The 72,089-nt window shown below is 34.8% G+C and overlaps 1 protein-coding gene and 1 pseudogene across 12 annotated transcripts; one reads left to right on the top strand and one right to left on the bottom strand.

Moving 5' to 3' along the window:
* Positions 1–2,812: 2,812 nt before the first annotated feature.
* LOC138334453 (uncharacterized) lies at positions 2,813–4,376 on the bottom strand (annotated as a pseudogene).
* A 22,536-nt stretch (positions 4,377–26,912) lies between these two features.
* LOC138334912 (uncharacterized protein DDB_G0286299-like) lies at positions 26,913–69,691 on the top strand. Of its 12 annotated transcripts, XM_069283760.1 has the most exons (11): positions 47,828–47,945; positions 48,360–48,407; positions 56,036–56,238; positions 56,661–56,699; positions 57,854–58,117; positions 58,747–58,816; positions 61,475–61,567; positions 61,921–63,032; positions 65,251–65,280; positions 67,241–67,321; positions 67,691–69,691. In XM_069283760.1, exons 2-11 carry the CDS (start codon positions 48,385–48,387, stop codon positions 67,906–67,908), a joined length of 2,133 nt encoding a protein of 710 aa, XP_069139861.1. In that variant the 5' UTR covers positions 47,828–47,945; positions 48,360–48,384; the 3' UTR covers positions 67,909–69,691. The 12 variants fall into 12 exon arrangements, with proteins under 12 accessions (XP_069139862.1, XP_069139863.1, XP_069139853.1 ...); XM_069283761.1 differs by lacking the exons at positions 47,828–47,945; positions 48,360–48,407 and adding an exon at positions 26,913–26,935; XM_069283762.1 differs by lacking the exons at positions 47,828–47,945; positions 48,360–48,407; positions 65,251–65,280 and adding exons at positions 28,730–29,423; positions 63,994–64,006 and having other exon boundaries at positions 67,691–67,830.
* Positions 69,692–72,089: the final 2,398 nt, after the last annotated feature.

Here is a 72,089-nt window from a genome sequence, read left to right as displayed (position 1 = left end):
GCAAACACATATCCCTGGGCCTCGTCTGCCTAGAACTTTTACCTGACACTGGGGAGAATAACGAACGCTCAACTCAGGAGGTCAGGCCAAACGAAAGATAAGATCCTAAATTTAGTCGCCTTTTACGATCATGCAATAGGGGCAGCAGGTACAATTCTAACGCCCTACCTGCATTCCGGATGAATCGAATTATTTTCGTTCGGTCCGTTGAATTTCGAGATAACGAGTTTTGACTGTACACAACAGAACAACGAAGATATAGTTATTAAAATATATTTTTATAGCATTGCGGTCAATCAAACGCCACAGCTTTGTAGACAGTTATATTCATAAAACACTAGCTAGTGTGTTTTGTGAAGATTGTCTACAAAGATGTGACATTTATTTATACCGTAAAAGCCATAAAAAGATAGATTAATGCTTAAGTATTTCATTCAAATTTGAAAACATATGCCTATGAACACAAAGGGTTCGTGCAAAGCCAGAGATGTTGTGATGATTTTCTGTTTTAATGTGGCAGGTGATGGTTTAAAATCTATGGGCAGTGAGTATGCACCATTACTGTATATTGGAGTCGTACAAACTCTTGGGAGAAATACAACAGTGACGGGTACATTTGGTGTTAAAGATGTCGCAGCATACTGGGACAAGCCAAGAAAGATATCCAATCCAGTGTCTGTTAGTGATTTAGATACCATGTAATTACTATTGTTTAACATGTTACAAATATTGTTCTACCATATTAAACACAAATAGATAGCAACACCAGGATGAGAAACATGGAAAAAAAGATGAAAGCTATGTACATGATAGTTGGACATAAAAATATACTTGTTAACAAAATAGTAAAATACTACATAGAATTTACATCAGATCAGTTACAACTTGCAGTGCAAAGTTTTTGTTAACCTATTAGATGAAAACTCATTTTCACAAAATGCAATAAATCACTTATAAGATTGAAAATGCCCTTGAATAATTGTGATTATTTAATTAATGTGTAACATTTGTTTCATATATAAAACAGAAAAGACACCAGCATTCCAAAGAAGACTAAACCTACAGAAGGATGTGGTTACCATCCATTGAAACGTGAGATTTTGGACCTGCAGAAAATGGAAAAAAAAAGATATATGCAAGCTCTTGAAAGAAAACTATGTAACATCAGTTTGTTTGTATACTCTGTCTGACTCTGATGATAGTATGTCTGTTGAGTCATATTCAACGAATATTGTAGATTTGGTTTCAAATTATGGAACAGATAACATTAAAATAAATGATTCCTACATTGATGAGGTCAGTAAGGTATCCAAAGGTCAACCTTCCAATATCATGTGGAAATACCAGAGAAAGGGGCGTTTGACAACCTCCAATTTTTACAGTGCTTCTCATTATAGGGGTGATGATACAGACAACTGTATATTGTAAAGCGTTGCCTAGGACAAGCAGAATTTATGTCAAAGGCCACAAGTATTGCATATCACATGAACCATTGGCTAAAAAAAAGATACTTTGATAAAATTAGCCATGATCATACAGCATTCCAATGTTCTCAAACTGGTTTCTTGGTTTTCAAAGACTATCCATTCCTAGCTGCATCACCAGCTTTGTGGCGTCATGAAGTGTAAATGTGGTGAAGGAGTGATATAAATCAAATGTCCCTTCACCCTTCAAAATCAATCATCTCAAGTTGCAATGTCAAATAGCCCTTTATGTATAATGAAAAATGGAAAAATGGAACTGAAAAAACTTTTAGACACACCATATTATGTTCAAATGTTGGGACAAATGGCTATCTGTGATAAATCTTACTGTGATTTTGTGCTATGTACACAGACTGTTATGTTTATTGAAATAATTCATTTTAACACTGATCATCGGAAACTTCTGTTTGAAAAACTTCAGTTTTTTACAAGAACTTTGTACTTCCACATATTGAATCATAAATATAAAGTGATTATGTTGCTGTTAGGTTGAACAATCTCTTCCTTTGTACCAAGATTGATGAAAAAAAATCATTTTTTCATACTGTTATACATGATATTAATATGTCTAAACAGAACTTTTGAACAATTACTGTTACTGTAAAAAGAATAATCATCTGTTTATTGTATTGAATAAATTATAATTTATATCATAATAAGTTATAATTTATATCATAATCACATTTCACACTGCCATCTGAAATATTAAAGATGCTCCACCGCCGACAGAGCATAAAAGATATTCATCATTTGAACAATAATTGGTGTTTAATTGTGTATATAAATGCCTAATTAACACAAAAAATAACATAAACTAATTTATTTTGCCTTTGTTGCATACGCAATCATTACTTCATTCTATATAAGATATAGTGCCCCGGAATTTTTTCGGGTAGCAATTAAATATTTTTCATATTTTTAACTTGAAATAAAATCAGAAGCTCAAACTTTTGAATGGTGGTAATGGTGTAAACTAAGTAACTTTTTTAACTGAGGAAAAATACAAAATCGTCTGTTCCTGTTTTTGATAGTGAAAAAATACCATTTGTCAGCGGTGGAGCATCTTTAATAAATTCATATACTTTTTGAAAAATCACATAACATGGATGTAATGTATGAAAAAGTGTGCTAAACAATAAAATATCTGACAAACTTACACTTTATAGCACCAAAACAATGCGTTGGTACATTAATTTAAGCAAACAGTATAATATTGATTGAATTTGAAAGTGAAACTTGAAATTATGTGCATTGGTAAATGTCAATAAAAAGACAGTTCAATTCTAACACTGACTAGATGATTTTTATAACATCTAGAATCTTAGTGCCTAATACATCTTGTCTTTCACTGAAATTTTTTTCATCAGTGGAGACATGAAATTACAAAATGCAGCAGCAACTTTTAGAATAGAAGAAGATAAATCTTTCATATTCATAGGCAGAACATCTCCAAGTAATTAAAGACTTTAATCTCCTAATGGTACTTTCCACATGTATTCTGAGTGAAGCTATCTTTCTGGTCTGCACAATTTGCTTTGAAGTGAGCACTCGTCCCGTTCCCTTTTTGCGTACACTTGTGAAAGGAGGCATATTTAGATAAGCTCTTTTAGCAGCAAGTAAATCACGGATTTGGAAACAATGATCAGTCATAACCTCATCACCTGGCATGATGTAATCCAGATATTTACTACTATCAATAGTGATTTTTCTGTCACTTATGTTACCACTCCAACACTTCGAGACAAATGTAAATAATGCTCCATCTCCCTGCAGGTAGGGCGTAAGAATTGTATCTGCTGGCTGCCCCTATTGCATGATGGTAAAAGGCGACTAAATTTAGGATCTTATCTTTTCTCTTCTTCCTTACTGATTTTATCTTTCCTAATGCCTCCCTTGGCACCGCCTCACTTTTGGCCTTGAGTTGAGCGTTCGCCCCAGCGAGGAAGGCTCTGGGTTCTGTCCCCTGGCCGAGACACACCAAAGTCTATAAAAGTGGTAGTTTCTTCTCCTGCTTAGCGCTCAGCATACAGGGAGTGGAACGACTGGTTCGCCTGTTTTCAGTATATTGTGACCGGGTGGGGTGTGTTGCTTGGTGTCTTCGGCGGCATGCTTCAGTGATATAGCACTATAAAAAGGGCAACAGTTCCACTATACAAGGAGACACAACATGAATATACCGCAGTCTCCCAAAAAAACGCACCTCGCACAACATACACGCAACACCGCATACATGGGAGGCCGTCCTTACATGACCATAGCTGTTAATAGGACGTTAATGAATCAAACAAACAAACAAATGCTCCATTTGGTTGTATAGCTACAAAAGCTTTCAATGTATTATTGGACTTTAGTTGCTCCATGTACATGCCTGAGCCAAATAATTCTTTGGTTTCTAAAAGAAAATCTCAGTACAATCTATCATTGAAGTAGTACTAGGATATTTAATTTTAAAACATAAAAGGCATGCGCTTTTTTACTTTTTCCCTTGAAGGCCACTTGATGACAGGTTCCAAAATCTGACACAGAAAGCTGATCCAGCTGGAAAATAAGTTGGACACTTGACCTATGGATATGCCAAATAGCACTGATAATGTTATGTTATCTAATATAAGTCAGTTTTAGCATTACAAGTACAAATTCTTCAGTAATACTAAGCTTTCTTTTAGCACCAGGTTTTCCTTGCTGTTTATCCTACCATTTCCTGCTTGTGAATTTTGCAGTGCCTTTCCAAAATGAAATTTCCCCGTTGTAACTTGAGATCAACTGCAAAATTGACTGAAAAAACACTAATGATGGTAACCCAAGGAAATGCTTCACACTCTCATCATTTTTCACAACATTTCTTTTTTCAAATTCCTTTCTCAAGTTCACATTACCACTGCAGTTTGTCATTTTCAGTTTTTAACTTCATATTATCTTCTCGTAGCTGTGTGCTTTCATCCGAAAGATGCTGAAATTTCCCCTGGAAGAAGAACAAACATACTTTGTAAATAGAATAACAATTAGTAGGTCTATACTGTTGATAATAACTTTTCAATATATTCCCATCACCATGTGATTAATTCTTTTTACTAGAATATATGTGCTATTGTGACACAGTTTTTTCTATTTTTACTAATACCTTGAGATTTATTGTTGATAAATATGTCAAATAAATTTATAGAATCAATTTTGAAATAAAACTACCCTGTATTACATATCATTGATTATATACATGGATATTTCCTCGTTTAAGTTTGATATGTATATCGTTCTCTTTTAAATTGCATATACATGCATGATTTAGAGAGTTGTAATTGTTGATTATTGTTCAATGTTACATGTGACAATATTTAACCATAATAATAGTATGTACTTGATATATTGTACAGTACATTGTATGTATTGTTTATCTACATTATGAAGGTGAACTGACAATTAAAAAAGGTTTTACATGTAGTTCGTCTTATTTCATTTTATACTTCCAAAATGAGCAATTCTTTCTGCAGCTCCTCCTCCTTACAATAATTTTGACGAGTCTCATTTCCATACTGATGGTCCTGTAGATGTTCATGTCCATGGGTAGTTTGAGACAATAGTGAGTCATCTGAAAAACTACAATTGTAACATTTAACTATTTGTATTTGAAACATATACAGATCTTTAGAACATCATATCGGGTGATTTCACCCAGGTAATATTCTGTGTATATCACTAACTAGTGTAGTATGAAAAACTCTTGTTAGGATTAGTTTTTTTATTAGTTAAACGTCCTTTTAACAGCCACGGTCATGTTAGGACATGTCATGTTTGTTTGTAGATAAAAGCCGGACTATCCCTAGGAGAAAAACAACCGACCAGTGGTTAGTATCTGGTAGCTGCCCCACATGGGATTCGAACCAGCAACCCATATGTGGAAAGCATGTGCTAATATGTCGAGACATCTTAACCACTCAGATACCGTGGCCCACATTGATGTGACGACAGCATTACGAGGAACGTGGGTCAAAATGACAACCTCCACTGGAATATTACAGTATGTTTTAAGTGAAATTCCGCGAAAAGTATTTTGTTGTACATAATGTAGTTATGTGATAAAAATTATCTGAAATTTGTGTTTATTTCATATAAGATTTTATGAAATGAATCTAAGAAGTTTTAATTTTTACCCACCAATGCTCATCAAGCTAAAAACTTCTGAGACTCATTTCATAAAATCTCATATAAAATAAACACTCTTTGTTTGTTTGACTAATTAACGTACTATTAACAGCTATGGTCATTTAAGGACGGCCTCCCATGTATGTGGTGTGCTGCGTGTATGTTGTGAGAGGTGTGTGTTTTCGGAGACTGCGGTATATTCATGTTGTGTCTTCTTGTATAGTGGAACTGTTGCCATTTTTATAGTGCTATATCACTGAAGCATGCCGCCGAAGACACCAAACAACACACCCCACCCGGTCACATTATACTGACGACGGGCGAACCAGTCGTCCAACTCCCTGTATGCTGAGAGCTAAGCAGAAGCAGAAACTACCACTTTTATAGACTTTGTTGTGTCACGGCCAGGGGACAGAACCCAGAGCCTTCCTCACAGGGGCGAACGCTCAAATCAAGGCCAAAAGTGATGCAGTGCCAAGGGAGGTATTAGGAAAGATAAAGTCAGTTAGGAAGAAGAGAAAAGATAAGATCCTAAATTTAGTCGCTTTGTGTCATACACACTGTGGATGATAATGGTCAGAGCATGCACAGACTCTGGTCAGAGCATGCACAGACTCTTGCTCTGTTAACTCCTAATATATATTTCCGTATGAAATTAATTAATGTATAGCCAGTTCTGAGTTATGCATTATGTAATACCAAAATTTCCAATAAACATTCAACATATAAATACAACAATACTCCCATTCAAGCAGCACACAGGCAGAAAGCTTAAGTATATTTGATCACAATTATCACAAAACTTTCATTTTATCGTTTAATTTTATTTTTTACCTTATTTACTTCCCATTTTCTTTTAAACTATGTGTCTGTTTTTCTAAATAAATTTATTTTCTATTGTGCTGTTTCAGTGAGACCATTAGCGACAGGATTAGGAGGCGACATAAAAGGAGTGCTTTCCTTCAATGAGGAAAAATGACCTCCCTCATTCTCTACATCTGAGCTTGGATTCCAATTTTTCCATTCAAAATTCAAACTGCAGATGTAAAAATTGAACAAAGGTAAATAAAAATGCCTGATAATTGAAGTAAAATACAGCATGCATGTTTTGTGGAAAATACATACATTTTACCCTTCTATTATTCAATAATAGAAGTATAACCAAATATCTAGATATAGTTTCTAACCACTTAAATTTGTCTAACACAAAGGAATTGAAAGTTGTCTAAAACGAAGGAATTGATAATCAACAAACAAGCATAGAATATTATTTCTATGTACAGATATTCTTCATCAACAATGATAATCGCAATTTATGGTTTTTTAATGATACTTTATAGTTACTGACAAAGGTTTGTTTGTTTGATTAATTAACGTTCTATTAACAACGATGGTCATGTTTGTTTATTTGTTTGATTTATTAACGTCCTATTAACAGCTATGGTCATGTAAGGACGGCCTAGAGTTGAGCGTTCGCCCCTGTGAGGAAGACTCTGGGTTCTGTCCCCTGGCCGAGACACACCAAAGTCTATAAAAGTGGTAGTTTCTGCTCCGGCTTAGCGTTCAGCATACAGGGAGTGGGGCGACTGGTTCGCCCGTTGTCAGTATAATGTGACCGGGTGGGGTGTGTTGCTTGGTGTCTTCGGCGGCATGCTTCAGTGATATAGCACTATAAAAAGGGCAACAGTTTCCACTATACAAGAAGACACAACATGAATATACCGCAGTCTCCCAAAAAACGCATCCCGCACAACATACACACAACGCACCGCACACATGGGAGGCCGTCCTTACATGACCATAGCTGTTAATAGGACGTTAATTAATCAAACAAACAAACAAAGTTTATCACATGTAGAAATTCGACATCAAAATAAATGTTGAGCAATTTTCAACATTATATTATCAAACTCATTACTACATATATCTACATTTTGTATGAGTAACACATACAGAGATATATCAGGTTTAGTTTCAGTGACATGGTTTGTAAAATTCATTTTAGCTCGACCAAGGTGAGCTTATGCCATACCATGGCGTCCGGCGTCCGTCCGTCCGTCAAAAATCGACTTCTTCTCCATAACTGCTGGTCAGATTTCAACAAAATTTGACTGGTAGCTTCCTTATGGGCTACTAACTGAAAATTGTACAAATGGCCTGAGGGGTGGGGTCAAAAGAGGTCAATTTGGCTATTTCCATATAAACGACTTCTTCTCTGAAACTAAGCATGGGATAGCACTCATAATGGAATATAGGGTGGGGATTCAAAATTGTGCAAATGATAGGGCTGATCACCACCCCCCCACCCCCCCCCCCCCTGAGGGGTAGGGTCAAAAGTGGTCAATATTACTATTTCCGTAAAATCGTGCAAATTATGGGGCTGATCCCATGGGCCTGAGGGGTGGGGTCAAAAGGTGTCAATTTGGCTATTTTCATATAAACCAACTTTTTGTGACAGGAGTGAATTTATGTTTATACTTGCGTAATTGTGGGGTCATTGGTATTGCTATACATGTGTATTTCTGTTGTTACATACGGGTATCAAGTCAATACTACTTCTGTTGAAGCAGTTACGTCTGGAGATGTAACCTGATTTGATGCCGTTAACCTTTCTGTTACTATTACGAGTATACAAGGGCGTGCGCTGGCTATCTCACTTTGGCACCTAGACAACATATTGTCAGCCGGGTTACCTCCTGAATGGAGTAGGTAACTCCTGATTTTTAGGACATCGGGCCTCGTAGCCATATGTAAAGTTAGAAAGATAAATATCTATGGGAAAGGTGTAAATTATAACTAGCGGGAATGGCGGGTGGAATTTAGAATAAATATATTGTAAATTAACGTTCTCCGGCATTTAAAAGCTGTTATTTGTTAACTGTGTCGATATTGTTTGTATCTTAAATAACTTATATTACTTGTATATCTTAGCGGTTTTGTCGTATTTGCAAGGTATGTAAACCAACACGGAAACGTGACGAGATAACTCTCCGTCCTATTACATTTTTCTCTGCAACTAAACATGGCATTACGCTCATAATGCAATGGTAACATCCTTATAGGGTGAGGATTCAAAATTGTACAAATGATAGGACTTAGGCCTTAGACGCGGGGTCAAAAAGGTCAATTAGGCTACTATTTTCATATAAATTACTTCCTCTCTGAACCTTTGAATTGGATAGCATATTTGTAAGTATCTATAGCATCATTATATGGTTGTGTTTCAAAATTAAACAAATTTTGGAGTCAATTTTACTAATTTTTCTAATTGTAAGAGTCTTTGTGATAATTACATAAAAAAATAGGTGAGCGATACAGGCCTTCTGGGCCTCTTGTTACATTTTGACAGCGTGCCACCTAAACGCCCATAGAAAACAATGTTAAAATCATGGGCCGTAAATTGATAGATTTTTAGTTCATCTGACCCGATGGGTCAGGATGACCTATAGTCATCATGCACCGTCCGTCGGCGTCCGCTGTCTGCCGTGCATAAACTTTTCATTTAAAAGACTTCTTCTCAATAACCTTAAAGCCAAGAGTACTCATATTTGGCTTGTAGCATGCTGGGATAAAGGGCTACCAAAGTTGTGAAAATTAATTACCTTGACCTACTTTCAAGGTCACAGGGGTCAAATAGGCTAAAATCTTTCAACGACTTCTTCTCAATAACCATAAAGCCCAGAGTACTCATATTTAGCCTGTAGCATGCGGGGGGAAAAGGGCTACCAAAGTTATGAAAATGAATGACCTTGACCTGCTGTCAAGGTCACAAGGGTCAAATAGGCTAAAATCTTTGAATGACTTCTCAATAACCATTAGGCCCAGAGTACTCATATTTGGCCTGTAGTATGCGGGAATGAATGGCTACCAAATTTGTGAAAATTAATGACCTTGACTTACTTTCAAGGTCACAGGGGACAAATAGCCTAAAATCTTTCAATGACTTCTCCTCAATAACCATAAGGCCCAGAGTACTCATATTTGGCCTGTACCATACGGGGGAAAAAGGGCTACCAAAGTTATGAAAATGAATGACCTTGACCTGCTGTCAAGGTCACAAGGGTCAAATAGGCTAAAATCTTTGAATGACTTCTCAATAACCATTAGGCCCAGAGTACTCATATTTGGCCTGTACCATGCGGGGGAAAAAGGGCTACCAAAGTTATGAAAATGAATGACCTTGACCTGCTGTCAAGGTCACAAGGGTCAAATAGGCTAAAATCTTTGAATGACTTCTCAATAACCATAAGGCCAAGAGTACTCACATTTGGCCTGTAGTATGCGGGAATGAATGGCTACCAAATTTGTGAAAATTAATGACATTGACCTACTTTCAAGGTCACAGGGATCAAATAGGCTAAAGTCTTTGAATGTCTTCTTACTAACCAAAAGGTCCAGGGTACTGATATTTGGCCTGCGCTGTGCTGGGATGAAGGGTTACCAAAGTTATTGAAATGGATGACCTTGACCATTTTTTAAGGTCAGGGGGTCAAATATTCTAAAATCTTTAATTTTGAACTACTTCTTAAATTCTGCCAGTGTGATTTAGCTGATACTTGCATGAAATGACCCTTGTCATGGTCGTGACCAACTGTTTTTATATCTTATGTTGATCTAAAATCCAAGATGGACACCACTCCCGCCATCTTGAAAATATAGTTTGAACTTATTCTCAAGCTCTACAAGTGGGATTTTGCTGGAACTTGTCTGAATAATTTTAAGGATACTAACATTGTCCCAACAAAGTGTTGTTAGTTGTCGGGTTGACACGAAAACCAAGATGATCACCAAAGCCGCCATCTTGAAAAGACATTTTGAACTTCTTGAAGTTCTACCCATGCAGTTTGACTGAAACTTGCATTAAATGATTCTTACATGGTCATGACCAAGTGTTTTTATTTTTTATCCATGACACCATATCTAATAAGTTTCCTATACAACTCCAATATTCTCAGCAGAATAAATCCTAACATAAAATTTACAAAATATGTTTCCAAAATATCTGTACTATTACAATACTAAAATACTAGATAAATCACTTAATAGTTATTCTTAAGAAATGTCTTTGAATAATCCTCTAATTCAATAATCGCTGTATAATGTAACTGTAGAAACTCTAGCCTGAGCTGACAGAAATATAAGAAATCCCGTTACAATGTAACACTAAAAATGACCCCTTTATAAATCAAATATATTTTACAGAAAATTTCTAGAAATATTACGTTTAAAATACAGAAACCCATCACACATATAAAGTACACCTAAACTAGTACATACAATGTAAATACAAGACAAGCTTTGGAACTGAGGAAACGCCTCTTTGTCCATCACTATACACCCATCCGAACGACACACGACCGACCCAGTCAGAGACAGAACGCAGACTGGCTGAAATTTGAGATGACGCAATATTGGGAATACAAGCGCGTAGAGCGATTCGAATTGCTGGATTCGATAGAAATGGCTGGAAAATCTAACCAAAGTGAAATACTATTTAATTACGATAATCCAAACATAACAGAACATAGCTGTGATAACACATGTACTTACATTTATATTGTATTTATAACTTTTATTGAACTAACGTTTGCCACTTTTTGAAACCGCCGGAAGTGTTTCTAATGTAAATTACTATTCTTTCAGGAGAAACACGAAAATGTGGTTAAATGCAGGCTCCGCCGCTGTCATAAAAACATAATCGCTGCATTCAGTGTTTCAAAACGTGGTGTTGTCACATTTCGTATTACCTCCCTTACAACATGATTTGTGTATTACTAGTCCTTTAAACCTGCGCTTATTATTAGATTAAAACACAGTAAGCGTAAATCGTTTTGTTCTTTTTGTGATATATTTCATGGAATGTACAGGATGTACCCATAACTAGTCTATGAGTGACCTGTAGCCGGTTAAGATTTTTAGTATAATTCTTTAAACTATAGACTATTACAAGGTAGACAATTCATCATAAAAGTAAGTTTTCTCTATCAGAGACTATGAATATATCTAACCTATACTAACGACTATATTAAATATACAACTTCAGGACATCTCATAGAGCCCAAGAACCATACTCTTAAAACATATGCAGAATAATCCGGTCTAAATATGCAGAAGAGTAGAAACACAAGTGACTGTTATAACAGACTATTCAAAGAGGTCTTTGAGCAGTACTCTAAAGGCACTTGAGTATATAAGCCTAATATTATAAATGGAACCACTAAATGACAGACCACCAATGCAATAGAGGCTAAGAGTTTCGCTCTAAAATTTTATGAAAGTCGAACCTACACTACTGGAGATCTACTAAGCCTATACTGTATAAATATACGATACTAGTATTATAAAACAACTTAACGAGGCCAAGAGCCGTACTTTAAGACATTTGAATTGTATATTAGAAAAGCAAAGAGCCTTACTCCAGTGACATTTGCGTTGTATACTAGAAAAGCTAAGACTTAGTGAAGAGACACCTCAGCCATATTTTTAAAGCCTGCGAGTGTGGCTAGGTCTATATACTTTCTGGCAAGAGTAGTTTATAAGTGTACCGATGAAACAGAGGTGCAGAGCATATGGGCCTCGTTCAAGGCCAGGCCGCCGCTAGCTAATTGGCTGTAGACCTAGGTTCGCCTGTCTCACCCCCGAGACCCTCCACAAAGGAACTATAATAAAGTACCATGTAAACGCTAAAATATACACTACATAACTATATCATCTAAGATCAAAACTGGTACAAACATGCATCTGTGAACAATCTCTTTTTCATTTACACAACTCTGAATGAGATCTACAACATTAGTTTTACGTTATCGTGATGTCAAGTAGACTCCATTTTGACAGCGCGACACAGACGAAAGGTGGCTGCCGCGATTCACCACAGCGAATAAAGTAGAAGTCTAACAATGAAATCGGTAATAAATCTCACATATATACAACAAATAGGTCAGTACATACATCATTCTGACTAATAATGATATTTGAATACACTTCTAGACTTAAACGGACATAAATTTGTGCCTCGTCAATGCTAGGCTAACTATCGAGGCACGAGGGCCTCGTACATCTCACTCCCTCTCATTGCATTCTTAATAAAACACAAGTAAACATTTTGCAAGTATCAGTTAATATTACATTCAATTTACAAATGCCATCCTTATAGAAAGTATTTACTTTTTCTATCTACTCTCGCAATACCGGAACACAATATTCCAAATTTGCATATTACAGAGTTATCTGCACTTGCGAGTAGGTATTGATTGTGACGTCATGTATTTGCGAGCGTAACGTCATACGTTTCGGAGAAAACGACGTGAATTGCGCTCACAAAATAATGACGTAACAATCGATACCTACCCACAAGGGTGCTAACTCTGTAATATGCAGAGAATATCTGTCATGTAAGTCATCTCGGCCGAACCGATAAGCTGAGCACAACGATGCCAACGAAAACAAGAGGCAGATATACAAATGGGTTCCGTCCGTCCGGACGTATGAATGGTTTCCGGAGCATAACTCTAAAACCAGCAGAGATATTTCCATGAAACTTCATAGACACATTGTTCTTATGGTCTAGTAGTGCCTTTTGCTATTTTTAGGTTTTCATTTTTTGCACTTTTTCCGTAACCATGGAAACATTGCTGAAAATATCATATTTTTGTACCAGGTTCGATTCCGCAGCATAACTGGAAAACCGGTTGAGATATATGCACGGAACTCCATAGGCACATTAGTCTTATGGTCTAGTAGTGCCTTTTGCTATTTTAAGGTTTTCACTTTTTGTACTTTTTTCTGTAACCATGGAAACATTGCTGAAAATGGCAGATTTTTGTGTAAGAATCGTTTCCAGAGCACAACTCTAAAACCAGCAGAGATATTTCCATGAAACTTCATAGACACATTGTTCTTATGGTCTAGTAGTGCCTTTTGCTATTTTTAGGTTTTCACTTTTTGTGCTTTTTTCTGTAACCATAGAAACATTGCTGAAAATATCATATTTTTGTAGCAGGTTCATTTCCGGAGCATAACTCTAAAACCAGCTGAGATATTTCCACGAAATTTCATAGACACATTCTTTTTATGGTCTAGTAGTACCTTTTGCTATTTTTAGGTTTTCATTTTTTGCACTTTTTCCGTTACCATGGAAACATTGCTGAAAATATCATGGTAAATGGTAAATGTTACTTTGCAAAACTCCACCCATCTTTGTGTGTATACAAATGTAGTCTAATATAAATATCAAGGCTGTATACCTGATTCAAGAATTGCAGCCCCGCTCTACTTGAATTATACTCCATCTTTCTTTAGCTTAACTTCCTTTTTCCTGGTTTTTTTCATACACATAAGTCTCCACAATCAAACTTACTTCAGCTTTGATATCTCATTCGGCGGGGGATCTGAATGACTATGTCCTTTTTGCATTATTCCCGAATTTCTACACATTTACGCCATCGTCAATACGAGTATTACAATTAAAATATAAGTTTCAATCTATACAAGAACAGTATCTCTTACAGGCTTCAACAGAAACTATAGCGCCTGCCGCTTGTGTTGATAAAAATTTAAAAAGAAATAACATAATTTTGCCTAACAATTTAAAAATGCCAAATTAACAAATTATGAAGTTTCTAAGTATAATAAGATATGTTATCTCAAAATTCAATGCTAGAACTAATATTTCATTCGGCATGGCCGACAGTATAAATTGTTACAATGGTACTTATACTCAATACATAGCTGCGAGTAACTAGATTTATGGTACATCTTTAATAACTACTATAATGAAAATATATTCAACAATCTATATAACAGTTTCAACTCTCGTGTATTTTTAAAAGCATGAACTGCTATGCACCAACATCAAAGACTATGACTAAAGGCTATTTACCAGCTCTATTACTTAACAAATAACTTCAACAATGATAAGTATAAATAAGATAAATAAAATGACATTTTATAATACCAAGAACTATAAAATATTTTTCCTTCACTATTTAACACTTAAGAATTAACTCATTACCAAAAACATGTAAAACCTTTAACCCTAATACTCTACCTACAATTTTAAACAACCTGCATTTTGATACCTATAGAAGTATATCATCTTATGAGTGTCTTTATACAGGTCCTTATTCCGTCATTGATACACTAGTAGTAAGTCCACTTCTTTGCTCAAGAGGGAGCATGCGGCGACATGCTCCACTAATATGGCACTATAAAAAGGGCAACAGTTCCACTATACAAAAAGACACAACACGAACATTCCGCAGTCTCCATGCTATAGAGGGAGCACATCTACTTCCAGGCTCAAGAGGGAGTCCATCTAAGTGACTAAACATCCAATTTTCTGCTGCCTAACACCGCTAGAGAGGGGGATAGTGAACTAGGCACTCCTCCCAGGAGGGCCAGCAGTCCCTCTGGGTCTGTGCCAGTCTTGACAATGACTGCTACCCTCCTGTAGAAGAAATATCTGGCCAAAACAGTATCTGCCTCCTCCGTCTCAGTGGGAAGAGGTGGCACAGCCGTACAAGGCAATGCCAAAAAATTAATGTTGCCAAGAAGTCATGACAACCTAGCCACTGAAGACTCCGTGTCAAACTGAGCGCTAGCAAGTTCCAAGGCCAGGAGCCTCCTGTTCATCGAGAATGACTTCCAGGCTCTGGGAGGCCAATTCAACCAAGCAATCACACTTGACCGAACTTGCGAGGGGCCGGAGGTAGCAGAGACGTGCAACCCCTCTCCAGAAGTGCCAGTGCTCCTTTCTTGTCCATGGCAACTCCGGATGTCGGTACATTCTTTTCGGGCTCCTGACTAACAAAATGTTCTCATTTACTTGAATTGTCTGAGAGCTGGTGTTAAATACTCCTCTGGTTCCAAAAACACTTCAGGCGTCTGAGGAACAACTGCTGGGGTGCCATTCCCTTCATGCTCCCCTAATACTTGAGGACTTGCGTGTCTCTGGAGCAAATTCTGCAGTGCTTTTCTCTTCTGGCTCCAAAGACACTTCAGGTGTCTGAGGAGCAACTTATGCGGAGGAGCAACTTATGCGGTTCTCTCCTCTTCCGTTAATTTGATCGGGGATTTCAAAAGAGTTCTCCCTCCTCCCCAAACTCAATTCTCTCTGTTAAGGGGATATCTGCGTATCAATACAGGTCATCGCCTTGACTTCCCTCGGTAAGTGGGTCCCTTGCTGAGAACAGGGTGATGTTTTTCTCCCATTCCTCCGGGGGAGCCATAGATACTCCCTAGCCCACCGGTACCGGTCTTCTGTTAACGAAGGCTAACAGGGCCTGCTGTCTGAGGGAAAGCTGTAGCACTTCGTGTCGGCTCCTTAGATGCTTGTATGTATGACATCCTGTTCTTAGGATAACCCTATTGCATGATCGTAAAAGGCGACTAAATTTAGGATCTTATCTTTTCTCTTCCTAACTGACTTTATCTTTCCTAATGCCTCCCTTGGCACCGCCTCACTTTTGGCCTTGAGTTGAGCGTTCGCCCATGTGAGGAAGGCTCTAGGTTCTGTCCCCTGGTCGTCTATAAAAGTGGTAGTTTCTTCTCCTGCTTAGCGCTCAGCATACAGGGAGTGGGACGACTGGTTCGCCCGTTGTCAGTATAATGTGACTGGGTGCGGTGTGTTGCTTGGTGTCTTCGGCGGCATGCTTCAGTGATATAGCACTAAAAAATGGCAACAGTTCCACTATACAAGAAGACACAACATAAATATACCGCAGTCTCCCAAAACACTCACCTCGCACAACATACAAGCAACACACCGCATGCATGGGAGGCCGTCCTTACATGACCATAGCTGTTAATAGGACGTTAATTAATCAAACAAACAAGATATGTAAACGAGTATCCTTCAGCTGGTTACAACGATTCCTAAGAGAACAGGAGGTAAACCGACCGATTTCGTTCCATTATATTCATATTGTGTCTTATATAGTGGAACTGTTGACCTTTATAATGCGTCTCACTTTTGTGAGGTAGCTAAGCTCTGGGCTCTGTTGCCTCATCAAGAAGGTCTATATGAGTGGTAGTTTCTGCTCCTGCTTAGCGCATCGCAGTCTTCCAAAACACGCACCTCGCACAACATACACGCCACACACAGCATATATGGGAGGCCATCCTTACATTACCATAGCTGTTAATAGGACGTTAATTAATCAAACAAAAAGTCTTTGGTGTCTTTAGCACAATGATACAATTATGTGAAATTGTCGCCCAAGACATAATTACTCTTGCAATACAACCTCGTGACGTTCTCACCACAACATAACTTCTATTTTCTCGATAACATTTTACCGTTATTTTCAGTTACTAGGTTTATTTTACTATAAAGAACGGAATTTGTCTTAAAGATGTCATGCAATAATCGTGCATGGAGAAGTTACTTGCAGTTGTGGTTTCTCCGAAGTTTTATTAAATAAGGCGGGATATCATCATTGTAAAATTGTAATAACTTCGTTGAGGTATGATACACAAATCTTTCATACATGGATATGAATGATAAGGATGATCTACCTATCCAAGGTATCGCAAAATGTTAAAAAAAAATTTAAAAAAAAAAAACCTTGCCTTACCATTTTGTAAACCGTTTGTAGAATATCCCTATCCTTCACTGCTCTTTTTGTAGTGCTATATCAGTGAAGCACGCTGCCGAAGATACCCAGCAATACACCCCACTCGGTTACAATACACTGACAACGGGCGAACCTGTCGTCCTACTCACTGTATGCTGACCGATAAGCAGGAGCAGAAATAACACTCGTAAAGACTTTGGTGTGTCTCTGCCAGGGGACAGAACCCGGAACCTACCTCATAGCTTTCATCAGAAAGCCAAAAGTGAGGCGGTGTCAAGGATTGAGAAAAAGATCATAAATTATATTCTAAATTTACGATCATGCAATAGGGGCAGCAGGTACAATTCTTACGTCTTTAGTTTTAAATTCGTTCCGATCCTTAACACTTGAATGGATTACAACTAAACTTGTTGTGAAATATCATTGGAAAGAGACAAAAAAATATTCCATATCAATGAGATAAATCTGACCTGGGGAATAGAGGATCTGGGACCGAAATTGCTTCATGAAACTTGGTAGGTGATAACACAGTCTGGTATTTATTCTTGGGTCAAAAGGTCAGTTACAAAAGTCATAGTTACTAAAAGTTGATTATTTTGGCAAATGATGTTTTCCACATGATAAGAAAAATTTGGTGGACTTTAGACAATGATAGCTGATATTACCATGTGACACAGCCTACTTCAGCAATACTCTCAGATTGCTTGTTTCAGTTTGTCCTCTATGCTGGATTTGCCTAACTTCCCTTTTTGATTTTTATACAGCGTGTTCTGTTAAACTGTTAATTATTGAAATATGCACGTGCATGAATGTGTAATTGCACTGAACAAAGCTGATGTAATAAATTACGAAAAATCGAAATGTTTGATGTTTTCGAATGTTAGAACAGGTGTTGTTTTCTGTGTAACTAGACTTAGAGTATATATTGAAGTAACGTTATTGATGATTGCAGGTGTCCCTGCCCTGACCGAGTTATACTTTATACAAAGTATTACCTGTCAACACTCACCTACATCGTTAGTAGGTCGTCGGTAATAAGGCGCTTAAATAAAGTCCTGTTATTGTAGATACTATACAGTGTACTTTTATACTACCCTACCTAATACTTTATATCGGACAAACTAGTCCCTTATTTAACAAATGCTTACATATCAAACACCATCTTTAACGAGAAAATGGTGATAGGCTTTCAAAAATAATTAATTATATTGATGCAATTCGTATTTATCTTTTTTGAAACTTTTCTGTGTTACTTTGATTTCTATCTTTCCTTTTTTTTTTTAAAAAAAACATTTTTGTTTGTTTTGTTCCTATGATTTCTATTTTTTGATAAGTTTTTGCTTGTTTGCTTTCATTATTTTTGGTTTTCAATTATTGTCAAAAAGGAAATATATGTCACCTCAATGATATACATACATATTATATATGGTTCAATAAGTTCTAACGTTCGGTCAGTAATGTGACAGTTAAACTTGAATCAACATGTTCGAGATAAATAGGACTTTAAAAAAGCGATAGATCCCAACGACCCGTGAACATACCTGTGTTAATGACAAATCCCCTCTTACATTTAATACAATGTGTATCTATATACATTATACAAAAATCCTTTCCAATAGGACTACTTTGTCGATAATAACCTTGACGCACCGTGAAGCGTTATGCGACCCCTTCCGTTTACCTACATCGGTAGGAAACCGCCCAGCCTAGGTGTTTTATGTACTGTTTTGTTTTCGGATCAAACACTAACTTTAAATGCCCGGTTTGTATAGGATGGGGAGCTGTCGAGGGAATCGGACATTTTGTTTGATATAGATGTCGTGAGGTGGCTCAAATACCCAATCACAGTGACGGAATAATTGTAGATCTATATATCTAGTTCATTACGTCAAGATAACACATTCTGAGGATTTCAATTAGTAATACTGAAGGATCGTGTGTTTAGAAAGGTATTTACATTTTGACGGTAGTTAGGGAAAAGAAAAACATAATACCGTTAGATTTGACAGTGAGTTAGGGTTAAAAGAAAATAACATAATACGAAATGATCGTGTGTGATTTGACAGTGAAACATTTTGATGTGTAAATGGGGTATGTTAAACCATTCTCTATCAAAGCGGATTAAAATCAATTTTATAAGGTTAAATGTGTGAACCATTGGACCGAAATGGATACCGTTGTCTTCCTCAAGTTTAGTAGAGTTCGTGTTTGACCACCTTGTTTTGTGATGGGATGACTTTGCCGTGTATCTGGTTATGGAATATGTGACAACAAGAATTCCTTAATTCATTACATTTAAATTGGCTTTATCTGATTTTGTGATTTTAATTGATAATTGTATGGATATTAAACGGTTTTTCTTTATATTACATAGTAACAGGTCGAATCGCTAGATTTGACAGGCTATAGAGTTCTTTAGTTCGTTAGACGGTGTCTTTATAAGTGAGTACATGTGTCATCCTTCCAATCAATAAACACACCTGTGATATTTTAATCAGTTATTCAATGGGAGTAACATGTCTTATGATTATCGAAATGGCGAAAGGCGGTGGAGAGAAAACCTATTTTGTCGGTGCGATCAAAAAGACGAATGAGCCAAGCCGAAATCTGGTACGTGATGAAAGTAAGTTATCCATAGCTTACGTTAAAGCCGCCGAGCAGACGACAGCCGATGTGTGGAGAGGGAAAAGGAAGAATCCCCTTCCGTTGGAAGCAAAAAGGTACGTTTCGAGGAAGGGCAAAATGATAAAGGGCAACGCTTCAGACAATTTCGGCTCGAAACAAATTCTTATATGTGTTCATCTCAGTACCGAAAGTTAAAATCTCACCTTTGGCAAAATGCAATCCAAACGAACGTTTATCCTTGAATTTTTGAACGATCTTGAGAACACAGATATCGAAGATTTATATCCAAAAAATCGGACATTGTAAATAAAGTGACCTTATATTCTAAAGATATATAAACTAATGTTGATTGAGCAATACCTTACAGTATATACTGGCTCCGCGCACTACAAATTATAATCTAAGTACAGAGAACATTAAGGATGTCGTCTGACACAGGACGGCTTGATATTACCTGGTCTTTGGACTCAGATTTTTGAGAATAGTTTACAATTTGTCCATAATGAAATATGAATTTGACGGTCCACCTTTAACGTTTTTACACATTCAAAATATAATGTAATATATATACACATTGAAAAATTTCAAAGCCAATAATTTTATACTAGGTATTTTAAGTAGTTTTTACTAGTTATCCGGCTTGTCAAACAATTGAAAAAGAAGACTTTTGAAATTACAGACTTCATTTATCGGCACGAAAAGACATAGCCGCACGCCTGTCTGTTCGCGAATAAATTAAAACGTTAGGTAAATATCGATACGGTTTGACCCTTCAGTAATTTACTAAAACCTCCTGTCCTTTTCACAAACTATCTAGAGAGGAACTGTATTTAACTTGTACACAATTATTTTACCCAAAGAACAATTTTCGCTGCCCCTAAGGTGGAGATTTGAATCTCAAGTTCCATCAATGATGTTTCCATAAAGACACTAATTAGTAGAATTAACATACCCAAGATTTCATTTTGATTTCATATTCAAGGTCTTCATTCTAAATCTATATGACAGTCCACTGTGCTATGAAAAATCGGGATCAATAACGGAACTGAACGGTCTTGAGTGGTCTCCTATCATGCAAGAAGTGGATTTAAAAATTCCAGAAGTTACCCCCTCCCAGATACACATTCGCTGATTTCTCGACCTGTTAAGATTAACCGGAAATAGTTTGAGTCGGCAATAGAGACGAAATGATGACTATTTCCCACGTGGCTTGATGGATGATTTCGAAGAAGAATAAAGAATACCAAAAACCTGTCAAATTGGAAAGTTTTGCTTGCAACTCCGATTACAGTACCCTCATTAAAATAGTTGATTATTCACCATGATATAAATTGATCTATCGCTCGTAGGAGGGATAAATGCTAAAAAATTCTCACTTTGAAACTTTGCGGTATTTATCTTCATCGATAAATTTCAGATTTGATCTGATATCTTTTATTATCTTTCTTTCTAATATCAGTAGCTTACATAAGTAAAGGGTGTCCGCTGACCATGGTCAAATCTTGTACGGAAACTTAACAGTTTTGTAATTATGAAAAATCAAAAACATTCCCTAATCGGCACGAAAAGCACCGCAATGGCCGGCACTTCCGCTTTACAAAGCGACGTTTCTGTAAATAGTCTGATAGAATCAAAAGTATACAGAAATGGAATTACATATCTCATCCCCTTTCTGTTTTGTAAATTAACAAAACCAATGTACATTGATTAACAAATCAGAAACAGATTTCATTTCGTTGTTTTCTTCCTTAAAATTTCATTCAATCTCAGTAACGAGTTTAAATCACATTTTGGGCTAAATGCAATCCAAGAGCAACAGATTCACATTTCATTCCATAGAGGCTATGAAAGGAGTGAGGGTATTGGATTAACATACAGATTCACATTTCATTCCGTAGAGGCTATGAAACAGAATGAAAGTATGGATTAACATACAGATTCACATTTCATTCCGTAAAGAAAACGGAGTGAGGTATGGATTAACATACAGATTCACATTTCATTCCGTAAAGGCATGAAACAGATTCACATTTCATTCCGTAGAAAAAAAGGCTATGAAACAGAATGAAAGTATGGATTAACACACAGATTCACATTTCATTCCGTAGAGACTATGAAACAGAGTGAGAGTATGGATTAACATACAGATTCACACTTCATTTCGTAAAGGCTATGAAACAGAATGAAAGTATGGATTAACATACAGATTCACATTTCATTCCGTAGAGGCTATGAAACGGAGTGAGGGTATGGATTAACATACAGATTCACACTTCATTTCGTAAAGGCTATGAAACGGAGTGAGGGTATGGATTAACATACAGATTCACATTTCATTCCGTAGAGGCTATGAAACGGAGTGAGGGTATGGATTAACACACAGATTCACATTTCATTCCGTAGAGACTATGAAACAGAGTGAGAGTATGGATTAACATACAGATTCACACTTCATTTCGTAAAGGCTATGAAACAGAATGAAAGTATGGATTAACATACAGATTCACATTTCATTCCGTAGAGGCTATGAAACGGAGTGAGGGTATGGATTAACATACAGATTCACATTTCATTCCGTAGAGGCTATGAAACGGAGTGAGGGTATGGATTAACATACAGATTCACATTTCATTCCGTAGAGACTATGAAACGGAGTGAGGGTATGGATTAACATACAGATTCACATTTCATTCCGTAGAGGCTATGAAACGGAGTGAGGGTATGGATTAACATACAGATTCACATTTCATTCCGTAGAGGCTATGAAACGGAGTGAGGGTATGGATTAACATACAGATTCACATTTCATTCCGTAGAGGCTATGAAACGGAGTGAGGGTATGGATTAACATACAGATTCACATTTCATTCCGTAGAGGCTATGAAACGGAGTGAGGGTATGGATTAACATACAGATTCACACATTTCATTCCTTACAGGCTATGAAACGGAGTGAGAGTATGGATTAACATACAGATTCACATTTCATTCCGTAGAGACTATGAAACGGAGTGAGGGTATGGATTAACATACAGATTCACATTTCATTCCATACAGGCTATGAAACGGAGTGAGGGTATGGATTAACATACAGATTCACATTTCATTCCGTAGAGGCTATGAAACGGAGTGAGGGTATGGATTAATATACAGATTTACACTTCATTCCGTAGAGACTATGAAACGGAGTGAGGGTATGGATTAACATACAGATTCACATTTCATTCCATAGAGGCTATGAAACGGAGTGAGGGTATGGATTAATATACAGATTCACACTTCATTCCGTAGAGACTATGAAACGGAGTGAGGGTATGGATTAACATACAGATTAACACTTCATTCCGTAGAGACAGACTATGAAACGGAGTGAGGGTATGGATTAACGTACAGATTCACACTCCATTCCGTAGAGGCTATGAAACAGAGTGAGAGTAGTGATTAAAATACAGATTCTTGTTTCTAATTCCTTCCACAGTGGCTACGAAATAAGATGAGAATAAGGATTTAGGTTTTAATGAGATTGAGAAACACCAACCAAAATTAAATTTGGACCATACGTTCCATAGGAGTAAGATACAGAACTCTACGTAGAAACGCGTGGCATACCAACAATAGTGTTTATCACACAAATAGTCAGTCAGTGATGTTTGAACTCATTTGTTTTCATAAATGACTATGTTTGAACTTGTTAGAAAGTGTATAACCATGCGAACGTAAAGGGTATTTTATCTTCTATTTAAAATAAAGTGGATAAAAGTAATTTTCGCATCAAAATGTCGATAAAGTAGTATAGCCATGAAAGGAATTTTGAATGACTCTCTAAAATGATACTATTGCCTGATAACGAAACCGCATTATTTATGTAAAGGTGTTGTTACCCTCGAGTGCTGTATAATTATAGGACTTAATATGTACAATCTCAACATTTAAAAATGTCAACCTGCAGGTAATCGTGTAAGTCTCATAACAATCTATTCTTTAATGTCAAAACGACCCATCATTACTGAAAAATGTCTTTTCAGTGGCAATAAAACCCCTCTATAAATCATCTTCGATAATGAATGTCATTAAAACCAGTCAAGGCCCTCGACGACAGAAAATTATTAACAACTGGACTGAAATGTCGATAGACTCTAGGTTTTTTTGTTTTTTTTTAAATCAGCGACTGGGTTAACGTCAATTTTTCTATTGCGTTCATGCGGATGTAGGTTTCAAAAGAATTCATTGGATCTAATTTCCGTCGGTTGCGATGTCACACAAGTTCATTAAACGTGTTTAAGTCCTTAGAGTATAATATGTACTTAGTTTCTATTGTATACTTTTATTATATATAGTACAAGCTGATTAACTGAATTATCAAAACCGGTCAAGTATTTGTAGATTTGACTTTGTAATACTCTCGTATACTACTCAGTGTAAAAATATATTTATATGTAGGCCTAATGTAATTAATCGGCTTAATAAATATATAATCAGTTAACTAAGGAGATCTCAAATAATTAATGAAATTAGTTATACATTGATATCATTTTCAAAAAGATCAAAACCGTATTAAATATGTTCTTGTATTATATTTACATCCGTGACTGGTTTCTATGGTACACTGGTAACTCTTGTTTTCACTAAGTTGCTCGCGATCGGTCGGGGTGCGATTCCGGTCGTGAATAGGTTACTGAACCCTCCGTTTTTTCCCAATCTGATTAAAATACATATCCTTATAATTAACCACTGTCAATATTCTGCAGGCAGCAGTTTGATTGGCCATTTCCAAAGACTACCTGGACATGACCCTAATGGGATTTTCTCAGATCTTCTTCTTAAACGTACTGATAATAAGGATCTGTATCAGATTTGTTTCCTCCCGTATTAGAATCCATCACGTATTTTAATACATGTATATGAATATTTTTGTTTAAAGAACTACAAGCTTTTTTTAAGTTCAAAATGTTATTTACAATACAACCTGCGTAGAATTTATTTCAAACAATGTGAGCAAATAATGTTTTCATTTTCTAAAATATAACACCCGTACTGAAAGTTCAATACCAATGCATGGTTCCGTCCGTATTTCTATACGATATCGAAATTTCCTCAGGATACTCCCTGCAGTCGATCCAATATTTACTTATAACTATTGGTCACTATTCATTTAATGGTCATGAGAATGCTGATCAGATATTGGGTATGGGTCAATATTTATAATTCAGTATGAATGGCTATTATCATAGCCATAATGATTCGGGCAAAATTGATTAGGCATTAAAATTCGGTTTAGACCTATACGTATACCGATTCAAAGAAGACAGCCGAAGAATTCAAATCACATGGCTGATGTTTAGACACACAGTTTATGCTGACAACCTGAAGACGAAAAGAGTGTCACCTAGAATAAAAGGTTTGGGAATCGAATTGTTTCCCGAATCATAGATCTAGATGGATACTGTCATCGTCGTCGTCTAAAACGAAAAGATTGTGAAAACAAATCCTTATATCATCATTTATGTCTATGTCAACATCATCATCATAATCAACAGCATAATCATCTCTTCATCACCACCACCATCATCATCATCATCATCATCGTCATCATCATCATCATCATCATCATCATCATCATCATCATCATAATCAACAGCATAATTATCTCTTCATCACCACCACCACCATCATCATCACCATCGTCATCATCATCATCATCATCATCATCATAATCAACAGCATAATTATCTCTTCATCACCACCACCATCATCACCATAATCATCATCATCGTCATCACCATCATAATCATCATCATCGTCATCATCATCATCACCATAATCATCATCATCGTCATCATCACCATAATCATCATCATCGTCATCATCATCATAATCATCATCATCGTCATCATCATCATCACCATAATCATCATCATCGTCATCATCACCATAATCATCATCGTCGTCATCATCATCATCATCATAATCATCATATCTTCACAATCATCATCATATCTTCATTATCATTATCATTAATATCATCGCCATCATCATAACCACCACCATCATCATCGTCGTCATCGCCATCGTCATAGTCATCATCATCTACCAATCTTATTATTACAACAACAAAACCACCTTATTTACTCGAAGAAATTCATCCTTATCGCAGGTACATGTAATACCATCGTATAATTGATCCTTGCAGTTAGAGTAGACCACCATAAATGTTTTGAAGGTATAAGTCGTGCCCAGCTGTGAAGATATGTAGCACCTCGCTCTTGTGTGTCAGTATATAGATTAGTGTTTGTATATCCTTTTCCTGTAAATTAAGATTAAAATAAGCCATCTTCCGTCTACATGTGCATGTACACTTTGTATGATAATCAATACGTCGGTCGATGTGGGGTGTTGTTTACCTTATCTGTTTAATATACACACGTTAGAATGTTAAAAAAAGAGTTACTCGATAACCCATCGATGTATGGTTCAATATCTTTGTATGCAGTGGGCGATAAAAATCTGCTGTGAGGTATTTAAATGTAAGCGAAATAAGTCGATTTCAAAAGAATTTCAGCAAAAACACATTCGTAGATACTACGATTAAATCCTATCGGTTTTCGTTTTCACAATCAATACGGTCATATGAATCCGGAACAAGATTCTTTATAAAGCAATTAAGGTGTTGTTCATTGTAGCTTATAATGGAGACATACGAAAATACCTTATGATTCAAAAAGGGCGAAAAACTGTGATAAACATCACGTTTAAGCAAAACGAAGATATGCCCAAAAGGATGACCTGTGAAGTGTTTATAGAAGCATGTTTTGTAATATGGAGATATATTAGCAATAGCATTGTTGGTATTTAGTTTGGTTGAGTTAGTTTGACGAACTATTAACAGTCAATGTCTTTTAAGGGCATGCCAGATTAATAGGCGAAATGAAAGCCGGAGTACCCAGAGAAAGTTTGAGAAGTTACTGTCATTTTAATATTATTATGTAACTGGCAATTCCCCAGTATGGGATTCGAACTCGCAGATATGGAGGGCTTGTTATATTTCAAGACAACGACACCAATCTGCCACCGCAAATGGATGGGGAAGGAATTGATTTCGATGAATGAGCAGGTAATAATAAAAGTTGGTCGGGGTAGGGTGGCAGATGATGTTACAGCCTTGGGAAAGAGGTATGATGAAGTATTTATTTAATGGTATTGATTTTGATATATACAGTACGTCGAAGCACTAATAATAATGTGTTTTAATACCTTAACTGCCCGCCCATCGTGACTAGTGACACTCATCTTGTCTTTCGCCAGAGCGATCTCGGTTCGATCCCCTATTCAGACTCTTAAAGTATTGGGTCATCTACAGTATCTAATTATGTAGCACTCTAAATAGCATCAAAAACTTGTCTCCAATAACTGAATTCGAAACTGTGTCTTAATATATCGAGCTATAGTTACAATTGATTTGACTTTTAATGAATATACAAGTCACGGCAAACTAACGACATTAATGCTCTTTATCAGTAATGGACAAGTCATGTATATGTAGCTGTACAAATACCTGGCGTCCTATCAGGGAGGAGTGTTAATTAGGATATGATGACCATTAAATTGATTAGCAGCAGTTCTTTCTCCAGTTCAGATTATTTTGTTCATTCAGAAACGTTTTATTATATTGGTGTATGGAATCTACTCGAAAAATGAGAGATGAAACAATCTTATAGAACATGTAATACACATGGTCGATGGAATTTTCTCGGTAAAATAAAAGAAAATATCGGAGGCTTTCAATCGTTTTCTTTTAGATATCAATAGGCGTTATCACCTACGTATACGCATGTATACGGCTGACCCTTGGTCACCGTCTTGCATCGTTCCAGTGACTGGGTATATCACGTCATTAATTTTGGGTGTAGTTGCGTTATGGGTAAGCAAAACTTACGTTAAAAAACAATGCAGACATGTTAGCACTCGACCTTAACCGCAGGGTCGTAAGTTCGAAACTGAAGGAGCGGTTGTCAGATAATGACCGTCGGTTGATCGTTTTTTTTATTTTTTTTTTTATGTTCATTTGTTTGTCGTTCTTTTTTTAGGAAGGGTAGAAGGGGAGGGGGTACTACAGCTCTCCTTCGCAATTTAAATTTGACATAATTTTGGCTGTCAATAATTATAAGACGTTGAACAATTTAAATCCGAAACGAGCGTTTATTTGTCGACGGGGAAATTATTTCCGTAAACAGTGATTTATATTAAGATTTTTTTGTTTCGTTTACAGATTTATGAAACGATGTACTCGTATAAAGTTTTATCTTATTTACTCAAGCGATATATCGAAATACAGATAGAACATAGTAAAAGAATTATCACCCAATGGAATTGAACTATTTTGTATGTCTCTTTCCAATTCATACTTTAAATACCGACTGAATATATCCTCAATTAAGGTTTCAGAGTTTATGTACGGTAAGAAACTTAAATGTCGAGGTTTTTATTTACTATTGACAGGTTGGTGCCTCATTAAACATCTGCAGCAGACGGTATATATATATATATATATATATATATAGTTGTAGTACATGTATATATGTGGTGTCAAGTCTCCTTGGATTCCCGCATGTAAATACTCGTTGGTTCGTCTTTAACAAAGCACAACAGTTCACGGGGCGTCGAATGTGGTATTGATTATTGATAAATAAACTACATTATATTTATACACTTGTTGCAAAAACACTCGTCAATAGTCGCCATGATAGAGAGCATATAGTTGAATGACAAACTAAACATCAGTATATATAAAATCGATCGATTTCACAGTTGCTTCACGCTCGGATGATTTTATATTATACTTATGTAAGGATAGGTAGGAGGTATAGCTGTCGTGTTATTTGTTTAGTTAGATTTAAACATCGTAACACACTTGGTTAGATTCGAGGTAAAAGTCTGCCAATGGTATTACCATGTGTTTAACAGTTTGTATTTGATCTGTGCGGTTTCCAGCTGTGCACGCGAATCGTCTTGTCAGATCACCTGGAATAAGTTTCTGGAATTTTGGAACTGAAAATATTTTAGGAAACTTCGTCATTTACTTGTGGAGATCATACAAACCAGTTGACATGTTTCTAACATGGTTTTAAAAAAGCTTGATTCTCCGGTTTTTGTGCTTTCAACGAAGCAATTAGAATATGTATTAAGGAACATAAAGCCAAGCACGGGACAGTAATTAAAGTTATTCATAGTCTTTTGCCACTCAATGATTTTATGTACCTTTCCTAATGGAATAAATAGATCTCTGAACTTAAGAGTGAAAACGTATTCATTGACGTATGAAATGATTGATTTATTGTTAATACACTAGGATTAAAACCTTTCTATGTCGTTCTCCATTTTTACCAATATTCGAGGAGCACAAGTGATTAACACGTGAAATGTGATTTTGATTTACTGGATCTTAACGAACGTCGACCTTTATTTATGCAAATGTGAAATCATTTCGCCCCGAATGGATTATTTCGTTGAGGATTATTTAAGATGGCGACGGACACATTAACTTTACCTTCGATACGGAAGGTTCAGTTCCTTGTGTCGACAGATGAGCTGGCCTCAGAAGGGTAGGTCTTAATGCTAAAGTATGGAAAATATGGCATATCATTCACAAATAGAAATAACAACTTAGTTTACATTGAATATGTAGGAAAGATAATTACATTTTCATTTCAGTATTTGATTGGTACACATGAAGTTCTATCAAAAGTATATAACCTGTCCGCTTACAGTGATCGTTATATTCATTTAAGTAACGACAGGCATTTACGTTGAATCTGCTCAAAGATCAACAAAAGAGATAAGTAAGAATCTGACTCCAGAATCAAATCTCCAACCTCTGTCCTTACTTTGTTGATGTGTAGAAATAATGCTTGTAATTTACGTTAAGAACACAATGGTTGCAAAATGGCTACTTACCACGAAGAGAAAAAATATCAAGCACGCAGAAAAGCCGAGACGCCAATTATGTCGCTGATGATAATGATTTAAACCGAAAACCGATGTAAACAATGTTGGGAAAGCTAGGGGGGGTGTTACATGTACGAAGTTCCCAATTGTATTGGATTTTGTTATCAGAATGTTTAAGTTAAGTAGCTATAACGCTGATTAAAATCCTCAACTGGTGGTATTCCAAATATCGGGTGATATTCATCTAAAATCAAGGTCTTTGCTGCATGTTTTACTTTTTCACTAAAGAGCTATAGATCAAGAACGATAACTCTATATATATGTGCAATGGTACGAACGAGTTGTCTGTCTCTGGTTTTAACATAAATGCGACAGAAAAAAAATCCACAAATAATTACTAATTACATGTACATGTATACGTGAAATATGAACAGGTTCTTAATCATAATATATTCCATAAAACGTACAGAATAAAGCTTTGCCCAAATTAAAGAAGAAATAAGAAACATAACGTTTCCTTCTGATGCAAAAGATAAACAGCTCTAGGCAATTTTCAATATGTAGTATTACCATAATCGTCGTTAGCTCTGGTTTGTCAACACACAGACATTTATAATGAATTACCGACTACATAAGCCGTCAGGCATCCTGCTTGAAATGTGAATATCTTATCTTCCAATTCAATATTTTAATACTTTGTCAAAATATATATTTTATTACTTACTGTATGCCAGAGAAATTAGACGGAATTTCTATGTGTACTATAAATACCATTTAATATTGATAAAGTATCGGTACTTTAGAATACCTATAATAGACTCAATGTCGACTTACCAACCGCGCCTAGCAATTATACACTCACGCTTAATAACGCTCATACGTACTTTTGGAAATATAACTTTTCGGGATTTTTCAACGAAATATAAGTCAACTATGATATCAATTAAGTGAATATTTGATTTGAAAGATGATTACTATAAGTTAATGTACCAATTTCATTTAAATAGTGATCTTCACTATACACACTACGTGATACTACTTCAGTGTATAGTGAGAGTCTGACATATTACATATCCCTTCACCTCTGGGTTGGAGTTCGAATCCCATGTGGGACAGCTGCCAGATACTGGCCGCTGGACGATGGATTGTATCCTTTGAAATATGCCGTAAATCCTATCTTAGAAAACAGAACTTGTGTCTCAAAGTTCATAAAATATCCAATTCTTTGCACGAGTAAATAATCTACTAAAACGTGTGTATTCACCAATAGACGTCTTTTCAGTACATAACTGTACTTGAACAGCCTCACTGAGATCAGGTTAGACCCTATATTTTACAGCATTACCGACGAGCACATTATACACTCATGTCCTTATTCGAGAACATGTATTCAGGCTTTTAATGTTATGCAAACTCTTTGAAAATGTATGAGATCCTAACGAATTATCTAACATCGAATAACCACCTTCACACAGGAACAACACCTCGACAAATCACTGTAGGATCCCTGTGTACAAATAAACCCCTGGTACGAAATAACTTAATGTGATTGTATGTATCCGAAGCATGACTCTCTTACAGATTTCAAAGATAATATTCGTAAAAAAAATCCCAAATAAGATAATAAGATAGTCAAACATGTACTGAATCCCGTATTACAAGTGATCGAAATCAGGTCGCAAAATCAGCTTTAAAACCCTTTGTAAGCTAACCATGCTATTGACATATTTATTACGTTGGAATATATAGTAGGGGCCAATTCGCCGCCTTAACGTAATCCTATACTTTGATATTTATTTCCAATTTTTAGTGTGTCCAACTCACATTATTAATTCGTGTAGTTTTTGTATTTTTAGCCCCAGTCATTGTGTGCAAAATATTTTAATGCAAAAACCTTTTAATGTATGTACACGAAGACTATCTACATGTATCATCGGATATGAGCAGAGTGTTGTCTTATACTTCAAGTGCGATAACTGTGATAACTAAAATCAGAATATTTATGGAAAATGCTGATAATTTACACTAAGTGTATTTTCGGTGTGGTGCAATTCTATTTTTCTTTGGTATTTCTGTAGGCAAGTTTTCTTTTTTTGATTCAGTTGAATTTTTAGTTGGATATTTCCATTGATGATATAGTAACTCATATGTGATAAATATATAACGAACTTTGTATTTGTAGTACATGTACATAACAATATCATCTACAATATACATAAAATGACTGACGGCAAAAAAGCCCTAAAGGACACAGCCAAATATTTCAATAACCATCAATTAGGTTAAAAAGTGAATTTTACGGAAATAATGGAGCCGGTTTTTTTGTTTAACTTTTATTGATGTAGTCATACTCTTTCCTTGCCCCCTGCCCCCATTGAAGAAGAAAACAACTATATTTCCGTAGCAATTATTCCGTTTTTGGCCAACTGATTAAATTGGAAGCTGATCCAAATCATTTGAATGTTTGCAAATAAAGAACGATAACATTGAGCTTCTGTCGGGTGAAAATTACGTTCATCAGATCACAAGAGCGTTTGAACCGCTCGGAAATATAATGGGTTTACTTCAAGGCATCGATATCCATAGTAATTACCCATCATTCCCATTTGTATAAAAAAAAACCGGGGCGCTGCAAACTAAAGTCGTCACTGTGCGGGATTGAATGTTGAATATTGGGTACTTTCTTATATTTTCATGTATGTGTTGCCTTAGAGGTGCTACTCACTGCACCCTTAAAAGTATGCACTCAATCATTTGAAAAAAATATATATCTCTTCTAAGAATAATATTCAAACAATTAGTATAAACTGTATATAACTCCGATAATAAATTACAGTTTGATTATGAATTCGAGATTAAAGAGAAATATATATCTCATAGAACAATGTGTATGGATGTATTATTTGTTTCCAAACGGAACTTCATTCGAAACCTTTATTACGTAACGCGAGTTTCGGAGCAAAGACGTAAATTTCACATGACAAAATCATGTGTGGAATTCATATGGAAAAAATCACATAAAGAAATATTGCCTGCATACTGTATAAGGTAAACATAATGTGAATGTATACAAATCGCATTTACATATTTAATGACATCTCAAGGGAGGTTTGTTATGTTTTTTATAACAATAAATATATATTTGTCAAATATTTTTAAAGCGGTTGGAATCAACAGCGCCTATTAGCATATTCACCGGTGTCAAACGTCTTTAAGTTAAATTAAACCACGCAAGGAAGTTTTTAGCTCCTAAAATGGTCCGATTATCTCATTATACAGAAAATATATAGCAATATGAATTTGCTGGAAAGAAACTGAAAATCTTTTGACGTACAAATTGATTTAAAGCCCATGTAATGATGTAGTCATTGTGGTTACATGAGAGATATGGTATTATTGTTTGTCATATCCACTTGTACGTATTGCAATGTAATTGTATATAATTACTCTGTAAAGAAATCGACAAGTTTTAAGTTTAATTGATGTAAGTAATGTATGATATCTACTGTCGCCATGGCGATCCCGACAACACTGAATACTCGCTATGATATTGTCTGTATCAGGAAGGTCATAAACAATATCATAATGCGTCACATTTTACAGTACAGACGTTAAATGCAACTAAGGGCGTTATCATTCACGCTGAAGAATACACAATGCTGGGGTTTAACAAATTAAATAAAAGAGTTTGTATTGTGCTATACATACACTCTATAGTAAAACCTTTATTCAAGTCACACTTCACTATTGTAGTAACGAGTAAGTCAAACTCAACGTTTTATGTTTTAAATGTATATGTAATTTTAAATGTGAACATTACATGTACATGTATATCTGAGTCTCGTGAAATCAAGAGTTGTCCTTCTTGCACTCTAGCTGGCCTGAAGCATGTTACAATATGCATACGATGTAAGCTTTTTAAATTTCCTAAATTCTTTTAATGGATATCGTAAAATAATCATGGTTAGATGTTTGCGGTTTTAAATTAAAATTTCGTAAAATCAAACCTTATTGTTACGAAGATGTATTACAAATAATAAGTCTACAACTAATTCCCGCGTCTTTGCACAGCATTGTCTAATCGTTAATTGACAACTTTTACATCATATAATCAACAGGCTGTGTTTATTTATGATAACTCTATTGTTGTTATTAGATCAACCAAATTTATGAAAATGATTTATAACCTCAAAAAGGGAATTCCCACGTGGTCGAACACAGGATCTAAATGATAGCTAAAATTTATATACAACTGTATATTTTGACCCACCATGCAGAGTGTCTATGAACCACGTTTCAGGGCTTTAAGTCAAATTTTGTAAGAATAATAATCTACGTGATGTATTATAAGACTCTTTCATATGTGGATATGAAAGATAGGGATATTCTACCCGAGGGTCACAAAATGTTGTAAAACCCGAGGCTTGCCGAGGGTTTTTACAACATTTTGTGATCCCAAGGGTAGAATATCCCTATCCTTCATATCCACGTATGAAAGAATATTTTTCTCTCATACCTCGACGTTTCATTGCAATTTTCCTACTATGAATTCCCGCCATTTTGAAATAAATTCGGGGAAAAACACGACTGTGAATTAATTCTCCATACATGAAAATTGCATGATATTTTCAACGCAAATCCTGTTGCTTGTATCTTTTAAAGTAAATCCAACATAGTTTCTGGAAAAAAAATGTTATAATTGTACCTAGAAAATAGTAATTTTGTTGATGCTGTGACGTCACGAGGCTTTATTGTATGGGTAGCAATGCAATACAGCCTCAGGCGACATGAGTGTATTGCCCTAGACCAGCCAGTATTACACATGTAGATAAGGTGAAAGGCGAGCGGCTTAACCACTACACATGGTTCACAAACACTTAACATAAATCAGCTTGGTCTTCATTAAACGAAAATGACTTAATGAAGAGAAATGTCAAAATGCAAAATTTCAGTGAAAACGGAAACGACTTTTTCTTCAAAAACAAATAATTATAACCTCTCTTTTGATTTTTCCTAACTTCCGGTCCGCCATGGATACAATGATGTGGGTCGTATCCAGGATTATTTACTGCAGACACAATGCCATGCAGATAAATTATACCTAAATGTCTTTTTAATCAATATTTATATACAAAAAAGTCTGTTATTCCTTAATGCTATTTCATACAAATAAACCATTCAAATATCTAAAGAAATTTATATATATGACCTGTAAGTTTAGCATATGAAAGATTATAGCGAAATCCAATCATTTATTAAAGCCTGTGTTTTTTGTTACCATTTATCGGCGCCCATTGTCAACTACCTACGGTAGATCGGTGACTTAATTATATAATCATTCCCTTTATGATATCTGGCAATATTTTGTGTTTGAAAGGAGGAAACACGATGTTTTGTTCTGGCTAAACGTTATAACAATAAGCAGAAGCACAATAGCGGCTTAATTATTCCGTACGAGAAGCGGATAAAGTTCGTATACAGGTAACTTACATAGTTCTTAGAGGTCTAGCTGGACTTTCTCTCTAAGTTGTAGCGATCACTAGAGGTGGGATAATGTAACCTGAAGGAATTTTGGAATTTTCACCATTTTGAACGATTATGTGAGATTTCTGCAGAATTGTGTTATGGAGATCATCAAATTCAGAAAAGGAATAATTTAACACAAGCTATGTCGTCGAGTTCTCTACCTTCAATAGAAAAGAAGGGGTGAGTGGTTTTCTTGTAAACCAATGGAAATATAAAGATTAAATATGTCGGAGTTTGATCCGTTTATTATTACCAGAATGTCATCGTATGGTCGCGTGATTTGTTTGTTTTTAAGTTAAACTAATCGACTAAATCTATTTTGTATTATTATTTTGTATTCTACGAAATTTAACTATCTTAGCATACATGTCTGAACATTTACATGTACAAAAAATGTACATATATGCTACACTAATGTCAGATACAGAACGTCCGTTTGTAACTTCAAATCCAATGGCTAATGCTATTTCTCTTGACTTTGCCTGCTTATGAATGCACCGAACAATTTAATAATTTCAAACGCATATTTGTTGGGACCCCAAGCTTGATTACATGGAACTGACATTAGTCTATTTTAACAAAGTAGACTATCCTATAATATGTATGCGCCCACGTGTATGCGAAGTCAGGTTTCACTTTTATAAGCAACATACATGTATTCATAAAACCAAAGCAAAACATGATATATTATAACCCTATGTTTAAATGAATAAATTGATTCAGAATTACTTTTGATTTTCAAAATATCTTACCCCAATGATTAAGTTTGTTGTTTACCTGTACAACTCCCTAATCTAAGCAACATTTACATAATAATCGAATACACATTAGCCAAGGTGATAAAGTACCGACCGGCTAATTTGTTACCAGGGATGTATTTTATACTTCATGCATGTAACGTCTGTTGCTACAAGCAGTTAATTTTTTAAGGATGATAAATTTCAATATCCTTTTAGTTACAAAATAGGGCTGACAAGGGAGTATTAATCAGTATCATTATATGAATGCATATTCTAGTCCAGACACGAAACCCAAAATGTTTCTAAGGAAACCGATGAACGAACCAAAATTCTTCTATGAATGCCCTCATTATGTTTTGAAATTAAAAATTGACGTTGCACAGTATGTTTGAGCAATATGATTGTCCTCAATTTGCGCTTTCATTTTCCTTACTGCATGCAAGCAAGGTGTGTATCTAGTTAATGTTTTGCGGCGTCCAGTTACGGTAATACAAATGCACTTTGAGAACATATTCTTTTCAATATGTAGAATCGATAAACAGTTAACGATAAAGCCGAACACATTAGTAGAAACGTGATGTAAGTTGTAAATGTCGGTAGTATATTGTCCAGCTGTACGACTTCTTTGACACGATAACAAACTGAGTTGACAACACAAAGTCAGAATATGATTGTATATATATATTCTGGAAAAGTCCTGCTCCATGTCTTCGACAGTAAAATTCATGAACGTAAATTTTTTGTTAAAAGTTCTCTAATGCATTTATGTGTCCTGATGCATCAAATAACAGTAATATTATACATGAAAATACTTAATGCATTCATTAAAAAATGTATATGGTACCCTTGATGCAATAATTGCCAATGCACTATATCAAGATATGCCGTCTGCATAGCCTTCATGCATCACATTTATCTATTGATACATTTATGTAATTATAAGCATAAGACTGATACAACTTTACCTCTAATGCACCAACATATTGTGTAATAAGTTTTGCTGAATCTTAAACGATGTAGAATCTTGATGCCAAACGTTGTCCTGGACATCCCCAGTTGTTGATACGCCGACCGTCTACTAAACCATTTCTTCAGCAGTATTGAGGAGTTTTGGCACCTCTCAAGGTCACAAATACAAATATTACTGATCATAATACGACTATTTCTTCAAATTATTCCTTTAAACCGACATACATAGGTGTTTTGCTTTGTTCCATATGTTTTATTTAACGGATGGAATTGAGTCATGACTTAGATATCGCTACTTATTGCTATACCCAATCTCTGGATTACCAAGTATTACATGGGGTTATATGTAATTTGTATATTCAAACCAAAGGAAATGGAAAACCATACAACCAACATTATTTTCACGACTGAAAATAAGGTTAAAGTCAAGAATCAAGGTCATGTCACCACGTATATTATATTTCTCCGAGGTTATGAACCGGTTAACCAAATTATTCCAAATGAGAGTGGATAGATTGGATTTAATTGCATTCTCAGAAGTAAGTGTATCGGCATATGGTACCTAGCCGACTTCTCACTCCTTTGTTGTTGAAGACATTAATTTGAAGAGTGGTAGCACAGTAGTACAGCTCGAAATATACATTTTCAATGTCCATTGCCTTCAGCACTAATTGACAATAATATACGTTATGTACACTGTGGTTGGATAGTTATGTGCGTCAACCATCATTAAATGACTATTGTAAGACATAACTATGTACAGCTATTCAATCTCAATTGAATTTGTCAGAATGTTTGACTATCACAATACAGATATCAATATAGAATTTTATGTTGAATTTACACACAGACAGTTAAATAGAAATATCACAATGTGGCGAGGATATTTCCTCTGAAAGAACTGTTTAAAATTGTTAATAGATAAACATAACCTTTCCTCCCTTCCCGTGGCAAATTCAATGAAATTATCGAGCTTTTTAATAGAGCATGCTACCTAAACATGTTATATCATTTAAGGTATTATCAAATGTAAATGTATGGCTGAATTGGACTTTTATATTTAGTGCTCTAAAAAGCATAGTTTTAAATGTGTGGTAATCTCTAATTATGTAAATACTATGTACAATGCACTCCAGTTTTCTTTAAAGGAGCGGTGCCGATGACATCCTTTATCCTTCTTACTTAATAAATAGATTCTCGGCGAGAAGCAGTTTGATTAGATATTCATAAAACACTACTGTCTGTCAAATAATAAAACATATAACCTAATAACAAAACCAGCATTTAAAATCTGCCTGAGAGACATTTGGTGTTTAATGAATTAATCCGTAACAAGTCTAATCAACTGGGGAATGCTTCCGCTGTAGGTACGGGATGCTGGGATGGTGTTATCAAGAAACTGAAAAAAAATTAATAAAAAATTCACCATGCTTTGCTTTTCTGTCAGTTTTTCTATTTTCAATTTTCGATTTTTGAAGTCCATCCATAGGTGTAGTTGTAATTACAGATAGATATGAACAGCTTATGCAAATACATGTCTAAATAAGTATCATTGATTTAAATATCAGCTGACTGTATTCGATGACTATTATTTACGGATGATCGTTTCCTTTTCAAAAACGAAATTTCATCGATAAAATCTTAATAATTCGCAAGGTATGGACAAAGTTGAAATTTCTATCTGAGTTTTGGTAATACCAGTGCCGTTTGTAATGTTGTCATAAAGATAAGGACGTAAACTTACAAAAATTTACAATGCGGACTAGTATGTCTCTAAGAGGACTTGTTGTGAAATCCCTCATGGAACCAGGATGTACTTAAACAAACTCTGTGTAAAAGTCAAACAAAGGCTCGACCTTAACAACTCGAATACTGTATATACATCGAAGGACACTGAAAACATTTAAATACACACGGTTTTTTCCCCGTATTGTAATTATGGTATCATGTAACGTGTGATAAGACAGGAGTTATAGATAATGCTACGATAGCTGTCAGTTTATCCCTCTTTAAGATCAAACAATGCCTCGATCACCTGTTTGCATGGCAATAACAAATGTCGATAAATTCGCCAAACCTCTATTGTAAACTACTGTATAGGAATATATGAAACTTCACTGTTACACATGTGTTTTATCTACCTTTTCATCTAAACTAGTGTATGACAATATGTCAACGTAAACATTCTAAATATGATATTTTATATAAAACATTAAATGCTTTAACGATTTATATACAATTGAAATGGAATCAATTCATGAAGTAAAGATCGTCCATATTGCAATGTGAAACATTTCATTGCGTTGTAAATCCAAGTCACTTTACAGTTCTTGAATGAAACAATACACATATATGTATTTCGGTCATAGCTGTTTTTAAAGTGGTAAAAACAAAAGTACATGTTTGAAGCCATACTTTACCGTGCATATGCCCTCTGCAATAGGGAAGTTTTGTAAGATGTCACCCGCTTTGACAAATGAAATTAGTCAGATTTGTATAGACTTAACCCTTGTGCAACTCTATCGGGATATTGACACTTTGATGACTGTCACAATTAAATAACGTTATACTATCCGTGACAATCTATTACATGTATCATGTCAGTCAAGATTTATCTAGTTTTTTTTTCCTTTCTCAGTTGAGCTGTAAATCGAAAAAAAATCATCATAAAACGAGCAGGAAGGTAAAATATTGTGATAATTAAACGCCATGTGAAGCCACCTATCTATGCACCCATATCTAAACCTATCGAGTTACATGGTCTAAGACAGTATGGGTACCGTACTTACAGTAAAGGTGTGCATTTCGACACATACCTGTCACCTCTAAATTATTTTTTCTAGTTCTCGATCAATGTTATTCCTTTCAACGGTGAATCAGATATACAAACTATATCCTGTTGTCTCCTTGTTGTCTTCACATATGACGCGCTTGTCTGACAACTAATACATTTCACCACAATATTTTCTCAATACAATTTGCTAAAATGAAATCTTACATGCAAATTGGGTGCATCTTTCAATGTAACAAGACGTGTTATTAATATTGAACGCAAAAATTCATATGTGTAATATATTTTTTTCACATATTTCGATGCAAATCATTTTTGTGGAAAATAGGGGCTGCGGTGGCCGAGTTGTCCCGACATATCCCATGTGGGGCAGGTGCCAGGTATGGACCGCTCTTCGGCGGTTTTTCTCCGTGTACTCAGGCTTTACTCGACCAACAAAGATGGTACGTCCTTAAATGACTCCGGCTGTTAATAGGACGTTAAACAAATAAAACCACAATTTTTTGTGGAGTGGTGTAAATGTTTTCAGGTTTTTATGATCCATGCATTATTTGCATATTTTATGCATTTTGTGAAGTAGTGTAAATGTTTTCAGATTTTTATGATCCATGCATTATTTGCATATTTCACAACCCGTCATAACTTTTACCGTATGTTTATTAAAATCATATTCGTTCTTAACCAAAGCGGACCCAGATTATGATTGGTTCTGGTATCAAGTGACGTAATCAGATATTGATGAGTCACATACATGTGGGAGGATATGTGTAATGTTGTCTTATTTGTGTTTGCTTGGTTGCTAAAGAAGTGACTGTTTGCAGTTTTAAATACACACACATGCGAAGATTTTAAAAGTGTAGAATAAAATGTCACTAAGATATGCAATACTTAACCATTCACTTTTGTAAGAAATTGCAAATGGCAGAACGTCAATAACCCACCATAGGTATTCTATACGACATTGTAATGAACATTTAACACAAAATTTCACACTTTCCCCTTGTAAATGTGTCATTTAAAATGCTAAAAGTGATTGCCATCCATTTAAATAGTTTATATCAAAATCCTCACGTACGTTCTGAAAGGGTAAGGTAAAGTTGAATCTGCTTGCAGTGAGAAATTTGTATTGAATTCATGCTAAATGATAGCGACAATTTACGGTGGTTTTCTCCACAACACAGTATGTCTGAGGGTTTCTAAGATATGACATAAAGACGCGTTTCATGGTTGATAAGTCACAAGTCAAGCTTCCAAAATACCGTAAAATACAATTAAAGTCACAGGACCAAGAGGCTCCCATGGGGAATTCAACAAAAATAACCAATTTCATTCTTTGGAAACACTTTGCTGAAATACGTGTACTTCGCGTTGTAAAATAACACGATTTTGATAGATATGTCGGTTTTAATTAGGATTTTTACCCCCAGAAAACTCAAAATCTATTTTTATATATCATTAAGTGAAATGATATCCTCAGTTCACCCCCAATTACGATTTTTACTACCGGGAGTAAGTGCTATACAAAACATTGTCTAATTTACTGGAACCATTTTAAAGACGTAGTGATTTTGTTGACAAAGTTGAGTGCCTTAGTTTCTCTACCACTATGACTTGGGTTGACCATAAAGAACCAGAATTGTATTCCCGTTTTATCAAGGATTTATTTCTTATTTTACATTTTGTGTGATCATCAAAGATCGACCATGTCAGTATGTTACCAAACGTTTCTCGTCAATCCAGCTTTATGTGCAATACAAACACCTACCACAAGTAAGTCAAACTTTACCTTATATATCCACAGGTGTAATTACGGTTGTTGTGTCTATGAACTGTATACAATACCTTTTGTGTGAATGAATTAACTTCTAACATTGACGGGATAAAAATAGATAGCCTCGGGCAAAGTAGAGTTGCACTAAAATCTATAGATATCAATTTTAGTTCACTCTCTCTGATTATTAGATGATTTATCAAATATATTAATCATATGTGGATTAATTAGGATTGTTTTATGTACTAAATTTCATGGTGTCTACTACATTGTATCAATATATTTCCCATTCCTACTTGTATTTGATATCAAGGCACTGGTACATATTAGTGGTTCTGCGTAAACTGTTGATCGTTAATCGGTATCGTTTGCATTAAACGGTTCAGGTCCCGTATAACTGTTCATATCTTGGAATGACCTTTATAAACTTAATATACAAATATTAAATCAGATAAAAAATGTCGTAAACCAGGAACAAAAACGGATATTGTTAAATTGTAGAAAATGGTGTCTTTATTGAAACAACGCTATGACAGTATTTTATAACAACTTCTATCTGAAACATGATTCAAATCGTTGGCTGTGGTCGAGAATAGGGTTGATGTGAGAAAGGATTGACGTGTACATGGCTGTTATTTTGTGGGTTCTGAGGCAGCGATAAGACCACAGCGGATTTCTAAATTATTCTATGTGCATTTCAACTGTTTCGCTGTTCATATCACAATACAGTATCACATGATGTGATATTTATAGTGATCACAATACCTGGTATGATCGATTGTCCATAGAAGTAGTCATTAGGCTATATATGTATTACGCGTTCATACTTGACATGGAGAACGCATTGTTTACCACCAGAAGATTCCTTGTTCAATAAAACTATGTTTCCTTATTATCTGGTTCTCATTCTGTTTTAACCCGCCTAGGACATTCACGTTATTTCGTTGCCTGATATGTGCGTCGTTTATAGATTAAACACCCTGACATCTACATTTTCATTGTATTCATCAGACCAGGATTTCTAAAGGCATTTGAGCATTTTGCTGCTTAAATGTAGTAGTAGCAATGTGATTGGTTTCAAAATGACACATCATATCTAACGTGAAGAGTTAGTACACATTTGTTTTGGATGTCATTTATTATGACGTAACTAACAACTAAAATATCGAACACTGAAATAAGAAAAGAAGTCAACCAACTATTTGATCTGAAATGTTCGTGATGTGATTCGAACTCATTAGTTCCTTAGACGGCTCGGGTATGCCGTTTCTGTGACCATAATCAACAATAAAGAAGAAAACTTTCCATATTTCGAATAAGATTCACAATTCGTTCGCTATGCATGTCCTACCTGTTAGCAGTTGAATTGTTTTACAGTTTAAGGATATTCGTATATACTCACTCCCTATTTATTTATACAATTCAGTGGTATTTTGATTAAAAATGGGTTTAAGGCAATAGTTTTATTACGTCTTTCCTTAATGAAGTTACTTTTGAAGTTGATTGGTGTTGTTAGCAAGATATTTTCTTATATCGATATTGTTATTAGTTTAGATAATTACTTAATCATCACACATGGATGAGAAATTGTAAACATTCAAGAAGATAACTACACATCAAAGAATCAATATTGTTGTTTAATCCCTCCCACAATACGACAGGATTAACCAATTACTGGTTTTAACAGATTTACTGCTGTGTAGTGCAAATAAACAAAGGTTTGAGGATTAACTATTCCCCTAGAGCTTAACATGTTTTGATATGTAATTAACATCCCCATATATAAGGTCAGGTTCTGCCATCTTGGATATCTAAGAGCAAAGAGATAGCACGGAATATAAACATGTGATTGACTACTATAGAATTGAATCAGCATCTGGTGTTTCAAGTGTTACTACTCTAAATATAAAAAAGCGAGGATTAACTGTGGGAAAATTAGTTTGTGGTTTAAAGCTTTGAATATGAATGACAGTGACAAAATTCTCCAACTGGATGCTGTAGATAAGTAAAACATCCAATTGTATGGTTAAGTCTTAAACCAAACTTTGATGGCAACCGTAGAAAAATCCTATAATTATAAAACTCGTCATGTAAAAATGGATTATTTTATTCTTTTGTGATTGAGAAAATATGATTTCTTCGTGAAATTTACGTTGCTTATCAGAAAAGAAATATTATATTTGGGCAAGATGTTGTTCAACCTAAATCTACCCAACATGAAGGTGCATGTTTTGAATTCACACCATGGAGGAAACAACGACCTCTTTCAGAATATCACGGGGCAAATTGTAAACCGAAATCCAATCGAAAAATTTACGAACAGTAAAGTGTCGAGAGCATATTCCAGACTGGCTACTGCATGCTCAACTCGAATGGACACTGGTGTGAGATCACGTACAGCAATGACGTCGACACGTCGGCATACAGCAGCAGCGCATCCACAAAAATTGGCGCCGCATCCGCAAAAAGCGGTGGCGCAAGGACGCATTTCAGATGCATTAGCTCATGCTCACCGTCTTGGACTTGGATTTACAATGTACACCTATATACCATATCTATCGTAAGTCTCAAACTAGTGCTATCTGTGACTGTTATCTTATTCTCAATACAAATCGTGAAAAAATTATCAAAACCGAAGATTTTACAAATCAGCTAAGTCAACCAATATTAAACTTATAATGGCTTGTGATAAAAATAGACTACAATGTATCTTTAAATTCTTACAGTACGTGAAAATTATACCCTTCCATTTGAATTAGTATGTTATATCGCCAAGATGTCAATTTGACAAGTTCCTAACACATAATGTAATATATCAATATCCGTGTAAATGACATGATGTTTTTTTTGTTTGTTGCTATTTCTTATTCATTCCAGATCCTTTATGAAAATTATAACATATTACAAATAGATAAGGAATTCACTTTATCGGTAAAGACTATCCCAATTAATTCAGTTTTATATACCATCCAAAAGTAGGAGTGTGCTTGATTCATGTTGATATGGCTAGCCCTGGTATTTATTTTCGATTCTACATTTCACTAATTGTGCTGGGCCTTGAGCGTCTATAAGCATTAGACGCTTACTCTCCCAAATCACCTGGTTCTAATCCCTTTGCCTTGAGTGTTTATAAAAGTGGCGCTTTGTTGCTTTGTGTATATCCCATATTGTTGCGTTTGTGTTATACATCTTCTCACATCGACACGTGTTGAAACCACGTTGATTTATTCTGTTGATGTTAGCATTAAACATCGACATCTCACTCGGATTCTTTTGAACAATAAAATGTTCTATTGGACATTATCTTCTGAAATTTATCTATTAATTTTGTTATTTTTTTGATAACATATTGATTTTGTGTTACGTGGTATGGCACATGAGTTATAATGGATATAGGTATATTTTATTCTTTTGAATCCTTAACGTGATCTAAACATTTGAGTTGTGCAAGGGTATCCAGAAAATTGAACAACGACAAAATTTATTTTAAATCATATTATTTTATTCAAGTACAAAGTATAAAAGAAAATGTTCTGTTCAAAAGCGTGACATATTTTGAGGTTGTAAAGCTGAGGAATGAATCCTGCTGTGTATCATTGTATTGTCATTGTCGTCGATCAAGTGATTGCTTGACATCATTCAGGGATGAATTTTGATGGGATTTTTATACGTACAGGTGTACTTTCATGCTGATTTATCGTATCGACTATCTTGATTTAGGTGATCTAATTCACATGTAGTTATAAACAAGATTTTTCTATCATACCCTATTTATTACAACGACTTTCAACCGTTAAGTATGATCAACTCGATTTTTATGCTTTTTTAATTATTTCTTTTTAGAAAGTTGATAGAGAATATTATTTACACGATTATTGTTGGAAATGTTCATGTTAAATCCGTACGATAAGCTCGAATATCCACGTCTTATTAGTACGGTGTACAAATAACTTTGGAAGTAGGCTTGCCAAGACATTTAATAAGAATTTTGCAAATTTATTCAGGAATGGATTGTCGGGTAACTGTGCGTTTTGTTGATTAAAAAAGCTTCTTTGATAAACACTGATCGTCCTTGGTAACTTTGGATGTCACATAACAACAAAGTGAAGTGTCCTGTTGTCAAGGGGGAGTGTTGAGGTATAACCGGCCTTGTGCGTTTAAAGGGACCAGATTATTATTTCGGTTGAGAATTATGTTTGCTTCGTTGATTTCAACATATCTTAAGTACATTCAATTGATGATTTTTATTTATACCTGTATGTATGGGATAAACTTATTGTTGTATATACAACTATTCATGGTTGTTGTTCCGACTTACACATACCGTATGTGGAAATTTAGAAGGACGAGTGGTACGGACACAACAAAGTGGGTTATACAGGTCAGGGGTGTTTATAGGTATAGGGACATAGATTCTCATAAGTCGTATACACTATTGGGAATCACGCTCGTATCAAGTTCCCAATTATTCCTATTAACAGGCGTTTCTCCGTGTGTAAATGGGAAATAATAATATTTTCATCTAAATTACATTTGCAATATCAACTTATTACTTTTCAGGGATTTTTTTTTCTTATAGACATTATACTGTGTTTGTGAATACGTGGTGTCTGTCTATATATGTATTATTTTAAGTAGTACATAATTATTAAACACACTGTCCATAACAGAAATTTAATTGACATATGTACCCACTCCATACAGGGGACGCAACTCTGTCAGCATTATGTATTCAATATCAGTTGGACACGAACTATTTATTTTAGGTAAATCAAACCAGGATTAATAGGGTCAGCCAAAATAAAATCTTTCGAATATCTAAGATATCTCATTATTTTCCATACCCACGTCGACCTTGACATATAAAGATCGTTTTCAATTGATTTTAATGTTTACCGAGATTCAGTTATATCAAATAGTTTGCAGGCTGATGTGTCATGTGAGAGTTGAGCTTCATAAACTATTGATTATAGTCATATAGATATGTAACCCAACAACTAAATCGGTACATCTATTTTAAGGCTCCATATGCGCACATGTATCTCATGTTTAAGAGCTTTTTTTAAATATTGTAACTTTTGTAGACTAAAATAGAAATAGAAGCAATGTTCGATATATGAATAATAATACAGAAAGACAATTACGAGTTTCTAATTTAGGCAGGCATGGAAACATATTGTTAATGTAGTAATTCGTCTGTTTTATTTAATGCTTCTACACAGTCATGTCGTTTGGTTATTATTTAAGTGCAATCATCGTATTCAGCAAAAATGTACTGCTTTATTATATAATATGAACAATTAAAAATGTATATGTCATAACTGGTGGAAATTTTATCATCCTAATTTTCCTTCAGTAATATATTGAAAACCATACGATTTAGGTAATTTAGCTGAGCAAATCATTCAAATGCATAGGCAAATAATACTTTATAAGCATTTAAAACAACGCAGAGTCTCTGCAGTGAATAGTTCTTATTTTTTATACTTTTGTATGTTTAGATTAAACCATATATGAAGAAGGCACTTTATATTGACTAATATCATTGTAAAAATGTGAAATGATATTCTATTTGTCTTTGTGTAGCCTTTATACTGTATTGTAGACGTATATATATAAAAATTGGCAGTACGGCCAACATTTATTTAGAGCTCTTATTTCTACTTACACAGCATATTTAATCAGCATTTTTATTGAACTATTGTAATGTTCAAAATGTTGGTAATCTTTTGGTGCTAAATAACATATCAAAACTCTTCTTGATTCACGAGTATGAAAATTTCGGGACGTGGCACTGGCAAAACTGACGATTATTATTTCAACAAATCTAAAATAGTTGGTAATTTACCAACAGTAATAACAGACACGCGGATCATTTTCAGTGTCGGGTGCTGAAATGTCACAGAATGGTATCAAAGAAATGCACACTCCATTACAACAATTACCAGACAAATTTTATTGATTTCCTTAAGTAATAGTTAATATTTAATCATCATCAAATTGAACTGTTGAATATTTGACATAGGCGTCAAAATAATACACTCGCTGAAAATATACGTTATATGGTATAGATGCTATCTTGTTTAGCCTTTGGGAAATATAACACAAAGACAATGAAATCAATGACGCGCTTGACTGGCTTCATTGGTTGCTACGAACACACGGGCTAAGGTGATCAGCCTTTGTTTAAGACAAGCTATTGTGTTTTGAAATTTAAAATGGCGGTCCTATATAGAATGTGTTTCAATGTCAAGGATTATAGATGGTATTCCTAATAGTTTGTTCTTCATGGAAGGATAATATTTAACCCAAACATGCCGGAGATAGGGTATAGCCGAGAAAACTCTTTACCCGGCATTGACAGGAGACATTTAGATACCACGTAAGTAACAAATAGAACGGCTTTAGTACAAGGTAGCATCAATATTCTCAATTGACATCATAACGTACGTAATGCAATATCATAGTACATTTGTAAATATCATACATACGGTTTATCATATTTCTTAAACTCGTTACAACGTTTTCTATCGTTTTACGTCACTCATCAACTCAGTATCCACATCAATTGAAATGGAGACGCCTTATGATTGACATGTCAATAAAGTTCAGTTGCTATTTTTATCATTTTCAAATAAGTCAGAATGTATCGCTGAAATTTGTTAATAATAATTTATTAAGAATCATTTTGTCTCGATCATGGTTATCGTTTATGCAACCCACCAAAGTTTACTTTGTTCGAAAATAATTTTCTTGTCTTTTATTCAACATATCGGATATATTTCATTTTAACCAGATTGTAGATACAGCATATACACAAAATGTCATCATTTGTGTTAGAAAGGTAAGAGAGTAAAACATATCTGCATCCTATACAAATAACGATATGCTTTCAGTATAGTATGTTACAAAATGTAGTATTACTCAATACATAACATGACTTTACCATAGAGCTAACAGCATGATTGCAGCTTGTTGCAGTTACATATCTGCATATTTCATTTTAATCATAATGAACAGTTCACAAACACGTTATAACAGTATCTTATAAGGATATATTGCCATAGCTAAATCCATATCTAACAACATGTTCAACGCTCATCGTTAGCATATTTTTCATAAGCAAGAGATGTATATCATTTATATTCAATAACTTCGTTTTATGTAGCCAAAATCTAAATTCATATCCAACAGCATGTTCAACGCTCATAAGTAAGAAATGTATATTATTTATGTACAATAAATTTGTTTTATGTGAACAAAATTGTTACATGTAAATCCATATCTAACAGCATGCTCAACGATCATTTTCAGCACTTTTCCCATAAGAAAGAAATGTATAGCATTTGCATTCAATAAATTCGCTAAATAGCTAAATTAACATCTAACAGCATGTTCAACGCTCCTAGCAAGATATGTATAACATTTATATTTAATAGATGAGTTTTAAGTGAATAAAATCAAGACGTAGCTGATCATCACTAACAACATGTTACTAAATATTCGTGTCTATACCGCAGAGCGGTTCAGTGTCCGGCTTTGGTAAACCTGTCTTTATTTCTCATTATGTATCTGACCAGTATGCTGGATAATAAAATATAATATATCTTACTTAGTTATTATGCAATAGCTAAATCCATATCCATATGTACCAACGCTCATCTTTAGTATATTTCACAAAAGCATGAAATGCATAACATTTAAATTCAATAGATTCGTTATCTGAACAAAATCAAAATATAGCTGTTCATTACTGATTGTTTTTATGCTCTCAGTGATTTATATATATCGGGGAAACCACATGTTATCCGTGTCTATAACGCAGAGCGGTTCAGTGTCCTGCTTTGATAAACCTGTCTTTATTTCTTATTATGTATCTGACCATTATGCTGGATGATAAAATATATTATATCTTACTCGGTTATATTCCCATAGCTTTATTCATATGTACCAACGCTCATCATCAGCATATTTCACATAAGCGAGAAATGCATAACATGTACATTCAATAGATTCGTAATCTGAACAAAATCAAAATATAGCTGTTCATTACTGATTGTTTGTATGCTCTCAGTGATTTATATATATCGGGGAAACCACATGTTATCCGTGTCTATAACGCAGAGCGGCTCAGTGTCCTGCTTTGATAAACCTGTCTTTATTTCTTATTATGTATCTGGCCATTATGCGGTATTATAAATCATATATATATACCCTTTATACTGCATTAGCTCCGTCTGCAGTTTTCTATATAAACTATGAACACAGTAAAGTACATAGTAGCCTTAAATGACAGACCTTGTATACCAAGGCTATGTACTGTTTGTAATAGCGACGTCTATTCCATCATTCAATAGTAAAATAAAGCAAGCCTGGATTTTAGACACTATTTAATACAGATAACCGTACCAAACATTTTCTATATATTTGTCCGAGCTGAAATAATTTAAATGTGTAATTTGACATAACAATTCATAAGTTGAAGGGGGGTTTTAAACTTTGCATGACAAGTTGGACGTCGGTAAAGAAGCGTGTATTGAACACTACTGAATCGACGATACATATTTGTGGTAAACATTTGTGTATATCTACATTTTATGCCGTTCATACAATAGTACCCAGGTAAATGAGACAACAAATTGCAAAACAACATTTCACTTAAAATGTCGATAGATAATTGAACAAACACGAATATTTTAACTTGTTAGTATTTTATTTTTTATTACGTGAAATTGATGTACTGTAACTGTGTAAAATAACCTTGGTTTAATATCAGCGCAGTAATATTAGTGGGTTTTTTTTGGATTCTCAAAACGCGAACAACACAAGCGAAACATGATTACCAGAATGTTTTAACTTGAATTTGAAAATGTTCGACAGAATTAACTTTATGTTGGTTCTGAGCTCATTCATAATAACCTAAAATAAAATAATATGAAAATATATGAACTAAGAAAGACACCTGCCATGATGATAAAAACATGAGAATATATGAAATATAAACACTACGTCTTTGGCCTTATTAAGTTCGATGTATAGAGCAATGAAAACAGATCTCATAAGTTTATTCATATTGAATTTCGTCAATATTTTTTTCGGAACTTATGAATAATTCACGAAAATATTAAGTTAGATGTTAATTGATTGCAATATAACGCGAGTTTCCAGTGTTTAAATGGATAACGAAGTTCGTACTCGATGAGTTTCCGATAACAGCATTTGTTTACAAACAATAAACCACACACCAGGGCGGGAGTTAGGGTGTTATCTCGGTGTAACCGAATACGTTAATGTATTAGAAGGGTTTAAATAAAATTTTCAGTTCGGTACCTATATTTACCAGGCTTAGTCATTCTGTGAGCTTCTCAATACATGGAACTATTATTATTTCAAATTGATACCTAGGTTTACAAGCTTTTTAACGACAAACTGACGTTTTCATTCTCTTCGTTATAATGGAATGCACCCACGCTACGCTAAGTAAGCTTATTCATCATTTCAAGCTTACATTGGTAATAATTTAACCAGGTTTCGATTGTCTGTTTTATCAAGAAGTGCATCCTGTGATTTCATATCACTTGGAACATGTTTCCTTGTCTAAATGTTTGGAAACTTCCTCTCGTTTGACTTCTATGCCATCCAATCTTATATTTTCGACTGACGATAAATACAAGATTTCTGTAGATTGTATGCAATGAAGGAATCAAATTTAGTACCTTTTAAAATCCACGTCACTCAAATGATAAAAATAACTCAAATCTGCAGCAATAAAATCTTTATGCTTATATTATTATTTTTAGTATTTTCATTTTTATGATTGTTTTATGAATATTTGTATTTGAATTGGATATAAACATTTGTTTTGATGTACAATTTTAACGCCGCACGATGATATATTGGAACCAGTTATATTTCACTCAACGTAACATGCATTTGATGTTTAAGTGCCATTATCAAATACATGCTACGGAAACCTTGCTCTATTGTGATGCTAATGTAAACGAAAACGATTTCAAAAACGAAATCTTAATGTTTTTCTGACGCTTTTATAGTGACAATATTGTTGTGTCCAAACATACTTACCAAATACCTTAGCATTGTAAAGTCCCATTTCTCAAAAACCACTATGGATAAAATGCAGACCAGAGTTCTCATCAGCAAAACACTCTCGAACACCTGTGTGATACTATATCAAACATCACTTTTCATTTTCTGAATTGCATTACTTTCGAGAACCTAAAGTTTTAAATTTCATTACCAACAACAAAATGTTTACATATTTCTTTATTTGAATTTGGTAGTTTGCTCCTACAATTTCGTCGTTGTCCGTTTTATTTTCAATTATAATATATTTATATTTGATTTTGAAAACAAATGAGTCGTGAAAACGAAGTGGCATTATCTATAGATAGGAATAAATTACAAACATGCTTTTAAAACACCCTCCTGTATTAATATACAGTGACATACATCAGCACCCAACCGTAACCGCTTAATACATTATATACGTATATCGAATTTGCATACAATCAATGTAATTAAAATCATTCAATTTCGCGTCTATCAAGCTTTGGCGACTGGATCTATTGACAAATACGTGAATACGTTGACTCATAGAAATAGTTTGAGTCGCATTGAATGTCTTCTCGTAAACATCAACAAAGCCTTTTTGGGCGATAATAGAAAGGACCGAAGCTTTCATGCTTCAATAATACGGAAACGGAAACAGGTCCATTCCTATATTATCACCTGTGGGTTTAATCCAGCTTGAAGGTGTGAAGTAGACTTTTAAATCCGTCTACAGGCGTACTCTGGGTAGGCGTATTATCGCCGTTCCCGTGGTGACCTTGCATATATTGATATAATAGTACGTTTTTAAATGTCTTATTTCCAGTGTATTTCTTATCACATGAAGAACATATGATGCCAGTCCTATTGTCAAAGTGTCTTTGAGACAAAGACACCTGTGTGATGGGACTTAGTATTGTTTCAAACGTGACAATGACAGTTAAGAATGTAAGACGTCGTTAGGATGGATTAAGGATTTGTATAAAGCTCTGACAGAGAACTCGCATGATATCTATACGAGGATCAGTGTATGTTTGTGACAACTTGTTTTAGTAGTGCGACATCTTTGTGTACCTTTATGGAGACTAATATTGTACTGGCGGATATTTAATCCATTCCTTAACAAAATAATAGACATCCATAGACAAAATATTTCATTAGATTTGTTTTAATTGTTATCTCGAAATCCAAATGTCCGTTACATCCGGATCTCGATATAGCGGAAGTGGAAGCTGGAGCAGGTAATAATATGATTGCTTATGTTTTTATCTTGAAATGTAAACTACTGAATTTATCAGTTTTTGCAAAAACAATTATTGTTGTATAATTCCAAATTCAGCGAATTAAAGGTTCTTATTTTTATATTACAAAAAAAATATTAAGTTTGTTTCAAAATATCAATAATGTTAATTAATTTCGATAGAAAAAGAATACCAATGAGGAAATTGTAGGTTTGACATTGTGAGTTCACAAGCGCAATATTTACCGGTTGTGACGTTACAATAATAATATCGACTTGGTGTTTCTACAAAATGCAAATACCAAGTTGATGTATGCTGGGTATCGACCTCGACGTGACCATGAACATGTATTTACTAATGAGAAAAGCGCAAAATCAGAGCCTATGGAATATAACAGTATAATGCTAATCAACGTAGAACAGTTTTAAATCTAAACCTTTGGATCAACACCACACAATGCATATGGTACTTAGTGTTTTAGTAATTAGATAACAACACGCCTTGAAACACAAGTGACTTAGGTAAATAATTTAATTTTATAACTCATGGCCTCTCCGGGTCTCGAACTCACGATCTACGGCACCAAATCGCCTAGCCAAACATTTCTGCAGCTAATACTACTGTGTCTTACCCACATCCTCTAAAAAGGATGTTACCATGGCGAAAAATGATCAGCCTGCCTGAAATCAATAGTAAACTATATGCATGATATTATTTTGCAAATGAAGGTTTAGTTCTTTATCATCCTGGGCTTGACCCGTTGTGAAACTTTATCGAGAAACAAGCCTTCAAATTGTATTAATTCTTTCATGATAATCAGAACATTTGATGAGTTTTCTGTAACATTGTTGATGATGCGATATTCTAGACAAAAAATGTTGTTTAAACTTTATTTTCAAATTTCGAATTTTATCTTAATCATTACTTTCCTATATTTCTTTTTGTTAATGAAAGCAAATACGACTTTTACTCGCGGATCGGTGTGAATAAGAAAAGATATAGTCAAATTATCATGACATATTAAAACTTTAAATGTGTGTATCTTAATTAAAATCGCGTATTCACCTATATTTTAAAGTCATTGGATTAGAAGCGTTCCATTCCTCACATTCGTAACTAAGGCATCAAATACAGATCTCGCGCAGATGTCACCTAAATGGGTTCATGCTGTCAGCTTTTTAAGATTTTGCTGATGGGAGCAATGTTTGTTAAATTCCTAAATGCTAGACTGGTTAAGTGCATAAACATCAGACTTTCCTGTGTACCCGTGCTATTTGCCAATGCAATGATGGTTTTATATTTCGTATTGTATGGTTGTGTTTCAAAATAAGTATTTTATTGCATTGGGATCAGTGGTATTTATGGTAACTATGCTGGTCAAGATGAAATCATATTACAGAAATACATTCACCAATTTCAAATAAGTATATACAGCGTTTGCCACAACATAGTACAATAATCAATTTTGTTGCATGAATGAAATTGAATAAACCAATCCATCTCTTTTCAAAAAGTACTTGCCACAATAAAGTTTAAAGCAATTTTGCTTTCTATGTATGAATAGCTCGTTGATGACAATTCGATAGCGTATTTATCTGCCATTGATTGTGTGGATACGGGATTATACAATTAATTTTAATTGGTGTAGAGAAAACGGATATTGATCTTGATTGCAATCTGAGTCGCCATATATCCTTTATTTGGTCAGTGAATAAGCATGTTCGTAATTACTAGCGTAAAAGCCCAGGGGACCTGAAAACAAGTACATGTACACACTGTAGTAGTTATTTGTCCTTCTATAAACGTAATTATTTTAGAAGTCGACAACAATTTAAATTCCAATATTTAGCAATATCTATTTAAACGAGTTATTTGAAAATGGAGTTGTATCAATACAGTTTATAAGTTGATAATCATTTGAAAAATTTGATGGCCCGTTTCCCTGTATGTCAAAACGAAATAATGAAAGGTAGGTTATAGCTTATTTGTTCTTAGTCATATTCTCCTTAAACATCGTCATATTCACCCCACACAGTAAAATTCATGAGCTTGCGTTGCTACCAAGTTATTCAGATTTATCTAACGGTCTGAACATTATTTCAAACTCACAGTAAATACAACTTATTACCTGTGATAGTATTAATCACAAATTCACCCAAAGCTTATAATCTATACAATCCACGAAAAAATGAAAGAAATATGTTTGATGAGACGCATATAGTATAATGCCGATTAGCAAGTTCTAACAATGCATTCCCAGTCACGAAACCCAATGACGTATTTATTGCTGAAGTATTTGTCAACAGAAAATGAATTGTGCCGTTCAAACATCCTTGTATACGACACGTATAATCTTACATCTACCCAACTTCTACTTCAACAGCTGCACCCCGGCATAAGAGACATTGTAAAATCTCTCAATAGGCGTAATCTCGTTTTATGTAAATATACATGTACCTGTTACTGCAAAAAATGTTTTGGTGTAATAAACGCAATTAAGCATAGAAAATCACACAAACCGGATATCTGCGTAAAATTGACGATTACAGTTTCTGAATAAAAGAGAAATTTCGATTATGTATTCAAACCTAAGCATCGTCTATCGATCAATCTTTAATGTGAAGATAATGTCGTTAAAGTGGAAATACCAACTCGTTCACAAGTATTTATTGACCCTCAAGTGGGTGATTTAAGTCAGATTATAGCTACGTTATACGTTGGAACCTTAGAAAACAAATACAGATTGTTTGCATTTGTAATTTCCTATGCACCGATTTCTCATCCATATGTGTATGTTCGTATATGGTATGTACATTTTTACATGCTTTACTGTAAATGCAGCGGTATTAAAGTGTATGTTCAAGTTAAGGAATTCACAATGGTAAATCAAAGGCAGATATTTCATTCTCAATTCTACATAAAGAGACTTTAATTAACTATTTGATTAACTGTGGTGTGACCTAAAGCCATGCCATTTAATCTTAATTAAGTATATAAACCCGTAACTTAGTGTATTGGAATTGCATAAGGTTGCGTTTCAGCGAAACAGTCATATAAATACAGGTTTGAAACTTTAGATACTGATATTACAGTAAGAGCTGAATGACCATGTTTCCCATTATTTCAAAATCCCGTAGTTACATTTATGTCCTTGTATTTACAGGATTACCAGTGGCAGCGCTAAGTCCTCAGCAAAGCCACGTATCGACTCCACCCCTTCTCTTCCTCCTGCCAAACAAAATGGTGGACTGGTGACGTCACATGATGGAAGCCAAACTAGTAAACCACAGAGTCCCGAGAAATCAAAAAGGTCAACCGCCGACGTGAAACCACAGTCTATACCAAACATCTCACAGAAAAGCAATGGTATGTTTATTTTTGATATTAAAAGTGATCCATTATGGAGCAGTAACTCCATTGCCACTTCCATTGACTTAGAATATGTTCGGCATATATAAGTTATCGTTATTTACCTTGTAGTTGATTAACTGAATTCTTGGCATAACGATACCAAGCAAATAATTCTTTAATAAAACTTTATACTACCAACGAAAGTAGTATCTATTTTGATTCAATACAAAGGAAATCATTTCAACACAATCTAAGTGTTAATAGTACTATTTTGAAACAATATTTCCTTGAAGGCCAATAACAAATCAAACCATAATTGATTGTTTTGAGTATAGCTACATGTATGATTGTATAAAATTGATCAGATCATTTATTTATCAAATTATACAAGCGGAACGATAGAATGTTACAAAATGCGTACTATACTTTTAATCTAGATAAATCATCAACAACAGATAAGCGGACTAAGGGGAAAGGTTTGCATTTTTATAACTTTCTTCTATTCTTTTATTTGTGTTTTTATTGCACATGTGTGTTAGTATATAGTCTGTCTGTTCACTGGTTTTCTCTTTTATGCACACAGAACGCATGTGCACGAACAACGAACACAAGAATATTGAACATGGACGATATCTTACGTTTGTTACATATAATAATAAATATTTGACACTTCAATCTTAGTTAGCATGACTAAAGGATAGAGTTATAGCTACATATTATAACATATTAAATCACAATAAACACGTCAAAAATTGCTTTCAGTCGTTATGCATGATATAAGCAAGTGCAATGCATAGTATCAAGCTAAACAATAGATTAAAGTCAACTTTTTCAAAGTAAAACAATAAATGTAATGTCAAACTTAAGGTAGTAAAAAAAGATGTATATTATCTGGTGTTGCATTGTAAAATAATGTGTTTTAAGTCAAACTTTCATCGTAAAATAATAGAAGTAAAGTCAAACTTGACTGAGTAAAACAATAAATGTTAAGTCAAGCTTAACAATGTAAAACAATAGATGTAAATATCAGGCTTAAAAACGTAAAATCATATAAGTATCAGGTTAAACATTAACAACATAACGTAAGTATAGGCTAACAACGTAAAGTAAAGTATCAGGCTTAACACGTAAAACAATGTAAAATCAGCAATAATGTTTAAGTCAAACTTACATCGTAAAACAATATATGTTGAGTCAAGCTTAACATCGTAAAACAATAAATGCAAAGTATCAGACTTAACAACGTGGAGCAATAAATGCAAAGTATCAGACTTAACAACGTAAACAATAGATGTAAGTAAAACTTAAAATAGTAAAATAATACATGTAAAGCATCAGGCTTAAAAACGTAAAAAAATAAATGTAAATTCAAGCTTGCCATTATTAGTTACAGAATCGATGTACAGTATCAAAAATAACATAGTAAAACATTAGATGTAAAGTATAAAATACACGAATAAAAATATATATATATTATGATGACAATACCTGTTTACAATTCCATGCCTAACCTATAGCAAGACAAGCCTAATCCGCACATATGACACCCGGATCTTCTTTTACATAACATACTGGATTTTGTTTTATCCTTTGAATAATTAGTTTGTCCCTGTGTGTTGTTTTCCTTTAGATGGCACCCATACTTCCCGCCAACCACCTACCTCACCTTCCAAAACCAACAGAGAAGAACCACTTCCTTCCTCACCCTCTAAAACAAAGCGTGATGACAAACCTCCCTCATCACCCTCTAAAACAAAGAGAGAGGAACAACCTCCTTCCTCACCCTCTAAAACCAAGAGGGACGAAAAGCCACCTCCATCCCCTCTAAGGGAAAATAAATCTTCCTCTGTTGACCAAAATAAATCAGGAAAGTCCACTAGTTCTAAAACTGAAGGTAAGTAAGGTTGTAAATAATGAACATATTGATACAGTGTACATTGTAACCTTTGCATTTTCCCCTATCTTATCTTAAGTGAGAATAAAACGAAATGCGCGAGAAATGCTTTGTTCGCACATACTGCACAGTTTGCATGGCTTTCAATTTGTTTTGTTACATTCATATTCTTGAATGAATGTTGCTTATAGTCAGTTGATTTTGTAGTATGATATAAAGATGCGATCACGTGAAAATGTGACTGGAAGTAGTTCAAAGTTAATGAAATTAGTCCTTAATTAAAACTGTTATTTTTATTGCTTACCGTTACTCTGAAGTCTGATTAAATAAAAATGATTAACACATTGACATTGTAAATAATACTTCTCTTTCGATGCCTTTAGTGAATTATAGAGTGAACAACAGTGTGCTACGCATTATTGTCCGTCTTCTGAAGTACATATACCAATACCATCCACTAGTTGTGTTGTTTCATCGGTGTAAGAATGCTTTCTGTTACAAGCTGCAATCTTTTGCCGTGTATGTTTACTGAGGTGGAATGGCTTACACATCATTTCGAACGAATATTTCGTGATTTTGTCTGTGAATTTTATAGGCCATAAATATCATGTCTTTATCTGTTGTTGCAGCAGCCACAGTAAAATCCCAGTCCAACAAAGAGAACAACAAGCCTTCACAAGACCAAACAAATGTTCAAAAGTGAGTAATTTGATGAAAGACCTAACCTACAGCAGTATCTACACATATCTGTTAAAACGAATATATAATTATGAATCATTGGTAAACCTTAAAACATATATCAGTCAGTAGTATTGGGAACCACATTAATCTCTCGAGATATGCATTATGTTCTTGTGATTTCGCGAAAAAGCTTGACCTTGAAGTCAAACGTTGCACGAAAAATTGATCAGAAAGATCGTTTGATCGGAACATGTTATAAATAACGCGATTTATCAAAGATGATTTATCATATACATGCATTTACTTGTTTCATGAATGCCTTTCTGCAAACGGATGCATTAAGATATGGATCGATACATATATTAAGAGCAACAAAAGATTATAAAAACACGATTGGCTATTTGAATTATAATCAAGCTGGGGATACTGCACTCAGGAAACCCTCCATTCTCTAGTAGTTTATAATACGTTTACATGTATTGACTACCATTTTGGGATTGATACCAAACTTCAATTATCAAGTATAAACTATAAATTAAACGTGTTCTTACATAATATATACAATTTTCTTATATAATATATATGATATTGTTAGCTCACCTGGTCCAAAGGACCGAGGTGAGCTTATGGGATACCGCAGCGTCCGGCGTCCGGCGTCCGTCGTCCGTCGTCCGGCGTCCGGCGTCCGTCAACAATCGACTTCTTCTCCATAACCGCTGGTCGGATTTCAACAAAATTTGACTGGTAGCATCCTTATGGGCTACTAACTGAAAATTGTACAAATGATGGGGCTGACCCCCCGAGGGCCTGAGGGGCGGGGCCAAAAGGGGTCAATTTGGCTATTTCCATATAAACGACTTCTTCTCTGAAACCAAGCATGGGATAGCACCCATAATGCAATGGTAGCATCCTTATAAAGTGGGGATTCGAAATTGTACAAATGATGGGGCTGACCCCCCGGGGGCCTGAGGGGCGGGGTCAAATGGGGTCAATTTGGCTATTTTTATATAAACGACTTCTTCTCTGAAACTAAGCATGAGATAGCACTCATAATGCAATTGTAGTATCGTTGTAGGGTGGGGATTCAAAATTGTACAAATGATGGGGCTGACCCCCCGGGGGCCTGAGGGGCGGGGCCAAAAGGGGGTCAATTTGGCTATTTCCATATAAACGACTTCTTCTCTGAAACCAAGCATGGGATAGCACCCATAATGCAATGGTAGCATCCTTGTAGGCTGGGGATTCAAAATTGTACAAATAATGGGGCTGACCCCCCGGGGGCCTGAGGGGCGGGGTCAAATGGGGTCAATTTGGCTATTTTTATATAAACGACTTCTTCTCTGAAACCAAGCATGAGATAGCACTCATAATGCAATTGTAGTATCGTTATAGGGTGGGGATTCAAAATTGTACAAATGATGGGGCTGACCCCCGAGGGGCCTGAGGGGCGGGGTCAAAAGGGGTCAATTTGTCTATTTCCATATAAACGACTTCTTCTCTGCAACTAAGCATGGTATAGCACCCATAATGCAATGGTAGCATCCTTATAGGGTGGGGATTCCAAATTTTGCAAATGATGGGGCTGACCCCCCGGGAGCCCAGAGGGGCGGGGTCAAAAGGGGTCAATTTGGGCTATTTCCATATAAACGACTTCTTCTCTGAAACTCAGCATGGTATAGCACCCATAATGCAATGGTAGCATCCTTGTAGGCTGGGGATTCAAAATTGTGCAAATGATAGGGCTGACCCCCGGGGGCCTGAGGGGCGGGTCAAAAGCGGTCATTTTGGCTATTTCCATATAAATGACTTCTTCTCTGCAACTAAGCATGGTATAGCACCCATAATGCAATGGTAGCATCCTTGTAGGCTGGGGATTCCAAATTGAGCAAATGATAGGGCTGACCCCGGGGGCCTGAGGGGCACTCAAAAGTGGTCAATTTCCATATAAATGACTTTTTCTCTGCAACTTAACATGGGATTGCGCTCATAATGCAATGGTTACATCCTTATAGGGTTTGGATTCAAAATTTTGCAAATGATGGGGCTGAACCCCTGGGGGCCTGAAGGGAGGGGTCAAAAGGGTCAATTTGGTTATTTCCATATAAACGACTTCTTCTCTGCAACTAAGAATGGAAGAGCACTTATAATGCAATGGTAGCATCCTAATAGGGTTGGGATTTGAAATTGTACAAATGATAGGGCTGACCACTGGGGCCTTAAACAGCAATATGATGCGAGGTCAAAAAGGTCAATTAGGCTACTATTTTCATATAAATTACTTTGTCTCTGAACCTATGTATTGGATAGCATATTTGTATGGTATCAATAGCATCATTGTATGGTTGTGATTCAAAATTAAACTTTGGGAGTCAATTTTGCTTATTTTTCTAATTGTCAGAGTATTGTGATAATTACTAACAAAAAACCAGGTGAGCGATACAACTGTACAGGCCCTCTGGGCCTCTTGTTCAAATAAGAGTCAACAATCGCCAAACTTCAAAATGGATTATGTACCATTATATAACTGACATACATAAAAGTGTAAAGTACTTACAAATAGATTAATCCGTTTTATTGTGAACAATCTTTGCAAGCACGATAGACGTATTAAGATACAATCAAGTGGATTAAGGATTATATTCAGAATGCCTTTCTAATTCCTTGTTTGACTTTCAGAACAAATGGAAAATTTGTGGCAACATATACAAGATCACGTCCCGAACGGAAAACAGAGAACAATAAAGAGAATAATAAAACTGAGAATAACAAGTATGTATCAATACAGGTTTTCATATGTACGCTAATGCAGACCAAATAGCGTAAAAAGTGAACTGAAAAGATTGAAAATAACATAGGATGGTACAATATGAATATGCTTTTAAAACTAGTCATGTTTATAAATTTATTTCGGTTTTGTAAGGATGCTCAGATATCTAATATAAATTACTATAAAAACAAAAATATTTCAATAAAAAACTACCTTTTAATTTCGACATATTTCGACGCCATATAATTGTTTATAGTAATTGCAGATAAAGATGTCTCCTCGTAGAGTCCCATGGAAATAATAACTCTCTATCACGTCTTATCAGTATGTTCTTATTGGCCTCTTTATATTTCAGGGAACGAATGGATTTCTCGCCACAGTCCCGAACCACGGACGATACTATTACAGACAGCAATGTGTCAAAGGATAGTGCTTACCGGTGGCACGCGCCTGCGCGAAAGTACGAAACTCCTCGTCACAATGCACCAGTAAAATCTAAAGCAGTGACAATAAACTCTGCTTCAGCATCATCCAATACGACCGGAAGTAGTCACAAACCGCCAGTGTTTAAACTAAAATTGCATAAAAAGCCAATGTATTCTAGAGACAAGAAAGCCAAGGAAAAGGAAGTGGTTCTTACGCCAAGAACGCAAAAATCCTCACAAGACTCATCTAGGCCTAAGTCATATCATTTAGAAAGGGATAGATCTATTTATAGGACAAACACTTATCTCTGGGAGGATGAAAGGAATGAACTTACTTACCAGCCATCAACAAATACGCAAACGGATGTAATGATGGCATATACTGGTGAGCCTAATACAAGAGAGGCTTTGAAAAGTGCTAATGGTAAGAAAAGGGATAAAGAATTCAAAAAGGCTTTTACAGTATTCGCAGTGCGTTCAAAACAGCCACCATGGCATGAGAAAGAATATGTACTGAATAGACGAGAGGCTCAAATTTATCAAGGTATTAAGCAAGTATACGATAAACCGACCGCGAAGAAAGCGAGACAACGAGAATTCATGAAGAAACTAGAACAGTTTCAAGTTGAAATGGCAAAACATCAGATATCGGAAATGCAAAGAAAGGAAGCGAAAAAGAACCAGGACAAAGCGAGACAGGCTAATCAGCTAAAGGAATTACGTCAGCGATTCGAAGACGAGGCTTGGCATCGTTTCCAAACACAATATGTGACGTCACGTGTTCTTGAACACGAAAAAATGAATCGCTTCCAATACGGACTTCCCGAAGAGCCGGATGGTGAGCCAGAATTCGCCGTGAAACTAAAAAGGAAGAAGAAGAACCCGCAAGCGATTATTGATGCCAAGCAGTTAAGCAAAATTAACAAAAAGCGGTATTCTGAGATGTTCGACGTCAACACTGGACCGAGTTGGAGTAAAAACAGCAAAGATCCTAAAATGGAAGGCATTGATACGGTCGTGTTAGATGTCAAAGATGAACAAGGTGAGTCTGATACAATGTCTCTACAATGCGCCAAAACAATCAGTAATATATATATACCGTATTATTGTGATACTGGGTATGTTTACACTTGCAGTTGATATTGACATTTAGTGATTCAGTTCTCCCTTTTTGTGCTATTTTGTTATTTTGTGTTTTTTTCGTTTTTAATGATAGGTTATTCGCATCCTGATATAATTCATTATTTATAAAGTTTACATAAGGTTACATAAAGAATATGCTGTATAATTATATCATCTAATACCTACACGTATAATACTGGCTTGTCTTGGGCAAACACTCATGTTGCCTAATATATGGCATGGTTACCCATGCTATAAATCCTCGTGACGTCACAGCGTCACGAAAACTACTTCTTTCTCGGTACAATCTTTACTATACTGTATTCACTATAAAAGATACAAACAATAGAATTTGCATTGGAAATATTACGCAATTATCATGTATGGAGAAATGATTTACAGTCACCTTTTTCGAATTCATTTCAAAATGGCGGAAAGTCGTAGTAATGAAATTGCAATTAAACGTCGAAATATGAGAGAAAAATACTCTTTCATAAGTGGATGTGAAGGATAGGGATATTTTACCCTCGGGACCAACTAATGCTGTAAATCCTCGGCAAGCCTCGGGTATTACAACACATTGTAACCTTCGGGTAGAATATCCCTATCCTTCATATCCACATATGAAAGAGTCTTATAGTATTATTTGTAAATGATATTCCCTAACATACAGTTCGTAATATGCATTAGAAAATACTGGTTTATGGGACACTCTCAATTCAGTATACTGTTTTGCATATGTATTGGGGTCGGGTGAATATGGTGTGAAATGTTCACTTTGGACCAGCTGTATTAAGTAAATTCCCCAATGGCAGTTGTATGTATTAATTAATAATCAAAAAGCGTTTTAACAGGCGAAGGTAAATCTATGACATTTTCAGAGAACAAAGAGAGGTAAATTTTGTGCTGTGGTGAATTTGGAATGTTGGGCTTGTGATATGTAAACAACAAAAAATCATGATACACAACTCACAGTCAATATTCAGCACCACACACCAATATACAGTTTTATAGTTATATCAGTACAGTGTTATTATTTGTATTGAATTCAGTTAATCACTTCTTCAGTATGAATGTTTCAGCTTGCATGTTACACCCTTTCCAAATGATGTTTAAACAGTCGGAAAGGAACATTTTTTGTGCCTTATTCATTTTATGTAGTTACAATATTTATTTAGGAAACATAATACATCATAGACTGATAATATAGGACAAGCTTGATACAGTTGTCAGGTATCAATCGTACTTCGTATGTTCTCCGGGTACTCAGGCTTTCCATTTGAATTAAAACCTGACTTGTCTTAACATGACAACATCTGTTAAACCAGCGTTATCTTTTTATCAACAATTAAACAATGACGATTTTGAAATATTTATCAAGTCAGATTTATACAATGATGTACATACCATTCAATACACAGCATTCAGCAAACATCCATTCCCTTGGTATTAGAACAACACTTTTATTGGATTTAAGTCACCCTCAGCAATTACAAGACCGATTTATTTATGATACATTCACATAAATGTGCATGCATTGTTATTCTATGTGCAATTATATGCAATTCAGTCGTTTAAACATTGTGTTGATTATTTGTGATGGTTCACCTAACACAACTTTTGTTGTTGTTGATGATCTTGTCGATGATGTTGTTTAGTCTTGTTTCAGTGATGTTTATTATGTGGTTTCAGTGTTTGTATTTTATACTATATATCATATTATACGGGTTGATAGTAAAACAACTAATGTCACCGTTTGTTAACATTTGTAGAATTTATTTAATTTTAATGTTGATGTGAGATTCAATGTAATTTGTAATTACCTGACAATGATCAGAGGAATATGGCCGAAATTTTGGAATTGATAACTAACAACGTTGTCAGATATATGTATATATGAATATATTTTACGGTTTCAATACACAGTTACTTAAAAATTGTAAGATATCAATAACATATATAAACTATCCCTAATTAAGTTTTATGAATCGGGATATTGAGTGATTGCCTCATTGAGCTCATAATAAACTCCAAAAGAAAAGCTAAGACTGGATAACGTTATAAGCTTACATATGATTGGTCGGTTGTTATCTGATGTGTAAAGCGGTTTATTGAATGGTTGTTTTGTTTGAAAATAGGGGGCGCGGTAGTCGTGCGAAAAGAAGAAGGTAAAACACCTATTCTATGCCACAGACACCTGTCACTTTCTTTGTCTGACTTCACAGTTCTATAAATAGTTTATCACAAAGCGCATTACCATGCTGAACTCTTTGTTTTGTGTATACACAACTGATCTTTCGTCTGTGCGTAGCTATTTACATAATGCATTTCTGAAATTAAATCATCTTAAGACTTTCATCTCTGATATCTACACAAATCAGAGCTATGAAAATGACTGTATCTAGTCCTGCTAGTTACTTGTTCTTTTTAACAATTTCTTTCCTGTGAGATTCAGTAATGTATTTATACATACATTTGAATTTTCAAATCGTTAAAGTTGCCTAATACAATGTACGTCTTGTCTTCAAATATGCTATTGTCTTTGGGTAGTAGTAAACGAATTCCATGCAAGATTTATAGACAACTCTTGGAGAAATGAAGTTTAACTTGCAGAAGGACCTTTCCAAACTTTGTTAAGAGATATGTCTAGGATGTGTGAAGTGATGTAAATTACCTTTCATATTCATGAGTCCCTTGCTACTAATTTCTTACTGCTGCTTTCACGTCTGCTCATTCTGATGAATTGTAGGTAATCTGTTATCATCTTTTGTAAATTCTAATCTCTATTTCTGTCTGTTTTGAATTAGTTTTACTTCGACATTTTTCACTCGGAATGCTCTGATGGATATCTTAATAGCTAAATAATTACCTTCAAATATTTCTTTTGTTGGAAAATCTGTTACCATAATCGTACTATTGATGAAAATCAGAATATTTTTGACATGAAGACACAAAACACTATATGTAGTGTCACGATTATATCGATTCTGGATCTTTGTATACCAATGTATATCACGTGTGAAGATACATAATATGTAGTGTCACGATTACATCGATTCTGGATCTATGTATACAAATGTATATCACGTGTGATGATACAAAATACGGAGCGCCATGATTATTTCGATTCACTAAATGTTTTGATACACTCGACAGAATATAGTGCATTCTACAATTTTGAGAACAATTCTTGTGTTGCTTTAACTTTTTCTTTCTGTATTACTAGCTTCATAGTTCTAACAAACGATAAAAAATGTAATCACGGAAAATTTACCAGGTATTTATTTCCAAGTACACCAGGTGTGCTCTCTGTATAACAGCGGTAGACGTTGACATAGGCCAACTTCGATCTCATCGTTTGACAACACTCAGTGCTTTTACAAAAAATATACGAGAATTCGTATTGCGCACTGCACTATATCTGATGTTCGATTCAATAATGTATTACACTTATAGCAGTAATGGATAAAATTGTGACATTGCACATCTGGCTTTGTCAATTAAATGGTGAATTATTTTTTACCATCGGACTGTGCGTGTTTTAGCATGCTGTTTTCCTATGTATTCACACGCGTATCAGTATACAGACCACGGTATTTAAAAGGAGTGTATTGAACAATTAATATTAAAGAAATGGACATCATAACTTACCTGAATTTGAAATGAACTAATTAACTGACATTTGTAGTTAAATAAGAATTATAGGGTGTTATACCACTTAAAACATGGTCGTGTATTTAGATAAAATGTATGTTTTATTCATGTGTTCATTTTGCAGATCAATGTGCACTGTCATTACCTACTGTGATGGGTGTTATTTAAACGAATACGACTGAATTACATTTGTATTCTATTTTCAATTTAGCTCAGTTCTGAAAACATATGACATAATCCCAAGAGAACGAATTAATAATATTGGTCTCAATACTATCTAAAGTATTGCGATGTTGTGTGTATAAAAGTTGATATTCGTAAAAATTAATTTTTTTTTCTATTTTCACTGCTACATAACACCAAATGTGAACATTCAAACACAATTTTGTCTATCTATATAATTACGGGAAACTTTAACCCGCCAACTTGTATATAATTTAGTAATCATGTTCGTATGTTTAATGGTCATTTCAGGAAACGTAAAAGAGAAGAAAAAATTCGTAAAGGACGTCATACAAGAGGCCCAGAAGGAACTGCAGGCGTGGCCTGGCAATGGTAAGCTGCAACACCAGACAAATAGCTTACATCCAACCTTTCAAACGATATATTTCTATCGCTGGATCACGATACAATAACCGGTATTATTCAACATATAATAATAATGAACTTTGATACAAGAGACTTTAATCATCCCGGTTTTCTACAAGATCAGCAGCCCTTCAATCTTCGGGATACTAGGGCCGAATGGTCAAGATGTCCGACGTTGACCTGGGTCTCGAGATCTCTCTTCCCCATGTTAAACACAAACGTGTAGTAATTTAATGTTACTGTATCCTCCACTTTCAAAGTCTTTATTGAAATATAAGATAATAGTGATAAAATGTGTTCAACAATAGCAATAAAAATTCACCATTCTTTTTGAAGGTAAAAATACAGGAGTAACTCCGCGGAGCCCAGTGTTAGATCACGCAGCACCCGATCAGCCTAACCAAAGAGCAAAATCGCCAGACTTTTACGCAGAAGAAAGTGAAAGCGATGATGATGACGACATGTCTGATATCTTTGAGAGAGCGAGGAAGAAATATAATCTAACAGTGGATGAAGAAGCCGACGCTGTTAGCCGTGCAAGTCGTGTGCGATGAATGAAAAATGCATGAACGCTTGTCACATGCGAGAAAAACTAAGAAAAAAACGCTAAATACTTAAGCATTACTTATGACAAATTTTCTCTAAAGTTATAAGTCAAGAGGGAATATCTAGCCCGAATATGTTTGTTGATATACGATCACAAGTTGGCTTTAGAGGCAGTTATATGATGTTTTTGGTAGGGTATAAATTGCAGACAAACCAGTTATGATCAAATATGCTGCTGTGAATTACTTTTCATACATTTGAATGTAAAAAACGCATTCTTTTTTTAAATGAAATGAATAATTAACTGTCAATCAAAAGTATCTATAATACATCAGTCCTAAAAATGAACATAATGAAGAAATAAGTATTGCTTGTAAGCTTGCCTGGGCACTGTATGCGTTTATAGATTTCAAGAAAACATAATTAGCCCAATCAAGAATCAAGTAAAGGGTTCATTGAACACGTTTCTTAAACTGGAACAATCATCTAAGTGCAGCTTTTAAAATTGAAAACATCAGTTACCGTTTTGGTACTATTATATTATTGCTATTTTTCTAAAGCATAACAAGAGGAAAATTGCATCACTGTAATATGTCATCTCTACTCCAACACATGTTTTGCATTTAATTTTAATGCTTTCGTTTCGAACATTCAATTAAAGGGGGAATACTCGAGTTAGTGTACGTAAAGCAGTGTGTAAAATTATACCACGATTACTGCCCTTTGATAAGGTAGAAGTGCATTCTGGAAAGTAATTTGTCAAATAAGAAGTCCATTGCCGTGGTGAATTCATTGTCAAAAGATGTTGTCTAAATATCATTGTTCATATAGCCAGATTCTGTATTGCTCTATTATGTCGTCCTGTTTCATATACTAAGCCAATAATAAGATTTTGTAGTAATTTCGTCCACATATTTTAGATAGATATGGGAAGGTGTAAAGGGACTTAACTCTCGTGTTATTGCTTGTTTTAAATATGCAACAACTGTGATATAACTAGTGCTTTATATTGAAAGTGAGAGAAAGGAATGAATGAAAGAATTGTATAGGTGGATATATGTATTTTATAGTTGATATTTATTTGAATTTAGGATAAAATAATTTTGAAATATTGTTGTATAAACTTGCACATTGAAAAGAAACTGATCAGTGATATGTTCAAACCTCTTCCACTTTGCACTTTTGTATTCATATACAACGAACATTAATGAATCATTTGCCTGATTGAAATCAATAACGTTAGATGAAAATCCGTTGCCAAGGTTTAAAAAATTGAACATTGATGATATACTGGTTATCGATCTACCGAGGTTATTAAACCACTTGGATGTATAATCGACAATAATTAAGGAAGCATTTGTGCAATGTTGACTTTGAAATTGAAGATTGTTAATGATGATTATTGAAACATTTTCCATCTCGTCACACATAAAACATACGTTTGAAATAATATTCAAATCTGAATCTGTTTCAAATAAGAAGCAATTATATTTATTTCATCAATATCAAATGGCTATTAAATCCAGTCACACTTTACAATTGTCTTCCGGAATATAAGTTTATTTTGAGAGCTCGACCGTTACTGAATTCATTTCTGTAAAATTGACATAACTAAATTATCAAGTTTCTTTAATATTCGAACTCTATTAAGTGACATTAACTAGTAATTATGTATCAGAGCTTTTGTTAACTCTCAGCTCAGCAAAAATAATAAATTATTCGTTGATATATTAAGATAACATTTACAAAACCTTATTCTTCTCTTTTGTCATTAAACATTACTGATCTGAATTGAGTGTTTTCTTCTTTTTCATAAAATTTGATCATAGTTGAATTTTGTCTTGGTGGCTGTGTGAACACTGAATACACTAGGAAAACAATTACTGGTTTTTGTTACGAAACAAGAATATGTTTAACACCTTTAAACGATGGGGGATCGTGGCTTAAGGTAGGCGGTTTTTAAGCACGAATCACGACTTTCCTGCGTCATCTGCCCTTCGGATATCCCGGATCTCACTTTATCAATACCAGAGCGTAAACATAAGCTTCGTTTCACTGCTTACACATACAAAAGACGACAAAAGTACCCAGAATATTCAAATTAAAGATTGCAAATGCTCAGAATTCTAAAGTATAGATCCCGCTGCCTGGTAGTGACGTCCATACTCCAGTTTTATTGAATTTTCATCAATCTATGTATTTCAAAATCATAGAATATATTGAAGCATTAAACTGTCTTCCTATGGCATCTATGGCATCTATGGTCAGAACTTTGCACGACAATAGCGTATCTGCAAAGATCATTATTAACTCTTTGTAGGGGTTTTACATCAACATTTGATCAGATAAACAAGGAAAACGTTTCAGCAACGACGATTTAATCCAATATAGAACAGCCATTTTGACGGTGATCGGTTAACGTAGCTATGTCAACATTAAAATAGTCTTGTTTTGGCTGTCAGTTATGCCACCATAGACTTCACTTTGCCTTGGATAGTTTATTTGGCAGAAGTTGAAAATGAATGTAAATATTAGTACATTACAAGACAAAATACTGGATTCTGATTGGCTACACACAGTTTGACTATTTGCATTAGTGTCCGGTGAAGCGGGCACCATTGAAATGACGCAAAAAAAACGTAAATCTTTTGTGACATCACTATTACATGTCCTTATTATAACATTGTACTTCGATCAAGCCGTCCAGATGGTGGACAGGCTATTGTGTGCGGGGATGGAAGCAAATGTTCTGTATTTATTTGTTCTTTAATCTTCATGGAACTGAATATCGTTTTAAAGAAATACATATTTCTGCGACAATTCATATGTTGAACTTTCAAGGTAATGATATGTTCCCGACATAAAATAAAGTCCCTAAATAGTGAACCAGCATTCTGTATTTTGAGACTTTGAATGATAACTACCTATTATACAGTAAATACAATGATATTTAAAAGAAAATGAGCTATGAAAAGTAGTACGAAGTTTAAAGGCAATCGGAACCAAAAGATGTTGGAGTTGAGGGTGATGTACTAAACCCATTATGGTTTGGTTGTGAGAACACTATTGCCTCTATATTGTTGTTGAGTGATTGGATAGTAAAGTATAACATACACCAAATTATTTTCGATTAATTATCGCAAACAATCATTATTCGCGTAGTTCCATCGTTGCAAAAATGTTTCAACCACTATTACATTAGAGATTTTAAATTGTATATATAGCGAAATTGGATCGTCCCGAAAATAAGCTGATTTACAGTTTTTTTCGAAGGTCTATATGACAATTTAGACTCCATGAGTTTCCATGGAAAATAACAAGTATGTTAATTACGTATCTGTATATTTTGAACGGTGTATCGATAATTTAATTAATTTAAAGCCAACAACATAAACACAATATAATATACATTTACAGCAAAAAAAAAAAAAAATTAAATCGCCAAAATTACTATTTATGTTAAATTCTGTCGTGTTTTAAAGGACTGATTTAAACTTCGTCTTATCATTGGACAGCAGAGGTATAACTGACGTGAGTTAACATATACCGGTATACATGTATATATTACACAATGTTAGTCATTTTCACTTGAAACGTAAATGTACTACGTGCGCTGACTCGGACACTGATCGTTTTGGGGTTGTATCAAAATCAAAATAGGATTGAGAATTGTTAAAAAAACGAGCTTGATTTATGTGTGACTATACAATATGTAAAACATATCACTCCACATGCATTAGAGTTTAAATATCATCTAAACATAAAATACACTCGTACAATGGAGTTGTGAATTAAAACATCCTGCACATACTCTTACACGTAGATTGATTTATACATATATGTTCATGATATACTTAGTATATCCACCTCCCCCCCCTAAAAAACCCAACAAAAACACGTACTAGAAAACCTCAATTATAATTGAGTGAGGGACGTACTAAATATTTGAAATAAAGCCACTTCATATCTTGACATTTAGTTTTGAAATAATGCCTACCGCTACCATTATATGGTAGCGCACGTTTACAAGTCAAACTCATTTCCGTATCTCTCGACACCGCCTCACATATTTAATTCTATGATCTCAGTTGCGATGCTATGGTTCTGTGCCCTTTTCGAGATACAACGCAATCAAACTCATCAAAAATATAATGTGATCGTGTTCGATGTCTCCGACAGCATGCTTCAG

This window comes from Argopecten irradians, chromosome 11 (genome assembly GCF_041381155.1).
Source record: "Argopecten irradians isolate NY chromosome 11, Ai_NY, whole genome shotgun sequence".
NCBI classification, from domain to species: domain Eukaryota; kingdom Metazoa; phylum Mollusca; class Bivalvia; order Pectinida; family Pectinidae; genus Argopecten; species Argopecten irradians.
The sequence above is the reverse complement of the archived record's forward strand: the minus strand, read 5'-3'. Positions and strand labels throughout refer to the sequence as shown.

Excerpts from the sequence above, each read along its gene's own strand:
- LOC138334912 (XM_069283752.1), top strand. The coding sequence starts at position 29,344 with ATGGCGACGGACACATTAACTTTACCTTCGATACGGAAGGTTCAGTTC. Across the intron at positions 56,700-57,853 it reads TAAGCGGACTAAGGGGAAAG|ATGGCACCCATACTTCCCGC; the intron begins GTTTGCATTTTT and ends GTTTTCCTTTAG. Across the intron at positions 58,118-58,746 it reads CACTAGTTCTAAAACTGAAG|CAGCCACAGTAAAATCCCAG; the intron begins GTAAGTAAGGTT and ends CTGTTGTTGCAG.